Source organism: Eschscholzia californica, unplaced genomic scaffold, assembly GCF_041429995.1.
Source record: "Eschscholzia californica isolate CP2 unplaced genomic scaffold, dmEscCali1.0.p SCAF_3, whole genome shotgun sequence".
Lineage (NCBI taxonomy): Eukaryota > Viridiplantae > Streptophyta > Magnoliopsida > Ranunculales > Papaveraceae > Eschscholzia > Eschscholzia californica.
Window position 1 is genome coordinate 24,140,501 of NW_028238420.1, and position 72,089 is coordinate 24,212,589.

The 72,089-nt window shown below is 38.8% G+C and overlaps 2 protein-coding genes and 1 long non-coding RNA gene across 6 annotated transcripts; 1 reads left to right on the forward strand and 2 right to left on the reverse strand.

Annotated features, from left to right (window-relative positions):
• Positions 1 to 6,120: 6,120 nt before the first annotated feature.
• LOC147549137 (uncharacterized) lies at positions 6,121 to 32,886 on the forward strand. Of its 2 annotated transcripts, none has more exons than XR_015236621.1 (3): positions 6,121 to 7,651; positions 8,491 to 10,316; positions 31,800 to 32,886. It is a non-coding gene; the product is annotated as an uncharacterized LOC147549137 (long non-coding RNA). The 2 variants fall into 2 exon arrangements; XR_015236622.1 differs by having other exon boundaries at positions 8,491 to 10,271; positions 31,757 to 32,807.
• On the reverse strand, positions 6,130 to 52,996 carry LOC147549138 (uncharacterized). 3 transcript variants are annotated; one of them, XR_015236620.1, is made up of 4 exons: positions 52,472 to 52,996; positions 45,461 to 46,485; positions 35,682 to 37,206; positions 6,130 to 7,185 (listed from the first exon to the last, which is right to left on the reverse strand). XR_015236620.1 is itself a non-coding variant. In XM_086665056.1 (2 exons), exons 1-2 carry the CDS (start codon positions 45,592 to 45,594, stop codon positions 35,805 to 35,807), a joined length of 1,536 nt encoding a protein of 511 aa, XP_086521182.1. In that variant the 5' UTR covers positions 45,595 to 47,191; the 3' UTR covers positions 34,778 to 35,804. The 3 variants fall into 3 exon arrangements, 1 of the variants encoding a protein (XP_086521182.1); XR_015236619.1 differs by lacking the exon at positions 52,472 to 52,996 and adding an exon at positions 46,549 to 47,049; XM_086665056.1 differs by lacking the exons at positions 6,130 to 7,185; positions 52,472 to 52,996 and having other exon boundaries at positions 34,778 to 37,206; positions 45,461 to 47,191.
• LOC147549139 (IAA-amino acid hydrolase ILR1-like 6) lies at positions 17,186 to 22,291 on the reverse strand. Its single transcript, XM_086665055.1, has 5 exons — positions 21,714 to 22,291; positions 21,003 to 21,128; positions 18,266 to 18,583; positions 17,884 to 18,012; positions 17,186 to 17,761 (listed from the first exon to the last, which is right to left on the reverse strand). The coding sequence occupies exons 1-5, from the start codon at positions 22,236 to 22,238 to the stop codon at positions 17,399 to 17,401; spliced, it is 1,461 nt and encodes a 486-aa protein (XP_086521181.1). The 5' UTR covers positions 22,239 to 22,291; the 3' UTR covers positions 17,186 to 17,398.
• Positions 52,997 to 72,089: the final 19,093 nt, after the last annotated feature.

The following is a 72,089-nucleotide window of genomic DNA, read 5'->3' on the forward strand; positions in this document are numbered from 1 at the left end:
AGACACGCAACAGTAAACAAAGGAAGGAGGTCAAAGAAATGAAGGTTTCGCTAAGCAGAGAAGGCGAGAAGGGAATAGTTGCAGCAAATCAAGACACTTAAATATATACAAATCTCGCAAGAAGAAAGACTCGGATCCGAGCCAATGCGAAGGAAGCCAATAGACGTAGGACACGTGGCAGCAACCACTACGTCCTAGAAAAACCCCAGAACCCCTTCAACTGTTGGTTAAAATCATCGATGGTTCGGATTGATCAAAACCGGCATAGGAGTTAATAGAACCCTAAGGAACGTGCCTATTCTCCCACTAACAAGGCACCACGTGTCCACCCATGCTGAAATAACAGCCGTGTGCTAGTAGCCCAAAAGTATCGGTGCCGAAAACGCGTGATCAAAAGATCAAATACGTGACGTCCCAAAATCACGCATGGAAAGAAAATTAATTACTTGAGCAGAAGTCGAAACATGACTCGGGAGAACAAACCACGCGTCCAAGGCAAACACAACTTGAATCAGTTCTGGCGAATACAGCCTAAGAGAAAAGAGGTTTTACCATTAGCGGTCACTACCAACTCGGTACAAATCAGCTCAAGAATATGCAGCTTTGAAAAACCAAAATGTGCAGACGTTGACTAACGTCTGAAGAGTCATTATCAGACCTGAAGTATACTGGGTCAACCCAGCTTAAGGTGGCAGGACAGCTGAGCCCCTGATGGTCCATCGAATATTCCCCTAACTGGGAGGTCGGCCAGAAGAAACCAGCCCTGCAAAACGCCCTTAGCATGGACTAATCAGCCTTGGGGTCTTCAAAGGAGTAAGGGGGGTCCGCACAGGTTCGTCTAGTGTCTTACGCCCAGAACTGGGGAGGCAGCAGCGCCAAGCGACCTACCGACTTAATCCCGAAACTTCTAGAAAGATCTCAGTCGGCTACACATCTCGACGAGTTTAAGCCAGTTTGTACTTCACGTATCTAAAGGAGGAAACTTCTCCTTTAGAGTCTATCACATCGGCAAGATATCTACGGAGAATCCTTGAACTTGGGTTCTTCCACTTATCAAAGATCCGGGATAGACTCTAAGAGAAATCCTAGTTATTCAAGAGAGGAAACTTCTCCTTCGGTTTGACGACAACCGCCTTACCACCGCCACTAATCGCATTCGGCCTAATATCGTTTATAAAAATCCCCCCACATCGTCCTTCACAGGACACGATCTCTTTACCCAAAAAATATCACAAAAAACAGAGAGTTCTCATAACTCGCCACCAAAAAGGATCAATCAATATTCATTCTTTTACTGCAAAGAGCACCCTGACTGGATTGAGCGTCGGAGCGGTTTTCGAACCCTTTGCAGGTTTTCCCCCTCGGGAACAGACGAACAGGAGCAGGAACGAGGAGCTGGAATAAAGAAAAGCAAAGCAAGAAGCAGTGCTGGAAGGAGGAACGGTAAGTTGAATAACAACCAACATAACGGAATAATCATACATAACGGAGGTTGTCATGCATCAACTCCCTTTTTCATGTTGATTTAACGGAAGGCCAATTTTTGACATTAGCAGATAGGATTAAGAAACCTTGGTACGCCAAGATTCTTGAAGTCCAAATTCGAAAGGGCCATGACTCGGAAAACTCAATGAGAACTTCGACCCAAAAACTCATGACAGAGAGCGTTGCAAGACTCGGAGTCCAGAAGACACCGATGAGCAAGCAATCATGAGAGAGACACCTTTGTACAAAACATAAAGTCGGTCATGTAGGACATGATTAGCATTTAGACATCCAGAACACCAATGTCAACATCCAAATTTGGTTTGGAGAATCTGAAACACTACTTAGAGCATCCTAGGGCTAGGAGGCTAAAAGATGAAGTAGTACAAAAGTTGAACAAGTCATCGTAACAAACTTTCAGACATGGAAGGAAAGTAGGCTGAAAGTGTTTCAAGCCGGAAACTGTTGCAAATTCTACAAAAGAATCAAAGCCTTAATACTAGTAAGGGTTACTGGAAATTATCAAGGTTGAAGAAAGCAATCTTCAAACTAATTGATAGTTAGCAAAGTTTAAATGGACTACATCCGTAGTCAAACACCAAAGACAAAGTATGAGATTCATACATAAGTCTAAGGCATAAGATATATTTGACAAATAAATTGAGTGGGTAAAAGGAGTTTTACAGAAGAGGCTTAAATTTACAAACTCTCCTTATCGGAAATAAATTAGTTATTTCATAGTCGTCTAAGTTTGGTTTAGTATTTAAACGACAGTCCACGGATAATAAAACATTCCGAATAGGTTTATCAGATACGTGATCTGGTGAATGAAACCTTATTTAGTGAACTTGGAATATTTATTATCCTCTCCCTAGTCCAGGTCGTTGCATGGACAACAACGACTAAGGAAGACTAGCACGTGAGGTCAACGAGATAGCGCAGTTTCATGGGCTATAGGAATAGGAGTATTCGACTCGACTACTTGGGTGGTAATTGGGATTATACACTGAATAACCCTCAAATGAGAAGTACATCACTCGTGATGAACGTCAAACACTTCTCATTGACAAAATTAGAGAGATTCCTCAAAACATGAGTGCTCCACCCATCTTATGTTAGGAATGTCTAACTTTGGTTCCGTTAAACGTTGCGCCGTAAAAGGAGGTTATAAAGGCGGATACTGGGAAGGAGATGATAGACATGAAGTTGAGTGGGAGTACATGAATGGATTGTGTCATCCTAATTACATTAGGAAAAGTGTCTCAAGGCCGCTTGATGAGTAGCAACTGAAAATACGTGGCCCGCTCAAACGGATTAAAAGTTAATCGTTTGTCTTTGATAGTTGTGCTCGGTATCAAGAAAGTCTGAAAGATGTGACGTATCAGATGAGATACAAATTGACACGAGAATCGAGCATTGCACTTATTCTAAGTACAAGTGGGAGTCTAAAGGAGATGTCTTCGACCAAAGATACAATGCGAGTAAATTGTCGGATAGGACAATTGATGAAGAAGATCCTCAAGTCTGGTTGATTTAGGGGTCGTAGTGTTTATCTAGAAACCAACTACGATCGTCGAATTACGAAGTAATTCGCGGCTAACTTCAAACGGATCCTACAACGGATTACACATAAGAATGGCTATTTAATAGGATGATATGAGTAGTGGGAATGAGATATATAATCATGGGAGAGTCCCATGATGCACCCGAAAAGGTTGCACACCCAAGCGGAGGTATCAAGTAGTAATCCGGCAAAGCCGGGATCAATCCAAGGATAGGTTGGTAGTCGGTTATCGGGAGAGTCTAGCCCACCGGTCTACGAGTCACTCACTAACTTAGACTAAAAAGGAAAGAACAAGATAAAAGTGGGAGGTTTATGATTGAGTAAGCAACAAGAAGAGAATAAAACAAGTAAAACTGAACTAAACAACAAAGTAAATGGGCGAGAGAGATTCGAGAGAGATTCGAGAGAAGAGTTGGAGAAACAAGAGTCGGGAGATAAATAAGTGAGAGAGGTGTCGAACCGAGAATCCGATAATGATAAACCTACAACTATGTATGGTCCGACCTAATGTTCAAAGTATAACCGATGTTCGACTCCTAAGGTGATGTCTATAAGCACTACGTATATCCGGAGATCATACTTAGTCAAACAAACATCATAATCGGTTAATCCCGAGTCAACGAAAGTGTTGTCTAGTCGCCTAACTATGTGAAGTGCATGACAAGACACATGAAAATATGACTTAGACTACGATCGAAATCGAATACTTCGTTTCGTCTATTAACTGTGCGAAGTGCTTGACAAGACACATGAAAATACGATCAAAACGATAATCGAATTAAATGAACATCAATTCATAATCAAAACATCAAATCATACTAAACATAATTACGAATTCATCACATTTCATCTCATATAATCGACACACTTGATTTAGCTAACATGGTGATTAAATAAGAAATGGAAAGAAGATGATGAGAAATCCCCCTTTTTCGATGTGGTTCGAGGCTAGGTTCGTCGAGAAAAATGAGTCTCTAAGTGTAGTCGATCTCCCCGTAGCAATTTCCTGGATTTCCCTTTAATAGTGAACTTTGGGTGTCCCCGAGTAAAAATCAGATTTCCCCATAGCACCAATCATCATCTTCTCCATCTCAAGAACATCCACCATTAAAGCTTCACCAAGCTTTCTCTCTCTAAAGATTTTTCAGCCAAAATCAAATCAAACTACATGGGAAGCTAGACAATGATGTATAGAATAAAAACCCCATGGTTTCGAGCCCAAAAGATTGCCGGAACACCTAAGATAATCCGGCCAAAAGATGAGGAAGATCCGGCCAAAAGATGAGAAAGATCCGGCCAAAACAAGCTCGGCCCGAGCTGCTAGTGTTCATTGCGAAATCCACCGTCCCGAGCAACCTCCTTGCCGTCCCGAGATGTGCCATGAATAACCCGAGCTAGAGTTGCTCTTCCCGGCCATGAAAGGTGCTACAAGCTCAGCCCGAGCTGCTGTTTTGACCGTGCTCGGCTCTTGATGTGGCCGGATTCTTCCCGTGAAGAACAAGCTCGGCCCGAGCTGCTGATTTCCGGTGGCTCTTGATGTGGCCGGCCTAGCTTGGTCGGCCAAGCTAAGGCCGGCTACTCCTACCTCCTTCTTCTCTCTTTTCCTCTCTTCCCCTCAAACCCTAGAAGCTTAGGGTTCAAGAACACCCAAAAACCTTAGCCTCTTTTTTTCTCTCTCTCCTTGGTTGTTCAATTGATGAAGAAGATGAATAGTGTCTTGACCCTCTCTTTTTACTCAAACCCTAGACTTAGTCAAGACTTGACTTTGACTCAAACTTGAGTTCATAAAGAGGGTGCCTCCAAAATCTCTTCCTTCTTTCATCTTCTTTGGGCTTGGGTTTTGTTCCTTCATATCTAGGCTCTTGGGTTTTAGACTTGGGCTTTAATCTTCACTTGGAAATCAAGGGGGGTGCCTTCATAGAATCTTTGTTTTAAGACCGAACCTCGACTTCTTTCTTCCACAACTTCCCCGTACGAACTCCGAATCAACTTCCGTTTTCACCGTCGGACTCGTCATTGACTTCACTTGTTGTTTGACTTCTGATTTTGACCAAAATACCCCTGGTGCTCTTTTCTTCCCTTTTGCCGCATAAGATGAAAATGTGATAATTCGCTCTCTTTATTCCGAATTACACGCCAAACCACAAATAATATACCTAGCAATAAAAACACATAAATAATTAGAAATAAGACTCGAAAAGAAATAACTCATCAAAGTTAAGTGACCTAAATGTGGCATTTTCACGCCACATCAACATCCCCAAACTTAGAATTTGCTAGTCCTCGAGCAAACAAACAAAACAAGACAATAAAGTAAACCTAGCTCACTTTCGGAGGACTCTCGGTTGCATTTAGCGTATGCAACAAGCCTTTAAACCCTTAGGTTACCCCTAAAGGACGAGTTTTGTCTCGTGAGGGTTTCCAGTGAATACACCCACAAAGTTCTAGATTCCAAGGGACAAAAGAGTTTAACTATCGATGCAAATAAGGTGATGATCAACAAGTGAGAGACTAAAGTATGTCAAACATATGAATCAAACCAATAAACACAAAAGCATGCTAAGAATCTCCTCACTAATAGTTTTATACTCAAATGTAAGTATCCCATCATCATGAGTATCATCCAAGGTTAAAGTAACAAAACCTTGTTTCCTATCATAGCACATTTCGCCTCGACTTTGGCCTCACGGTCATACGCTCTTAAACATGAAATCACTCAAAAACGAATCATGATGGTTTACTCTCATGTGTGAGTATGGAATGAAGTAAACTCAACACATACAAAATTAAATGAGGATAACAAGTTATAAAACGAAATGATCTCTTAGGAATGGAAATAACCACTAACGAAATGGGGAAGCTCACTCACTCTTCTCACCCACTCTACCCTCTAATAATGTCTCCTAAAGGTCAACGGATACAAGTGATGGAATGGAAGATGATGAAATCCCGAGAATGTCGACGCCTTCAACGATAAAAGAACACTCAAACAACCTTTAAACTTAACTTCTTGCATTGAATACTTTATTTTCATAACACTTACACAAACACAAAATAACACATATAAACAAACTTTCTTCCTTTTTTTTTTTTCTTTTTTTTTTTTCTTTTTTTTCTCCTTTTCTTTCTTTTTCTTTCTTTTTCACTTTTTCACTTTTTCTTTTATTTTTTTGTACACATATCCAAACACCAAAATAAAAATACAACTAGTATTCTCAACAAATCACCTTTACTTTCACATTTTGCTTTCACATTCTTTCTTCTTTATTTTTCATGCCTTCATTCTCGAGAGTAGTATGATGAATGGATGGTGGAGTATCCGTTTCCCTAAAGTTGACACCATTATCGGGTTTCATGGACTACAAGAGTAAGGTTTATTCGCTATCCTGATGTCACTCCTAGTGGCTAAGGAAGTTGAGCTCATGAGATCGTCTAAGCTCTTTTGAAAGTTGCGAAGTTGAGTAGCTCTTCATTCTACTCGGAGTTAGCGCGGAAGAGTACACTCAAAAGCAATAGAAAGGCTCAGATATCTCACATGGGTTGAAGTCTCCACTAATGACTATTTTAGGTCACTTAGAAGTGTTCCTTCTTCCTTAAGATGCTACTCACATGATAAGACACCAACACCAAAGGACTTAACATTCATGAAAAGACTAAGAGCATGCATAAGATTTATCAAGAAAGAACCACATGTATCAACATACTTAAAAATACCACTAGAGTCATACCAAATCTACCCAAAAATTTTCAAATTTGGCCAATTTGTTGAACCCTCTTGCCTTTTCAAATCTAAGGTCATGATGTGATGCGACCAAAAAGTCGTATCCCCATCCCCAAACTTAAAACTACATTGTCCTCAATGTTCTAAGCATATACTCACCAAAAGATAATAGGTACAATAAGTTAAAGAGAAGAGTGGAAGGATATTACCATAGCCGACGGAGATAAAAATTTATACTACCAAGACTTGTGTATTCGAGTTCCAAGTTAATGATAAGCCCATCGCCATCCCCAAACATGGAACGAACCACGTCCCAAAAGTATACAAAGTGAGAAACACTCCTAACACATCAATATAAAACATAAGAATGAAGCACAAGCATGACCACATAAAAATGACCACTCACGCAGGATCACTCGATTGCATCGAACCATGCAATTAGTCATTGATTCTCTTGCTTTAACAAGAGCACGAGTTAGGTCTCGTGGAGGGTTTCCAGAGATGATACCCACAAACATCAAACCCATCTCAATAGACCAACCAATCATATAACAAAAGACGAAATATTTGGGGGTCTACCCATACGAAAGTTTTAACTGGTAAGAACCGTCTCACAACAATGTAATGGTATGGGTTTATACGTGAGACGGCAAAAAATAAGAGGTAATCCCCAAACTTGGATGATGACAAGGCAACAAAGTTTGATAAAATAACAGAGGGGGCATGCATTTCACCAAAATGATCTACAAAGGTCTCAGGAATCAAACTAGTCATGTTGTTATGGTCCTCCTGAGCATTAATAGTATTGTCCCTTTGAACTACCGGTGCAAGCATATATATATCACAGGTAGGCAATAATTGTTGAGAGAATGAGGGTTTAGGTCTAGGAGGGTTCTAAAGGCACCACGCTAAACAGCTGTTAGCCGCCGGGCTCTATTAGCACCTGGCCCAACAGCTACTTTCTATGTTAGCACCCAAATCATCTGTAGGCACCGATGCAAGTGAAATTAGGGTGAAATTAACCCTATCACCTCCATCCCTCTCTCACGAAACCGAACCAGAGTTCATCATAAATTTTCTCTCTCTAAGCTTTCAAAAACCAGACTTCCACTCACCGATTCTCTAATAATCTCACGGATCTCTCTCCAATTTTAGCGGCAGAAAGAAAGACATAGCCAGTCGTTCATAATGTTTTCTTTTGTAGTAGAGAGTAGATAGGTAGAGAGATTTCTTTCATTTGTTTCCTTACGCTGTTATGCTTATTGGCTTAGGGTAGCCTGATTCTACCCATTCAACTACCTGAGACTGAGTGTTGTATGCAAACTCAAGTAGTAAAGACCTCACTTTGTAAGTTTATGATGTGCTTCATATTATTGTAGATAAACGATTCACCAGTAAGAAATTCGCAAGAAACCTACATGATGGAGATGCACGCATCTAGAATGGTATTTTTCATGTAATTGGGGTACAGCATGACATGAATTCAATTGTTTTCTGTTGGATGAATAAACAAAAAGTTGGCTTTGATTTTATGATAACTTGCAGTCATCTAGGGTTTTGTTTTGGAAGAAGAAGACGGAAGAAGCAAACAAAGGTGGACGTCACCCACATAAAAAACCGGTGCTTATAGAGATTTAGGGTCAATGGTCATTGACCCAAGTCAATAAAAGTTTTGGATGCTAACAGCCTTTTGGCTCGGTGCCTTTAGAAGCACCCTTAGGTCTATCAACTGGTTTAGACTCAGATTTCGACTGAAAAACCTCGTTATGCCCACCACCATTCTCAAAAATCGTACGATCCTCGGGTATGTCTACCGTCATGGGAATCTCTAAGTTAATCATTTCATCACTTTCAAGAATGGAGTTGGACTTAACATTAGCACTAGGTGTATTACCCTCACCTGTACCCTTAGGATTTGTTGGAGTTTGGGGTTGTGAAACCCCTTTCTCGATGTCTTTTAATTTTTCCTCCATCTCTTTAAGGGCGTGCAAGGTGTTTTGGCTAATCTGAGTTTCTACCTCATAAAATGATTTCGAAATATCTTCAAGAGTCCTCTCATGATGAGACGCATAAGAACCAACTAAGGGCTCTTGAAGATTCTCATAATCATTGGTAAAGACATCACTCCTCGAACCTACGGGCTTCATATGAGTGTTTACGACATTTGTGCATCCTAGCGAGACATCTCGACAAAGAGAAATAGTAGGGCATTTACTCGCTAGGTGTTCTCGACTTGCACAAATGCTACAAACACTATCAATCGCTAAATCACCATCATGCATATCTATAAATTCTTTCCGAGCCATGTATGCAATTTTATCTTCTACTTCCCCATTCTCCTTTAAAAAGCACATGCCTCCTTTTGAGTAATGGTTTCCTTCGGCTATATCTCTGTCACTCTTAACGGGTGTGTCCCAATCTTGGGCCTTCTCCGCTAAGAGGTCGAGATACTCCCAAGCCTCATTAGGACTTTTACTCATAAACCCTCCGTTGCACATTACTTCCGCGAAGTGTTTCATTTTGGAGGTCAAGCCATCGTAAAAGAACCCGATGACCCTCCATATTTCATAGTTATGATGTGGACATGCGAGAAGGAGGTCTTTAAATCTCTCCCAACACCCAAAGAAGGTCTCCTCTTTGTGTTGCTCAAAATTCATAATTTCTCTTCTTAAGGTGTTGGTTCGATGGATTGGGAAAAACTTTTTCAAAAACACCCTAGTCATTTCATCCCAACTTCATATAGTCCTAGGCCTTAAAGAATGAAACCATATCTTCGACTTTTCTTTTAATGAAAACAGAAATAATTTGAGCTTAGCGATTCCCTCAAGTTCTCCATTGATTGGGAGTATCGAGCAAATCTCATCGAACTCTCTCAAATGAAAATATGGATCTTCATTCTTTAAGCCTCGAAATATAGGAAGTAATGGAATAATCTCAGGGTCTGTGTCTAAATTACACACATTACTCGGAAATATGATGCATGAAGGTATGCTAGCCATATTAGGTTCAAGGTAGTCCCTAAGACTTCTAAGCGGTCGATGAACCTCATACCCATCATTCCAACTATCATTCCCATTAACATCCATTGAAGCACAATTAAAAAAAAAAAATGCAAGCAATCACAAGTGTTCGATTCGACTACAACTATCAATAATAGACAAGATGCAAATGCACTTAAGCTGCTCAAATAGGTAAAGGTTAGGGAACGATACTAGAGGTGGCGTTTGTTACCACAATTGGATTCTCTTCCCTTTTCTTCCCTCTACCTTTTTATCCCCAAACTTGTTTGCTATCGTCCTTTAAAGCTCCTTGGATGAGTACATCAAAGAAAACAAGAATTAAAAAGAAACTAAAAAAAACAAAGAAAATAAATGTCCAAGTAAGCAAATAACACTAAACTAATGAACAAAACACGTAAACGATATCTAAACTACTAAACCTATCCCCGGCAGCGGCGCCAAAAATTTGATGCACCCGAAAAGGTTGCACACCCAAGCGGAGGTATCAAGTAGTAATCAGGCAAAGCCGGGATCGATCCAAGGATAGGTTGGTAGTCGGTTATCGGGAGAGTCTAGCCCACCGGTCTACGAGTCACTCACTAACTTAGACTAAAAAGGAAAGAACAAGATAAAAGTGGGAGGTATATGATTGAGTAAGCAACAAGAAGAGAATAAAACAAGTAAAACTGAACTAAACAACAAAGTAAATGGGCGAGAGAGATTCGAGAGAGATTCGAGAGAAGAGTCGGAGAAACAAGAGTCGGGAGATAAATAAGTGAGAGAGGTGTCGAACCGAGAATCCGATAATGATAAACCTACAACTATGTATGGTCCGACCTAATGTTCAAAGTATAACCGATGTTCGACTCCTAAGGTGATGTCTATAAGCACTACGTATATCCGGAGATCATACTTAGTCAAACAAACATCATAATCGGTTAATCCCGAGTCAACGAAAGTGTTGTCTAGTCGCCTAACTATGTGAAGTGCATGACAAGACACATGAAAATATGACTTAGACTACGATCGAAATCGAATACTTCGTTTCGTCTATTAACTGTGCGAAGTGCTTGACAAGACACATGAAAATACGATCAAAACGATAATCGAATTAAATGAACATCAATTCATAATCAAAACATCAAATCATACTAAACATAATCACGAATTCATCACATTTCATCTCATATAATCGACACACTTGATTTAGCTAACATGGTGATTAAATAAGAAATGGAAAGAAGATGATGAGAAATCCCCCTTTTTCGATGTGGTTCGAGGCTAGGTTCGTCGAGAAAAATGAGTCTCTAAGTGTAGTCGATCTCCCCGTAGCAATTTCCTGGATTTCCCTTTAATAGTGAACTTTGGGTGTCCCCGAGTAAAAATCAGATTTCCCCATAGCACCAATCATCATCTTCTCCATCTCAAGAACATCCACCATTAAAGCTTCACCAAGCTTTCTCTCTCTAAAGATTTTTCAGCCAAAATCAAATCAAACTACATGGGAAGCTAGACAATGATGTATAGAATAAAAACCCCATGGTTTCGAGCCCAAAAGATTGCCGGAACACCTAAGATAATCCGGCCAAAAGATGAGGAAGATCCGGCCAACAGATGAGAAAGATCCGGCCAAAACAAGCTCGGCCCGAGCTGCTAGTGTTCATTGCGAAATCCACCGTCCCGAGCAACCTCCTTGCCGTCCCGAGATGTGCCATGAATAACCCGAGCTAGAGTTGCTCTTCCCGGCCATGAAAGGTGCTACAAGCTCAGCCCGAGCTGCTGTTTTGACCGTGCTCGGCTCTTGATGTGGCCGGATTCTTCCCGTGAAGAACAAGCTCGGCCCGAGCTGCTGATTTCCGGTGGCTCTTGATGTGGCCGGCCTTAGTTGGCCGGCCTAGCTTGGTCGGCCAAGCTAAGGCCGGCTACTCCTACCTCCTTCTTCTCTCTTTTCCTCTCTTCCCCTCAAACCATAGAAGCTTAGGGTTCAAGAACACCCAAAAACTCTAGCCTCTTTTTTTCTCTCTCTCCTTGGTTGTTCAATTGATGAAGAAGATGAATAGTGTCTTGACCCTCTCTTTTTACTCAAACCCTAGACTTAGTCAAGACTTGACTTTGACTCAAACTTGAGTCCATAAAGAGGGTGCCTCCAAAATCTCTTCCTTCTTTCATCTTCTTTGGGCTTGGGTTTTGTTCCTTCATATGTAGGCTCTTGGGTTTTAGACTTGGGCTTTAATCTTCACTTGGAAATTAAGGGGGGTGCCTTCATAGAATCTTTGTTTTAAGACCGAACCTCGACTTCTTTCTTCCACAACTTCCCCGTCCGAACTCCGAATCAACTTCCGTTTTCACCGTCGGACTCGTCATTGACTTCACTTGTTGTTTGACTTCTGATTTTGACCAAAATGACCAAAATACCCCTGGTGCTCTTTTCTTCCCTTTTGCCGCATAAGATGAAAATGTGATAATTCGCTCTCTTTATTCCGAATTACACGCCAAACCACAAATAAACTACCTAGCAAAAAAAACACATAAATAATTAGAAATAAGACTCGAAAAGAACTAACTCATCAAAGTTAAGTGACCTAAATGTGGCATTTTCACGCCACATCATCCCATAAACATGTCTCATAGGACCAAAAGAAGTTTGGGCAGAGATAGCACAAAAGGCCCGAAAATGGGGTTTTGGGCCTAGAGCCAAAAGAGGAATTTTTGGCCTCGGATTGGGCTTAAAATTGGAGGGACGGTTCCGCTAATAGGGAAGGTCAAATCAGCCAATTTTGGTCTGGTTTGGACGTCCCCTCGTCAAGGAATTGAGAAAATATCAACTAGCTTCTATTTTCGACTATTTCTTTAATCTTATTCAAAATGGTCTTTTAGGAAACCAAATTTAAGTGGGACTCTTATTGGGGTTCTATATAATGACCTTTAGGGCAGTGAATAATGTGTGGAATTTCTGTAAGAGTTTTCTTACTCAACAACATCAAGTAGAGAGGAGAAAGTGGCTAATTCCCAAAAGCTATCAACTAGTCAAATAAAGAAGAAGTAGTTCTTCTTATTATCAAACCACCAATCTAGATAGCTTACAAGGTGGGAGATAAAGTAGACCATTCGGTGTCCAAAGTAGAGGAGCTACAATTGGAGCTCTTGGTCTTCTCAAAGCGATGGGAAAGGTTTGAGGGAAAACTAGCGATTAAGGTAATCTCTAACTCTTAGTTGATTATTAATTTATGCATGATGATCTTGGGACCATACTAATTTTAGACATGAGATGCCTGACATTCAGCTAACAACATTAGTAGACACCACAATACCCAACACTATTCATCTTAACTTACAAATTTATAAGGATTCTTCCAGTACTTCTCTTTTGGCGTACTTTGATGCTGATTGGGTTGGGTTCCCTGACACTCGTCGCTCCACTACAGGTTTTTCGATTTTTCTGGGCTCAAATTTAATTGCTTGGAGTGCGAAGAAGCAGCCCACAGTCTTTCGCTCGAGCTCTGAAGCTGAATATCGAGTTGTTGCTGCTACGGTTGCTGACTTGACGTGGATAGGTTTTTTTCTCATGGAACTTGGTATCTCAGTAACTTCACCTGCTCGAATTTTTTGTGACAACAAGAGTGCGATTCAGATGACTGCAAACCCCGTGTTTCATGGCAAATCTAAGCACATTGCGCTGGATTACCGCTTTATTAGAGAAATGGTTTTCTTCTTATCAAGTTTGTTCCGTCACAGGATTAGTTGGTCGACATTCTCACCAAAAGTCTTTCTTATTGGCGTTTCTTGGATCTTTTGCCCAAATTGAATCTTCGGTCCAGTCCGACGTTCAATTTGCAGGAGGGTAATAACAGTGAACCGGTGGGAATCGGTTAGAGTCCCACCCAGTAAGAATCTTGGAAATATCCTTTGGGATATTCTTGCATTTTTTGTGTATCAAGTCTTTCCATTATGTGTATCCCTTAGTATGTAAAGTTTCCGTTTAGTTGTAAACCCTACTAGTATAGATGTAATAAAAGGGATTGGTATACAACCGTCCTGTTTTACCGTATCTATTGAGTTGTTTCAAACACACTTAATGACATTCATATATCACTACCTTAAAAGAAGGTGGCCAAATATTTTATGTGGACAACTAGAAAAATTAGAAAATTTATATGGACAACCGTTTTAAGGGACATGACTCTATGATTTTTCTTTCATGTCCTCTAACAATTAAAAGTTTTATTTTAAGTCCTCCCTCTTTTCTTCCTTAGACCCCAAGGTTTATTCTACTTCTTCTTCATCACACATAAATTTTTAAAGACATGAACTCCATTGTTATAAAAGTTACTTTAAGCAGGATAAGAAACCATTTTTTCATCCCCAATAGCCTTATCTAAGACCAATTCATCTACTTCGGCAACACCTTCACCTGTATGAATAGAAGAAAGACCTGCATCCATATCTAGCAATGGCTCGACAAATTCGTTAACCACATTGACAACTGGGTTTGAATATAATGTGACAGGAACTCCATTGTTATAAAAGTAGTGTTCAACAGGATAAAAAGCCATTTTTTCATCCCCGTTTACCTTATCGAAGACAAGTTCATCTACTCCGGCAACACTTTCAATAGTATAAACAGAAAAATCTGCATCCATATCTGCAACCTCATTAGGGTTTCCAGCATCAAGAGGAGTCTCCTGACTCCAATTTTTCTTTAGGGAAATGGGTTTTTCATGAATATCATCATCATTCACCAAAGGTTTCTCCTTCGTATTCAAACCTTCCTCGTTTTTTTATCTCTGTGATTTTCCCTTCTACAAAAATTTCCCTCCTATTATTCAACGGTTCCACACCGTTTCCTTGATTTACAAGAGACATTGGCAACGTTCGATTCTTCTCGTTCATTCAATTTCTCTTTCGAACTTTGTTCAAAACCCTCAACTCCTCGTTCTAATAAATTTTCATGACCGGCAGAAACCCTAAGCTTGTCGTTTCCACTCTCGGCTAGGGTTCCAGATACAGAAGCACTAAGATCTCTCTCTTTACAATCTTCATCTTCTACTTTCTCTCACTAAGATCTACAATTTTATTTTTAGTTTCAGCGAATTAGATTTGCAAATTCAAGATCAAGATAATGAAATATCCTAAAATTACTAATTTCTGTGAAGTCTATAGCAAATGCAATTTACTTGTAGTGAAGTTGATGATGATGAAGTTGTAGAAAGTGAAGTTGATGAAGTTGATGAAGAAGAAGTGCTTCTAAATATTGTATTTTTTAAACTCTCACCGTGCACGAAAATAGTTGTCTGTAAAAGAAACTTGGTTGTCCACGTATTGGCCACAGGCCCGGCCCTAGCCTAAAGCGAGCAACGCCTCGCTTTGGGCCACCACAATTTTGGCTCGCTTTGGGCCACCACAATTTTGGGGCCACATCTGTGAGGGCGCCTATAAGAGTTCTTACTTGATAAGTGTTTTCAAATTGGCCCAGCCCGTAGCTAGCATGAGTGTAAACATTCAAATTGCACTCATCGTACTCTTCTTGTTCTTTCAACAAATGGGCCCACCAAAATTATACAACTTTTTCAACAATTAATAAAAGGGAAATTTTAAAAGGCCTCCCCGTTTTTGTTAAAAGGCCTCCCCATGATTTCGTTGACTTAGTAAAAACCCTTTGACTTAGCTTGGTTAAAGGGCCCCCCTCTTTGAATGGGTGAAAAAAACCCCCCTTTAAAGGTGTATTTCACCCACATTTTCTCTCCTCCATCTCATTTTCTCTCTCTGCCACATCATCATCTTCTCCGGTAGCTTCCGGCCGGCGACCTTCAAATTTTTTTTTTTTTTATTCTCTCTCTTCTATCTCTCTCTCCAAAATTTTTTTTTTTTTTTAACTCTCTCTCTCTCTATAGATCTAGAGAGAGAGAGAGTGCAGCCATTGAAGGTCTGCGAACAGACCTTCAATGGATCTGTTCGCAGACCTCTAATGGGTCTGCGAGCAGATCTGGATCTGCTCTCTCTCTCTCTCTAGATCTCTAGAGAGAGTTAAAAAAAAAACAAAAAAAATTTTTTTTTTTGGAGAGAGAAGAGAGAGAATAAAAAAAAAAAAAAAAAATTTGAAGGTCGCCGGCCGGTCAAACTTTCGGCCGGCGACCTACCGGAGAAGATGATGATGTGGCGTGGTCAACATCTCTGGTCTTGGGTTAAGTTTGACCTAACGGCGTTAACTTTGCCGTTAGGTCAAATATTGATGAAGGAGGTGCTCTTTTGTAGAGGGGGCCCTATAACCAAATGGGTTATAATGAGGGGCGCTTTTAGCGGGGAGGCCTTTTAACAAAAACGGGGGGCCTTTTAAAATTTCCCTTAATAAAAACCTTTTTTGAGTTTTGACACATGTCTATACTTAACGGGTAGTCTGTGAATCTCTCCACTCCATACCCGCTTCTTATCTCTCATCTCTCTACATTTTACTTTTATTTGTATTTGAATTATTATTAGCAGCAATATTAGTTACTATTATTTTTGGATTTAGTACAAAAAAGTAAATATAATTGTTTTGAGTACACCAAGCTTTACTTTATTTTTTGACTTCATCACTGGATTATTTAAATAGTGTAATGTTATAAATTTATTTCTCTTATTAATTTTTTCATATATGTAAAGCACAATTAATTTAGGTATTTATTTTGGATGGTTTCCATCATTTTTACTGGCCTACTATAGTTATGTCAAATAAGAGTTACCAAAGAACTAGGATTTTTCAACCTTCCAAATCCTACACCTCTTTAGAAACATTCGGTTTCTTCTCATCAAAGGAGGTCGGGAATTTTGTCTGTGTGTCGAACAATTTTGTGGTCTTTTCTCCAATAATAAAAAAACGTAAAACTGTTAATATACATAATGTAATTATTGAAAGTTCAAAATAATCTAATTAGATAAACTTAATGCTATCCTGGACGAATCTAAATGACCATCTTTGTTGTGAGACATCTCCTTCAAATGTAACATGAGATCTCAAACTCAATGTTTTAAGAAGTCATTCCAGGAGAATAATAAACACATTACTAAAACTACTAAAATCTTGAAAACCAAAGACAAAATCATTCAAATATTCTCTGGTCCCTTTTCAACATTACAAAAAAGTGCACCCATGTCTGTTGGTTAACTATTGCGATGAATCCAACCAGGATGAAATTGGTAAAAATGTATGCATTTTTGAATGATGGGAAAGATGTTTAGTTTCGACATAGATTATGCATGATGGGCTCGGGGGCGACGCAGGTTCATGAGGGTCTAAGGTAAAATTTAAATTTACATATAATACAAGGGGCCTCATTTCTAGACTTTGCTTCGGGCCACCTAAAAGTCAGGGCCGGCCCTGATTGGCCACCTAAAAACAAAGGTTGGAAACGACATTCATGGGAAAATAATCGGACATGGACAACAAAAACTGTCGTGAACATGAATAATATCCATAATTTCTCTATCATTTCTCATCATTTGATTGTGAGTTTGATATCCACAAAACATAATATTGCACATTCCGACAACCTTCTGTAGTCTGTTAAATCATTTCATCATCCCAAAATAACAAAAAATTTCCATTTCATGCAGTCCATCCTACATACAGATCCATATATATATACTTCATCAGCTGTGCTCATTGAGGTATGTCTCAGCAAGGGAAGCGTGCATAGCAGCACCAATAGGAAGTGCATTTTCGTCGATCATGAAAAATGGAGAATGACCACTATGTATATAACCTAATTTTTCATTCTTTACACCAATAAAGAAAAATGCTGCCTTCACTACTTCCGTATAGAATGAAAAATCTTCAGCACCCATCATTGGTGGCACCACTATATAATTTTGAGGACCTAATAATTCAATTGCTACCTTTTTTACATGCTCATTCATTTTCTCATCGTTTGCTGTGGGAGGGTAAAAACGTTCTCCCTCGAAGAAATCCACCTTTGCCAAACAATTATAAACTCTCACTTGATCTACAATTACCTGTTTCAAAAGTTAAGTTTGCATTTTTGAAATTAACCACCCTCTACTAGAGTTTGATATAATAAGGTTATTTCTTGTGGCGCTTGATCATATAAAGAATGGGTTTTTCAGTGATCACGTACCTCCTCTATTCTTCGCCTTAGTTGGTAGAAGCTTGTGTTCGAAAAATCTCTAAACGTTCCACCTAAAGTGACAGATTGGGGAATCACGTCGAGATTATCCCCTCCATGAAATGATGCTACTGATACTACCTAGGACAAAGAGAAAATAATAATGAAATTGCAATATTTTAGTCATATTAAGTTTATGATATCTGACTCAAAACTAATTTACAAATTACAATGACAGAGAAGTTCTAGATTCTTTATCCACGTCGGTCTATTCTAAATCCCCTGCCATGAAGTATTTTTCGAGCCTAACATTTTTCTCATTGTATGGTTAACACGAGAACATGAGAACATGATCTTTGCTCCATCACCATAATAATAATAATAATAATAATACCTGAGGGTCCATTGGATTTGCTTCACGGGAGACAATATTTTGTAAGCTAATAACAGCAGCTGAGGAAGCCAAGATAGTATCTAAAGAGTGGGGATGGTTCTTCCCAGCGTGACTCCGGTTACCAGAAATGACAGCTCTAAAGAAACCACATCCAGCAAGCAAAGGACCTGACCTTGATCCAATGATTGAAGTTGGATGTTCAGAAGATACATGAACTGCAAATATGGCTTCTACGTTTTCTAGAGCACCATCTTCGATCATTCGTTTTGCACCAATTCCACTCTCTTCAGCTGGTTGAAATATTAAAATAACAGTTCCCTGTTACAAATCACATTAAATAGGTATTCAAATTCGAATACAAAAAGTAAAGACTCTTACATCTAGTAAGAAGATAACCTTTCGACAAAAGTAAATGACCTAAAATCTACATAAACTACTTTATTTATACACAAGTTTAATATCCTGGATTTGCACTTCCATGGGGTAGAACCTGGAACCTCTGCATTGCAGAGTATATGCACTGACCAACTAAACTACCAGTTGTTGGCCAAACGGTTACAACTTGTTTAGGGGATTAAGGAATAACAATGTTACCTACCCTCCCAGATGAAAATCCAAGATCCTCCGCTAGCCACATTTGACGATTTTTTGTAGGTTCTGTTATTCGGGTGGTTAAACAAGGGCATTGAAGATAAGAAAATGTTTGTAGTAGAGATTAAAGGGAGTGTTCCTCAATGTTCATTGTTATTTGTTAAGAATTAAGATGGACCTATATTTTTTTGGTTTACTTTAGTTGGATGTTGTAGTTGCATAAACATTCACATGAGAATTCTACTATGTTTGAACCTGGTATTTGGTATACAAAGAACAATGTTTAGTAAAGGTAGTGCATTAGATAGGGGGAGCATTTCTTTAGGATAGGGAGAGACAGACACTATTTTCCAAATATCCCAAAATTAAACGTTGGTCCTTCCCCTAAAACTCTGTTTGATCAAAGAGAGAGAAACCACTAAAACTCCGATCGATCAAAGAGAGAGAAATCACTAAAATTCTGATCGAGCAAAGAGAGAAAAATCCCTAAGATATATTCGATCAAAGAGATAGATAGAGACGTTTCGATCAAAAAGAGAGATAGAGATGTTGTTCGATCAAAGAGAGATAAAGCTGTTGTTCGATCGAAGAGAGAGATAACTTGTTGTTTGATCGAAGAGAAAGATAATAGAGATGGAAACCCTAAAACCTAGATGACTAATACGACACTGATCTTCATACAAGGGTTCATACCTCTTGTTATTTCTTGATTTCTTCATGGATTTTTAAGGTTTTAACACCGATTTCAGTAACTTTTAAGATTTCAAGTATCAATATTGCAATGAAGAATACAAACAAGGAAAGGTAAGAGTTCTTCCTCATCTTTTGAACTGATTGATTTGTTGTTATAATTTCAGTTGGAACCTTTGTAAAATAGTTGACATTTTCATACAAAACCACTGAAAAGTTAAACAAATTTCGTCCAGAGTGGATGGAAAAATAGACCAATTTCGGCGAGCTTCATCCGAGCTCGCCGAAATTTGTTGTCTTTTTCACTCAATCCAATTAAAAATCCTTTACTGGAACAAAAACGACCTAAAACTCTAAAAATGTTTGTTCAACCATAGAGGAAGACAAAAAAAGGATTTTCTTTACTTGAGTCGATATTTTCGTTTAAGTCGATGTCTCTTCTCTCTTGATGTAGGTTGTCTCATTTATTAATGGTGGTTCGTCATCCATGAGATCTTGAGGCATCATTAAAAGCTTGTAACTAAGACATTAGTGATAATAAACTTATGTATTTTGCAAGTTTTTTAATATTAATGGTGATGTTCATAGTAGTGATCGATATTAGGGTTGAGTTGTTTATGTTAGACAAAACTACAAGTGAACAGAATATTAGATTCAATGTTAATTTTTATTCAAGTTCTTATATTTTAGCCTTATTTTTTAAATGTTCCTCATAACGCTCTCCTTAAACTAATTTTGTAAAGGAAGAGCAAATACATAAATTGACTTTTCTAATGCACTGAGTATACAAAATATCGCTCTTCCTATACCAAAGACCTTAAACCTTTACACAAATATTTTTGTGCATGTAGTTTTTTTTATCTTACTTAGAGCATCTCCAATGGGACACTCTAACAAACACTCTAAAAGTCCTAGTTGTCAAGGGTCAATAGAGATCCTCTTTCCTAAATGTCAATATAGAGACACTCTAATTTTTGTTGGTCTCCAATGTAGATTTCTAGAGTGTCTATATTTAATACACATGTCCTTCTTCAATTCAATAGATAAAAAATAGTTGAAAAGCAAGATTTTCTATTGGTTGAAATATAAAAAATAACACTTAGAGAGTCTTAAATAGACACTCTCATTTTAGAGTTTGTCTCTCTCAACACTCTATAATAAATGTGTCCACCTCATATTAGAGTGTCTAATAAAGTGTTCCATTGAAGATGATTTTAAACAAAAACTCCAAAAAGTCTATGTCACACTCTAAGTGTTAGAGATTGAGTGTCCCATTGGAGATGCTCTTATAGTGAAGTGATATAATCTTCTTACATCAAACCCAAAAGCTCTGACATGGATATAGTTAAGTGCAAAAAAACTCAATAATCATAAAATGTAATTGTGGGGTTGATTAGTAGAAGCCCGGTAGTTGTAGTTTAAACCAAACAAATTACAAAAATACAAGAAGCACTACCTTAAGAAGATTTTCTCTCTTCTTTAAAATTCTGGCAGCACCAAGAAGCATAGAGACATGAGCATCATGTCCACAAGCATGCATTTTTCCATCTACTTTGCTTTTATATTTCCATTCAACACCTTCCTATTAAAACAACAAACATATTCAAATTAAAATGAACAATTAACAAAGAGTGATACGAAGAAACTAGAAAAACTATAAATATCCCTATGTGGTTTGTCGTGGCTCGCAGTTTAGCAGATCAGAATCAGTGGAAGCATGTGAGAATAGTCCCACATGGGAGAATAGGTAACTAGCAACCAAAAATATAAAGTATAGGCCCTCTCCACTCATTGCCAATTGGTTTTGAGTTGGATGGCCACAAACTTAACATGGTATCAGAGCTAGACCCACACGTGATAGGCTTAAAAGTCACACGTGTTCCACGTCACCCGTAAAGAAAAAAACACACGTGTTAGGCTCAAAGAACGCCACACGTGAGGGGGCGTGTGAGAATAGTCGAATAGTCCCACATGGGAGAATGGGTAACTAGCAACCAAAAATATAAAGTATAGGCCCTCTCCACTCATTGCCAATTGGTTTTGAGTTGGATGGCCACAAACTTAACACGAGTCACAATCTTATGTATTTCTTCTTATTCCGTAACATGTTAGATGAATAAATTCTTGGCTTGGGTAGAAAAATTCTGAATAAATTTACACAACTAACCTGAATAGGAAGAGCATCCATGTCAGCTCTAATGGCAACAAAAGGTGGATTACCTGTACCAATTGAAGCTCTAATACCAGTTTTAGCTAAAGGGAATCGGTAACTTATTCCTAACCGATCTAACTCAGTTCTAATTAACAAACTGGTTTCGTATTCTTCGTAAGCTAGTTCTGGGTATTCATGAATTCTCCTCCTTATGGTCTTAATCCAATTAACCATCTCTGGGTTCATAGCCAAATCTAAAATTGATGATGAAGAACTATAAAGATCAATCGGAGTTGAAACAGAAGAAGAAGAAGAAACTGAGTTGGTGTTGTTCATGTTGGAAGAAGGTGGAAAGATGAAGTAGCTATTGTTATGACCATCATTAAAAGTAGTACGACTTCCAACTAAGTTAGAGGAGCAATCTTTAGGAGGAGGATTATGTGATGAAACAATTCCATTAATTATTTTACAATCAGTATTCGTAATATCACTAAGGAAAAGGATCCAACTCATGAAGATTACAAACACCTGTAAACCCATTTCTAGAGAGAGAGAGAGTATTTAATAAAAGTGAGTGAAGTACAAAGACAGAGAAGAAGTGAACTTGTTGAATTGAACATTTATCATGAATGGGGAATCATTTTTGTCACGTGGAAAAATTGAGAGAGAACAATCTATAGTGGGGAGTGGCTAAGAGCACCCAAAAATTGTTGGTAGCACCTTAGGGACCACAAACATACTCTGTATAAATGACACGAATCGACCCATCCAGAAGCAAAAGCAAAGGGTCTGATTCAGATTAGTCAGAGCCCTTGCTTTGAGTTTCTGACTGACCAGTGGACTGACCAATTCGAGACTCCCCGCCTAGTTAAAGTATGAGATTCTCGGAGACCAGTCCAAAGGTATTTTCAAGGGAAAATTTCAAGTTGCTATTTTGGCCTAACTTTGCTTCAAGACAAAATACCTTGAACTTGTTGCAAATAGGCATGACAAATTCTTACTTAATTTAATTGTTCAATATTAGTTCTAAATATGATTTATGTTTAGGATTTGGTGAATTGAAATGATTTTTGTTTTGAAATTTTTTATTTCAGATTTTCCTCAATGTTTCATGTCGGTTCTTTGGTGTTATGACGATTATAACCCTAAGAAGAAGAAAACACGAAGAAAAATGCAGTCAAAAGGGTGTCGGGCGTTTGGATGTCTAACTCAGGGCGCACCAACCTTAATAGACACCCAGTGCGAATAGCATTTTGGCGGAATGCCAATAGCCTATAGGTGGGAAGGTAGCTATTTGGCGGAATGCCAATAGCCTATAGGTGGGAAGGTAGCTAGGTGGCGTAGTAAAGGAATAAAGCTGGGTGAGTACCAACACCCTTTCATTCCGAGGGAAGGGAAGTTGTTGTACATATGTGAAGTTTATGTTGTGGCTGTGATTTGGTAACAGGTAATCCTACAGTGACTGGACCACTTCGCCTGGGAGCACAAGTTTGTCTTTTGTAAGTGGTGGCACCAAACTAATAAGTCCACGATTTACACGTGTTTAACATTGCTGTACCGCCAGTTCCTATTGTGGAAGTCTCCCTCACAAATTTATGAAAAAAACCACAAAGAAAGGAACTCTCATGTGATACTGTTCACAAATATTCGAATATATTGTACCACTACTTTTGTGCTTGTTTCAGTACATATAAATAGCGGCGACCCAGGTGCAATTACCTATTATGTGCACCGTAGTCCAATGTCCAAGTTTATTTTTTATTTTTTTTTGAATTGTTCAGCGTGCGTCTCGAACTCATGACTTTTAAGGTGGAAGACTATACCTCTTACCACTACAACCATGGGTTGTTGACGATGTCCAAGTTTATTTACCCACTGCTAGACAGTTTTATTACTCAACCTACCGTATAACAAAGGCTATATTCTTACAACTAAGCACAACCTCACTAGTTACTTCTCTATAACCAATCCCTTCGGAAAATTACATATGTGCCACCATTTTTACAAAACTAGTAACATCGGAACTTGAGTTGGTCAAAGTTCAACTCTTCATAGCTAGTCGTGATTAAGACCGTAACGAAAGAGAAAGTTGAAGATGAATAATCGTGACAGAAACCCTTCGCCAGCTATATAGACAATGACTAAAAGATATCAAAAGAGAGTAACGTAGAGCAGGCATGGATGGAGAAAGAAATTGTTGGATTAAGGATAGAAATCATCGAGTTATGGGAGAGAGCAAGAGAGAGACGAAGAGAAAAAGAGAGATATGACGAAGACCCGCCAGTAAAGACCTCTTTTGTTGCAGGCAACAAAGAAATCGAGAGACACCTTCTTTCTCTCTCTTCATCTCTCTATATCTCTCTATTGCCGAAAGAAGAAACCCTTTTTATACAAGTTGCCCGTGTGGACTAAAAATTCCATATTAATTCCACAATACAAATTTTTTACTTACTATCATTAAAACGTGCCCCTACAACAATAATTTATGCCCTCGCCACTACATATAAATTCTCTTCATGCTTATAAACCAAGTGTTCATTTGGTTTAACTTTTATTTCAAGGTTCATACCGTTAGTAAATCATAACTAACCGTGTATAGGACATCTTCATCACTGGTGAGTAAATCTCATCAAAATCATTATTTAATTTTTGTCCATTCCTTCAATACTAGGTGTGCTATGCAGTGGAGGATCTAGGATTTGGACAAAGGGGAGCGAACTTATTTACCGAAGGAAAAAAAATTGCAGATATAGTACTAATTGATAAGAGAAAAAATTTAAACGTATATACATTATATAGTATAGAGTATTATGGGTGTATATCAAATCAAGGGCGAAGCTAGAATTTTGTGTTAGACAAAACTGTAGGAAAGAAAAATCGATTAGTATGAATAGTTTTGGAAGAGACAATTTATAGAGTGAAAACATATCCTTGACTCTTCCTCGTACCACCTTTCTAGTTTGATTGACCCTGGTCTTTTGTCATTTTTGTTGTACTAAATTCTTCTTTGACCAAATCCAAAGGCTCATCTCGAAACCTTACTATTGACATTTATGAGTTGCATTTTCCCAATGTTTGTTTTGCGACACCTTCACATTTTTTTAGTATAGGTACGTATTATTTTTCTTGTGCGCCTTGTCCTGACGTCTTTTTCTCTCAAGCTTCCTGCCTCCGGTACATGCGTAATATTCTTTTTCTCTCAGAGTGGATGCAAATTTTAGGTTTTAATATATGAACGCTTCTCTTGTAGGGAACTCAATAGGTTTAGCCGTTCGTCTCCCAAAGAACTTGACTCCTCCCCATGCGTTAGGATACGCTTGGCAGCTCGTATAATAGTATTTTTCGCTTCTCCTTAATGGTGTTCCTACGGGATTAGAGTTAGTATTTTTTGTAGTTGACGGGGATATGCTATAGTTTAGAAAAACACTAGTTCAACTAACCATGGTGTTGTTATTGAAGCTTCTTATCTTGGTGACGGCATCAGGCTCGTTGTAGTGCATATATGTGTCTTTGAACAATGTGCTCGACCTCCATCTAGTTAATGAATATAACTTTTACGGATATGTATCTCTATGTTTTCTTCTTCTGTTTAAACGGTACTTTGCACTAGGTTCCTCTGCTCGATTCTGCAATGTTCAAAGGTCACTGGGCTCCTCGACCCTGAATGTTCCATTCCTCATTTTGGAAGTTCATTCCGATCTCTGACAGAAGCCTAAGTTCCTGATACTTGACAAGGGAGAACATTATCCAAAGCCTCTGCATTAACCAGGGGTACGCTTTGAATTGAACACCAAATAGCATGAGCAACAATTCTGGATGACAATTACCGCATAAGCCCTTTTTTCGAAGTTTTTTCTTATTAAAATGACGTGGACCATACCATTCTAACCCGAAATATTAAAATGGTAGTGAAGTAATATTTAAAAGAATTGCAAATTTATTCCTGAAGATCTCTTGATCTTGAGCTACTTTCGCTGGCAATTGCTAGTATACCTACGAGTGATATCATATTACTCGTCTCCACAAAGTAGAGTTTTCCACCTGACAAAGCAGGGCTTTATGCTTGGGAAACTAGGCAGGGTTTTGTGGCTGGAACAACATGATTGCCAGGCAGAGTAGGATTTTGACCTTCATCGCAATTCATAAGTTCATTGACTTCGTTTCTACAGGGCTTTTGGTGCCTGAATAGCTGAAAATACAATTATGCTAAACTAACAGGAGTTTTCTTGATGTTTGATTATTGCTTTAGCATTTACATCACTTCAACTAGTAGGGATTAGTGTTGGATTATGGCCTGATAGTTATATCATCGGACTAGCTTTGCTCTTTTGGTTTGCCTAGTTATGACTTCAGCAGTTCCAAAACTTCAGCTATCAAGGCTTGGTGTAGGGTTATGACTTCAGCAGTTTAGTGGCCTTAGCTAGACTTCATCAGTTCAGTCGCCTTAGCTGGACTTCAGCAGTTCAGTCGCCTTAGCTATCCATCCTTTTGTGCCTACTCACGATTTAAGCAGTTCCATTCAAGGAACGAAACTTCGGTTTCAGTGGAAGTTTCGGTGGGTCTAAAAGTGGAAACGTTTTCGTCTGTGTGGAAATTTTACAATTTTGCCGAAATGTTAGAAATATGATGAAACTGTGCATAACAAGTCTATTTAACCATAATTAAGCATAAAAAGATTTAATCATCATTTGAACAATAGTTTATTAAGATAGAATTGTAAATTACTTCCATTTTGTTAGTTAGAGGGTTAATTGGCAATAGATTATGTTTGTTAGAGGGGCTAATCTGTAATATATTCAATTAGTTAGACGTGTAATTTGCAATGATAGGGTTAATTTGCAATAATGTCAATTATTTCAGGGGTTAAAACCAAACAAAAGTGAAATCAGGGGGCAAAAAATAAACCAAACATCAAATATTGATATGCCCGTTCAACAACAAAAAATCAGATCCCCTTAATACCCAAATTCGATCGTCTTCTTCCTATTTCTTCTCTCTATAAACTAACAATCGAATCAGTTCAACAAAAAAAACCAATCGAATCATTCCTCTCCCTCTCTCTCTAGATTTTTCTTCAACCCAACCTCGTTCTTCTCTCTCTCTCTAGATTTTCCTTCAAACTAACATATCAAATGAAGTATTTTGTTGAACAAATAAATGAAGAACAAATAAAAACAGAGAAGAAGAAGATGAAAAAACAAGGTATGAGTTGATTTTAGACGTTCTAATCTTTTAGGTTTTTATAACTAGAACTCAATTATCAAACCCAGACCAAATAATTTCGAAATTTTATCTCTTGGTTGTTCCCTATCAATAATTTCCACTTTTTTTTAAAGGGAATAGTCAGATCCCACTAAGGTTTTTGAAATTTCGACTGATTTCTACTATTTTCGAAATTTCGTCCTAAATCTGACAAGAAAAAGATGCAAGTGTGTTTTTACTTCGTGAGGTTGACATGGCCGAAATTTTTTGAAGTTTCATTCCTTGGTTCCATTGTTAGACTAACAAGGCTATCCTCTGTGCTCGGATGTCAACGTTTTTTGGTGCCTGGGAAAATTAGGGTAGTAATTGCTTGACAGACGAGGCTTTTCTATTTCTTGCCAAAGCTAAGCTTGACCTGTACTTGATGGAGCAAGGCTTAATTATTAAAAATTTACAATACTTAGCAGATATTTTGTTGTTTAATCAATATATTAAATTAATAATTTTTTGTAGCAAGTCATCAACCTTACACAAGTGAATTATGTCTTGGCACAATCAGGATCACACCAATTGTACGATCGGCAATATTCATTTTGTAACAATATTATGGTACATATGGAAAACGAGATGTGACCACTGCTTTCAACAATCGGTTTATGACGTGAATACGGTTATAGAATCGATAAAATCGTTTCCTAAAATTAGTGCAGAAAAAGTGAATCATGATAAAACTGTCATTTCTAAATGGCAACCTCCGACTCAACCGTATGTGAAAATTAACGTTGATGCATTTTTTGTTAATGTGGTTCAAATAATAGGAACTAGTCTGATTGTACATGATTATAGGTCTAAGTTTATCTGTGCAAGCGTGAATATTGGAAGAGCAAGGAATAGTGAGGAAGGAGAGGCTTTAGCCATACTGAACGGTATTATGTGGGCAAAAGAAAACAATTACATGCAGGTCATCATTGAAAGCGACAATATAAATCTAATCAAACATTTGAATAACTCAAAGCATCAGGTTCAATGGCAATCACTAGTACACATTCGGCAAATCAGGAACGTAAAGAAGGAGATGCAACAGGTTAAATTCCATTACATCAAGCGGGATCAGAATACTCAAGCGGACAAGTTAGCGAAATGGGCGCGTCGAAAGAAAAGAGTAAAAAAGTGGACTTGTATTCCGTATTTTCTTCTTAATATGTATTGTAATGAGACTCTGCGTTAGTTTTATAATATATATACTTTTAACAAAAAAAAAAAAAAAACCTTAGACAAGTGAATTTTAAGGAGGTGCACCTTAAGAGCCTTTCCATGACTTTTTTTATGAAAGCTTTTCTTAAATACTCTGCATTCTAGGATCGGGATAGCATGTACCCTCTTGCATCTTCTAGGATGTATGTCGCAGGGATCACAACTTATAATCTTGGACGACGACCATTCCCGTTTATGGAAAACCTAGGTTGTGAGAGGCTTTTTCACAAACCTCGAATTTCTCCAAACAACATCTCCTATTTTGAATGTTTTTTATTCGTGTGAGACTTATTTTTCTTACCATTGTGCTTTGGTAAGCAAGATTTTTTAGCTCGGTTTGATGACTTCTTCTATGAGGTCCAAGTGGTCTCTAATTGTTTCTTCACTATTCTTAGGGTCGAAGTTTTGACCTTGAAGTTTCCACGACCATAATAGATTTCATGTTGTAAACCATTTTATAAGGGGTGTTCCCTGTTGCTCTTCTATGGCTAGATTGGTACACCCCGAGTACACTTGGTCCGTTTACCCAAATTTTGCCCTTTTCTTCACATTCTTTTTCCACGTATTCAGTGAGGGTTCAATTGGTTATTTCAACTTGTCCGTTGGTTGTTGGGCTACACTGACATATATAGCTTTTACTTGTTACCGTGCCAAGAAGCTCCTTTATCATTATCGAACTAGGTTCCGTGATCCATTACTATAATCATTTGGACTCTGAATCTGGTGAAGATGTTATGCTAGATGAAAGATAACATATTCGATATTTTTTCTGTGTTCGATCCACAACCTACACTAATTTGGTGAAGTAATATACTCTAATACCCGACATTGTTCTTCCCCTCGATGCCTTTGAGAAAGGTCCCACCAGATCCAAACTTGATTAAGCAAAAGGACAATAACTTTGTCAGAAGAGTTAGTCCCACATTGTAAAATTGATAAAACTTCTCTCTTGTGCAACTCTTTATAAAGAGTTTATTTAATAGCGAGGAAATCAATACAATCAATACAATTTCTCTTTTCTAACATGGTATAAGAGCTTCTAGGTTTCTTTCTTGGGTTATTCAATAGAGTCTTCCGCGGTAGTCCCATTAATGGCTACCGTCCGCCGGGCTTTTATCGATTTTTAGTTCAAGTGTAGTGTTTTTCTTTCCTTTCCAATAAGAGTAGTTCTTTTCTAATGTTGAGATTTAATCATTCTTCAATACTTTTCTCAATAGTATTTGAAGATGATGAAGATTAACAAGAAGATGAAAGATCCAAACAAGAGTGATTTGTTGAAGAAATCACATGATATACTCTTCAATGATCTCAAGCATTTCAAATGTCAAGTCCTCCACAACATCAAATCTATGTGTATCCATGGTCCATGAAGTTATATTTTAAGAGAAATTGGAAAGCTATTAGAGAGGGGGAATAGAATTCATGGATTTCTTGTTAGAATAGTTCTATACCCCATGTTTATCTTGAAACTATACTTATAGTTGTCCAAAATCTTGATTTCCAATGTGATGCACATGAAGTGTTTGATAGAATCTATCAATGAAATCATGCTTATTTTCACAGATGGTTTTCTTTTGATGTTTGAAAGCATGTTTGTGGGTTCCTTTATGGCAAAAGAGTTAATTCTCTTACTTGATTTGCTCATACTTCTTATATCCAAGATGAGAACTCTCGAATGTTTGTTCCTTTAGTAATCTACTTGATTCCATTAGTTTTTCGTAAGTTCATATGAAGAGGAGATAAGAGAAAAAAAATATAGAAAAGAATTGAAGCGGGAAGGTTCAAGAATGGTGATTGCTAGTGGTTGAAAAATCTTAAAATCATACGATCAACGGTTTGCATTTTATATGGAGTAATAATCATGTGTGAGAGCTATTAAAAGCAAGGAGTATATCTCCGCCCACAATCGGACAATGGGTTATAATTGTCCGCTTTCTCTTTAAATAGAGAAAATACCTGGCAATGGCGCCAACTTTTCTTCACATGGTCTTCCAATGGAGAAAAGATAAACAACACCTAGTAATGGTACCAACTTTTCTTCAAATGGAGAAAAGAAAAACAACAAAGAACAACACCAAGTAAAGAACAACAACAATAACAACAACAATAACAACAACAACGAACAACAACATAACAACCTCACAATGATGTCTCCATATCAATACCAAGTCAACATCTACAAATTTTAGCAAACTCATGAATTTTTCACTAGCAAAAGCCATTCGTTTGAGGGAGAATGTTAGAATAGTTAGTCCCACATTGTAAAATTGATAAAACTTCTCTCTTATGTAACTCTTTATAATGAACTTACGCAATAGCTAGGAAATCAATACAATCAATACAATTTCTCTTTTCTAACAGACTTACTATGGGGGTCAACACATTAGGATAATGGGTATGTTTGACTGCAGTTAACATAAGACACGTTGTGTCACGAATTCCGCACAAGTTTCCAACATCATGGGCCAGTAGTACTATTGAGTTCATAAAACTCAACTATTTTATTATTGTTGACAAAAACTGCTACTTCCGTCCTAAGAACAATACATTGATCCTCTTCCTAATACATTTCGCCTCGACTTTAACCTTAGGACATACGCTCCATAATAAAAGTCACACGGAAATAGTTCGCTCAATGTGTGAGTATGAGAATGGAAATGAACTCGACACATTATCTAATAAAGTACTGAAATTTTTTACGGTTGGCCGATTTCAAAGAAGGAAACAATCATCTAACAGTGTCTATTAGAAGTAAACCATTATTAAAGATGAGTGAACCTTGTAGAAATTTTGAGAAAGTCAGCGTCTTCATATCTTCGAGTTCAACTCTGGAAGAGACAACTTTGAATTTTTTTTTTAGATATTTTCTTTCACAAGTCACACTGCCTGCCTGTTCCACTTTCCCATGTTTCACAAGATAATTTTTTCCCTTTTGTTTAGATTATATTCATAATTAGGCAATAAATTCTATCAACCCGTTTTTCCTTTATCCCTTGCTTTAGTTGCATATTTCTTCTTTATTATGCCTCATTGTTAAGAATCTAGACAATCTGTCTTCTTTTAGATTCACACTATTTGTCAAGTATCTCAAACTGCAAGAGTAAGATTAATTTGCATTCTTGAAGACATTCTTAGTGGTCGACAATTTGAACTCACGAGAATAAATGAGTTATTTAAAAGTTGCGAGGTTGAGTAACTTTTCATTCTACTCGGAGTTAGCACAGATGATACTACTCAACGAACAATTTGAAGGCTTTGCATTCCTTCTGGGTTAAGTCTCCACTAATGATTAATCAAGTCCTCTCTTCAGTATCAACCAAGGTAACGCGATTACTCAGTCTGAGGTTACTTGGCTTTCACCAAACCCAAATAGGAACTCACTGTATGGTTTCACAAAGTTTAAGCTCACACACAGATGTTGGAAGCAAGCTTTGCTCATCACATCTACTGATCTGCCAGTGTCCACCATTATTCGTTTTACACTGCAAATTGCTATTGTCGCTGCGATCACCAGTGGCTCATTATGCGGGGTTATTATTCCCAGCAAGTCATCGTAGGTGAATATGTGATGCACCCGAAAAGGTTGCACACCCAAGCGGAAGTATCAAGTAGTAACCGGTAAAACCGGAGTCGATCCAAGGATAGGAAGGTAGTTTGGATATCGAAGGGTCTTATCCCTCGGTCTAGATATAAAATGCTAACTTAAACTAAAAAAGAAAGGAAGAAAGATGAATAAGGGGTTTTGATTGAAAGAGTAACAAAAAGAATAAAGCGAGTAAAACTAACTAAACAATAAATGTAAATGGGCAAGAGAGATTCGAGAGAAAAGTAGGAGGAACAAGAGTCGGGAGACGGTAAGACTCGATTCGGGCAACAAATAAGCGAGAGAGGTGTCGAAGTCCGGGAATCCATAATGATAAACCTACGACTACGTGTAGTCCGATCTAATGTTCCTAAGTATAATCGATATTCGACTCCTAAAGTAGATGTCTCTAAGTACTATGTATATCCAGAGATCATACTTAGTCAAACAAACGTCTAAATCGGTTAATCCCGAGTCATCGAAAGTGTCGCCTAGTCGCCTAACTATGTGAAGTGCATGACAAGACACATGAAATTATGACTTAGACTACGATCGATATCGAATACTTCGTTTCGTCTATTAACTATGCGAAGTGCTTGACAAGACACATGAAAATACGATCAAAACGATAATCGAAATAAATGAACATCAATTATAATCAAAACGTCAAATCATATTAAACATAATCACGAATTCATCACATTTCATCTCATATAATCGACATACTAAAGTTAGCTAAATATGGTGATTGAATAGGAAATGGAAAGGAAATGGTGAGAGAATCCCCCTTTTCGATGATGGTTCGAGGCTAAGTTCGTCGGAAAATATTAGTCTTCAATTCCAGCCGATCTCCCCTTAGCAAATTTCTGGGTTCCCCATAGCGACCACCATCATCTTCTACATTTAGAACTCAACCTCCATTAAAGCTAAACCCTAGCTTTCTCTCTCTACAATTTCTAATCCGAAACCAAATCAAACCACATGGGAAGCTAGATCAACACATGGGGAGTAAAAGCCCTAAGGTTTCCGGCCAAGAAAGTGGCCGGAACCCTAGAAATAATCTGGCCAAAAACCTTCAAAATCCGGCCAAGAGAACATAGATCCGGCCAAAATAGCTCCTGCCCGAGCCAAGAGCTGCTGTCCCGTGCAAGTGTGCGCGTCCCTAGCAAGCAGCCGCAACCTCCATAGCTGCTACCGAGCATGAGAAGCACCCCGAGCAGCAGCTCTTGTGAACTCGAGCTGCTTCAAACAGCAGCCTTGCTGCTTGTGCGTCTTGCTGTTCCGGCCGTCCCAGAGTTGCTGGCCCGAGCTGCAGATGCGTCCCGGAGTTGGAGCGTGCTGGGTTGCTGCTGCCGTGCTGCTCATCCCGTGCTCCGAGCTGCTGCTCGGCCGGGCAAAGCTAGGCCGGCCTGGTGTGCTGGCCGGCCTATGCTTGGGCCGGCTCCTCCTTCCTCTTGCTCTCTTTTTCCCTCTTTCTTCAAGCTCTTCTTTTGGTGATGAAGAACCCTAGCCTCTAGCCTCCTATTTTCTCTCTCTCTTAGTTGCTTGGTTGATTTTTGATGAAGAAGATGAATAGTGTATTTGACTCAAACCCTAGACTTAGTCAACCTTGACTTTGACTCAAACTTGAGTCCATTGGGTGCCTCCAAAATCTCTTCCTTCTTTCATCTTCTTTGGGCTTGGGTTTTATTCCTTCATATCTAGGCTCTTGGGTTTTAGACTTAGGCTTTAATCTACACTTGGAAATCAAGGGGGGGTGCCTTCAAAGAATCTTTGTTTTAAGACCGAACCTCGACTTCTTTCTATCACAACTTCCCCGTCCGAACTCGGAATGGACTTCCGTTTTCACCGTTGGACTCGTCTTTGACTCCTCTTCTCATTTGATTTGTTTGAAGTCTTTTTCTCTCGTTTTGGGTACATGAAATGATAGTGATAATTCGCTCCCTTTATTCCGAATTAAGTTCTTTATTCCAAATATGGTACCTAAACAAGAGAAACACATAAAATGTTATTGATAACACTCGAAAAGGACTAATTAGTCTATGTTAGGCTCCTTAAATGTGACATTTTCGTGTCACATCAACATCCCCAAACTTAAACTTTGCTAGTCCTCGAGCAAACAAAACAAAATAAAAGCCTAACTCACTTTCGGAGGAATCCCGGTTGCATTTAGCATATGCAACAAGCCGTTAAACCCCTAGGTTACCCCTAGTGTACGAGTGTGGTCTCGTGAGGGTTTTCATTGATCATGCCCACAAACATCGAGTTTCAAATGCATAAGGGTCCAACATCCAAATCATAGATAAGCATAGTTCACATAGTAAAGGGTTTAAGCATGTCAACACATAATGAATCAAGTAAATAAGTTCTTGTAAAAGCTAAAGGCCCCTTCACTAATGATCTTACCCTAAAGTGCTAGTGTCATACCATAATGAGCAACATCTATGTTCCGAAGTCACAACGCCTTGATTCCTAGTATAGTACATTTCGCCTCGACTTCGGCCTCACGGACATACACTCCAAATATGAAATCACTCAAGAATGGTTCACTCGTATGTGTGAGTGTGATCACTAACATGGACTCAACACATAAAAAGGGGTGAGGACAACATTTTGGTACGAATGATCTTCGAAAAGGAATTAGCCACTATATAGAGTGGGGAAGCTCACTCGCCCTTCTCACCCATTCTACCCTCTAAAGATGCCTTCTAAAGTTTAGCGGATACTAGAGATAGATGACGATGGAAGATTCCCGAGAATGTCGAACTCTTCATGATAGAACCTCTTAAGCACTTCCACATTCATTTCTTGCTCGAATACTTATTCATGAACATTAACACAAACACATATATATACAATCACATCACTCACACAAAAGAGCTAACATGCTCAAACATAACATAAACAACTTTATTCATCATTCATTTTTTTCATTTGTTTTTTTTTTCTTTTTTTTTTTTTTCTTTTTTTCCATAACACAACATCACATAAAACAAACATAACTCACACAATACTATATTCTTGCAATCAACTTTTTCCATTTCATACTTGCTTTGACATTCTTCTTTCTTTCTTCTCATGTCTTCATTCTCGGGATATAAGATGATGATGGTAATGGAGTATCCGCCTCCCTCTAGTTGACACTCTTATTGGGTTTCATGGACTACAAGGGCAAGGTTAATTCGCTATCCTAATGTCACTCCTAGTGCTAAGAAAGTTGAGCACACGAGATCAAATGAACTCTTTTAATAGTTACGAGGTTGAGTAGCTCTTCATTCTACTCGGAGTTAGCGCGGAAGAGTACACTCGAAGGACAATTTATGCTTTGAGCTCTCACATGGGTTAAGTCTCCACTAATGACTACTCTAGGTCTCTTAGAGATGTTTCTTCTTCACTAAGATGTTACTCCCATAGTATAACACAAACACTCAAAGACTCGACTTTCATGCAAAGACCATTAGCAATCACAAAACTCATCAACTCGACACATATGCATCAACATTCTTAAAACTATCACTATAATCACATGCAAGTCTACTTAAAATGTTCAAAAATTTTCAAATTTTGGCTAATTTGAACCCTTTTGTCTTTGAAACCCATGGTCATGCATTGGTTATGGTCATATCCCGCATCCCCAAACTTAAAACTAACATTGCCCTCAATGTTCTAAGCATACACTCACCAACAAATAAAGAGTCACATCAATTTAAAGAGAAGAGTGGAAAGATATTACCGTACCGAAGGAGATAAAAGATGATACTACCAAGACTCATGTATAACGAGGTTCCAATTTGATGCCAAGCTCACGCCATCCCCAAACTTGGAACAAACCACGCCTTAGAAGTAAAACATATAAGAAATGCTCCTAAAATATCCAAAAATATAATGGGAATGAAGCACATAAAAAGCAAGACCATATAAAATGACCACTCACGCGGGATCACTCGATTGCATTTAGCTATGCAATTAGCCTTTGATTCTCTTGTTTTCACACAAGAGCACGAGTTATGTCTCGCGGAGGGTTTCCAGAGATGCTACCCACAAACATCAAGACCCATCTTAATCGGCTAACGATCATATAGCAAAAGACGGAAGATTTGGGGGTCAACCCAAAGAAAGCTATATACAAATGCTAAAAGTCTCACAATAATATCAAACGAAAGAAGTGCAAGTGAGACTAGAAGCGAAAAGAGGCCATCCCCAAACTTAGTGGATGCACGGTCCACTAAGTGCGCATAAATGCTAGGGGCGACGACTAAACAGTCGTCAAAAGGATCGACATACAAATGAAGGGTCAGGAAGTCAGTCGAAGGTAAAAATTCAAACTCAAGCTTAGTGGATATAACATCCACTAAGTCCCTGGACATGCTAGGGAAGACGTCCGAAGTGTCCCAGAAGGGGTCAACAACCGAGTCTGAGATCAGGTGGAAGGTCGAACTAGTTTCTAAGGATAAGGCAATAGGCTCGGGGACCAAGTCAAGGTCCATAATTTCCTTAGGTAAATGGTTCGATAAACTATCCATTATGTCTCTAACTACTATGTCATCGACGTCCTTAAAGGCATCGGGAGCCTCAAAGTTAGGCATAACACCTTCCATTCTACATAACCCATCCAAATAATCACAAGTGGTAAAAGTTGGAAAGTTCAACATCATGTGATCCCCGAACTTGCTCATAGAGCTATCATCCTGAACATTAAAATCTAATGTAGTCGGATCATGGTGAGATGACAATGGTCGAGGGATTGAGCAATAAGGTTCATCGGTCAGTTCATGCTCTAAGGGTCTATCAAGAGCTTCTTCGACATTTAACTTAAGACTAGAGTTAGGTGTATTACCCTCACCATCATTCATAGTCTCTTCTTGAGTTTGGGGTGCGCAAACCCCTTCCTCGTCGATGATAGGCTCTGACTCGATTCTATCAACAATATTGAGAATCCATTCCGTGATCTCTTTTATTTCTCGATTGAATCTAGTTTGATACTCTAAAACTAATTGGAGAGTGTCTTCAGACATCTCCTCGTAATAAGGCACATGAGTATAACTAGACGAAGACTCTCGCGGAACACAGATCATGGGACAATACTCGGTCAAATGGTCTAAGCTCGCACAAATAGCACAAACCGGGTTAATGGTCTCCAAGGTCCTTTCTTCAATACCTTCATGTAGATACCTAGACTCGACTCTTTGAGTGGAATCATCGAGTCGGGAATTGTCATCACTAAGTGAACCGTCCGTATATGCTTGTCGATAGTCACGAAGACTTCGACGTGGTCGATCAATACTAATGGAACTACGGTTATCATCCAATGACAAATCCATACATGAAGGTGTGGTCATCCCAAATTCTTGTCGATAGTCTCGTAGACTCCTACGGGGTTGGTTACCCGCATGCTCATAATCCCTAAAACCATGTTCATGACGAGTCTGACCGACTCCATACATCCGTCGATATTCACCCTTGGTCATCCTTGAAGGAGTTGAAGGAGATGTCCTTCGACCAAGGTGACAATGCGAACAATTTGTCGGATAGGACAATTGATGTGGAAGATCATCAAGTCCGATTGATTTAGGGATCGTAGAGTTGTAGCTAGAGACCAACTACGATCGTCGAATTACGAAGTAATTCGCGGCTAACTTCGATCGGATCCTACAACGGGTTACACATAAGAGTGACAAATTGATCTAGGATATGACTAGTGGGAGTGAGATATAATCATGGGAGTGTCCCATAAACATATCTCATAGGCCTAAAAAGGAATTAGGCAAAGATAGTACAAAAAGGCCAAAAACAGGGTTTTTGGGCCTAGACCGGTTCGGGTACTTCTAGGACTCGGATTGGGCTGAATTTTGGAGGGTTAGTTGCTGATATAATAAAAATTATATCTGCCAATTTTCGTGGTGTTTGGGCACCTCCTCCTTAGGGAATTGAGAAAATACCAATAGTTGCTATTTTCGACTATTTCCCTAAATCTTATTCTAAAGGGTGTTTTAGGAAACCTAAAAGGAGGTGGATTCTTATTAGGGTTCTATATAAACACTCTTAGGGCAGAGAATAAGGTGTGGAATTTCTCTCTAAGCTTTCTTACTCTACCACATCAAGTAGAGAGGAGAAAGTGAGCTAATTCCCAAGCTATCTTCTAGTCAAGCAAGAAGAAGGTCTTCTTATTATCCAACCACCATTGGTGTGCTAGCTATACAACAAGGTGGGAGATCAAATTGATTGCTCGTGTCCCAAGTAGAGGAGCTACACTTGAAGCTCTTGGTCTTCTTCAATCAATTCAACTAGTTCGAGGGAAAAACGTTTAAGGTAATCTACTATCTCCATTAGATTAATTACTAGTTTTGCATGTGATCCTGGGAATACTAGTGTAGACATTAGATGTCATATTTCCGCTATAAACACTAGTAGAAGGGTGTAAAACCCTACAGTGGCGTCAGAGCCTCTTGCTATTAACTAGTTTTTGCTAAGAATCGAACTAATTTATATGCTTGATAGTTTGAAAATTGAGTTTATAAAAGTATTTTAAAAGGTGTTTTTAAAAAGGTATTTTTAACTCATAATTTGATGGGATTCAATAAATTTTCAAATTGAGAATCACATTGATGATTAAAAGTGTTTTAAAAGTCTCAATTTGATTGAATTTCAAACTAATCCATGCTTGATTAAATTGATAGTTATGTTTAAAAAGATTTTAAAACATAAAATTTGATTAATTTTGAATTGGATTCAAAGATTTTTCAAAATTGATTTCAAAATTGTTCTTTGAAAAATTTCAAAAACCTAGATTTTGATCCAAAATTGGTTTGATTAAGAGTTGTTTTTAAGTTTTGGAAACTTTTGAAAAACAAAATTTTGGAATTTTAGAAGTGTTCTAAAAGGAGTAGTTTTGAGTTTGGGAAACTCTCAAAACAAATTTGGAAAAATTTAAAAAGTTTCTAAAAGTTATAAAAAATTTTAGAAGTGTTCTAAAAGGAATTTCAAAAATTTAAGAAAAGTTTTAAAATTGGAAAATAGCAACTTAAAGTTGCATAAGAAAAAAAAAAAAAAAAATTTCTTTTTGGAAACTAGGGTTTTGAAAAACCCTAGTGTCCGGCCAGGAAGTTTCCTGGCCGGACCAGAAGCTTCCTGGCCGGACCAGAAGCTTCCTGGCCGGACCAGAAGCTTCCTGGCCGGACCAGAAGCTCCTGGATGCGTCCTCTGGACGCGTCCAGAGCAGCTGCTGAGACGCGTCTTCAAGACGCGTCCAGCAGCTGCGACAGAAGCTTCTGGACGCGTCTTGAAGACGCGTCCAGAGCAGCTACTAAGGACGCGTCTTGAAGACGCGTCCAGGTCGCGTCTAAGACGCGACCAGCAGCTGCGAAGGAGCTTCCTGGACGCGTCTAGGACGCGTCCAGAGCACTCGACCAGACGCGTCTGGGAGGTTCTGGGTGTCTCGGACTAGTCCGAGACACCTAGTGCTGGTCCGGTTCAGTACCAGACACGTCTAGGACGCGTCTGGTACATGGACTAGCGTCCTGACTCCGGCCAGGACGAGACCAGGCCTTAGCCAGGACATGCCGGCCCTATGGGCCGTGCTATGTCCGGACCTTGTCCGAGCCCTATTTGGGCTTGGGCCGGGACTTGTCTAGGACTTGTCCCGGGCTTTTTTCGAGGCTTTTCGGACCACGAAAAGGGACCATCATTCGAGTGGGAGTTTTTGCCAAAATTTTTTTCCGATTCCAACCAAATAATTCCAAAATCAATCCGGGCCATCTAAGAGCCCAAAATGGATTTCTCTTTAAATTGATTTATGAAATCATTAAGAATCGAACCAATATTTTTTCCGAAATTGACCCGGGCTTTCTCGAGCCCAAAACGGAGTTTTTCTAAAAGATGATTTTAATCATAAAAGATAAAACCGGAAAGCACCATTAGTTGAATTCTTCGAATTTAGACTTAAGGTCCGCAATGTGACATGTGATGTCAACAAAAATATCTCCCAAGATAATCATGCATATATAATTCTTAGCCTTGATATATTATATAATTGCATGTGATGTGAATGCGGGAAACTAGTATGGCCATAGATTTATTTCTTTATTCTTGTTTTAAGCACGGATGGGTGCATGCTTTGTAATTAATTTTAATTTCAAGTTTATACGATCTGCGAATCGTTAGTCTTGTAATTAGAGTTTAGGGTCTATGAGTCCATTGAAGAAACTCGAGGATGAAATCCAAAGGCGAGTGGGAAAAATCAATGGAGGTTCAAAGATGGCGATCTAAGACGAACCAAAAGGCGAAACAAGAAGAAAACCAAGGGTGATTAGATCTTCTAGGTTAGGGCCATACTAGGATCCATGTCTGCTTGATTTACTTTCTCGCGCGCATTTACTTACTTATTTACGCTTTATGTCGTGGATGTTAGTTTGGCTAAATAGTTCACTATAACAAACGCCAGACTAGCGTAAAAGTCCCCAAAAGTAATCTTGAGTAATCGCCTATCCAGATTAAGACACTCGTTGCGCCCTTGTTCGAGGAAGGTGGGTCGGCCTTCGCAGAGTACCTCCTCTACCTTGGGACAATGCGGGTAGGGCTATAGAAGAGGCCTACACGTCTAAATGGTTCTACTCAACGAGATCAGCAAGAGAGTCTTGGATACTCGAGGTAAAAGGATAGATTAGTCATTCATTAATGAAATCTATCAACCAAGAGTCATAAGGTATGATCAGTGAAGTAGTTCGCTCACCCGGAACGACGGAGTCAAAGGGTAGGGCCTTCGTCCGCTTTACTTCGAAGAACTGGGGTCTTGGAATCACTTATTCAATCGGGGACGATTTTTATTGAATAATGTGGGAAAACTAATGTTTTTCAAAAACGATAACGAGTTTTAAAACTTTGCCATTTCTTTATGTAGTTTTAAGATGACACAAACGATTTCAACATTGAATCACACCTAAGGGAGGTGCTGATCCACTTCCTAGAATGGAAGAATGAATCCGAGAATAATTCTCAGATTCAAAAGGAAGGTGACTAGAATACCCAATCCCAATGTTGACTCATACAAGAGAAGGTCAAAAGCCATTTGCAAGCAATCGTATAACATTCTCTTTGGAAGAATAATGAATGCTAGCATAACCATTAAGACAAACTGAGGAAGAATTTCCCACAGAAGTCATAAATGGAGAGGTACGAGACCTCCAAGGCAATCTGAAAGTCATCCTAACGGAAGACAACAGAATACATCTATCACCCAATTCAATATTGATTGAACAAAGATAGATAAGACCTTAGATGAGTCACTCAGGTTGTTACAAACAAACTGAGCAGAACATACGGGAATATCCAGTCTAAGAAAGGTTCTTAAGATTTGGTACAAAGAATCTAAGAAATAGATTCAAAAGGGCAAAAGGATCAGTCAAGTGAGACAAACATTTGATCAAAGAAAGGCAGCTACCGAGTACATGATCAAGAGTATTTCTCATTACTGTGAATGTTTCTGAACAATGGCTAGACCATTTAAAAGGAAACTACCTTTAGCACCTGGAGGACAAAAGGAATGGAATTATGAATTCCGATTCCGTATCCTTGTTAACAAAGTTAAAAACAAGTATCGTAAAATTCCTTCATCAGGTATTTAAGACCAGATGAGCGGCTCAGTGGGAGCTCAAGGAAATCACATACTTGACTAAAAGAAGTAAAGATCCAAGAGGGAGCAGAAGCAGTAATGCTAGGGATGCTGAAAGGGATCGAAGTCTTCTTTTAGACACTGATCTAGCTTAGAACTTAATAGTGATTATTTTGTTCTTCTAGAAACGTCTGATGTTTTAAACCAGTGATAAAATTAACTGAAGGTTAACATTGATAATGGCTAAAATCAAGAGATTCAAACTCATTAAACTTCAGCATTGTCAATTGGGTCTTAAGGACTAATTGACAAAGTCACCCTTTTCAAAAGGCATAAAGACTAGTAATCTATTAGGACTCATACGGTGTTATGCAGACCTATAAGTTTACTTGCAGAAGCTAACGAGAGAAACTTCAAAAACGTACTCTGACAACTTCATGAAGTATGGAAACGTACAAATCATAAAGTATAAGTCAGAATGTTTGAAAGGTTCAAACAAAGTACAAACCGAAGTAAAGAATCACTTTGACAAGATAGTGAAAACTTGAGTCAAACACTTGATAACCATCAAAGGAGTTGAGAAACAGTTTCCCAACTCTGCTCCATGGAACACATCCGACGGATGGTGGATTCAGTGGGAGCAATCGAACATTGCTATGCATAAATTCGATCAAAGATGGGTTTAAGCCAGTCTTCCGAATATTTTGGGACATATTCTATAAACGATTGTTTTCACACTTACCAAAATTCCGTCTAAAGCTAAATTTGTAAAAGCATTACAAAACTAGCTAATATCTGACGCAATTTCTTTTTAAAAAAGAAATTTGGGCTTCTTCCATAACCAATCAAGAGAACAAAGTGTTTGTTGCTCATGATAGTATTCTTCTAATAATTAGCACACCTAGTAGTCTGGGAGAAAACACTAATTATTACAAGAATAAGTGGGAGAAAAGTACAAGTCGATTTAATTCGATCATGAAAAAAATCATGGAGGGTCATGAAGAACAATCATGAAACTTGTACAAGACGATTAAAGTCGACCAAGAGCAACAAACTGCGGCTCCTCGGAAAAGGAAAGGTTAAAGACATGATCTTATAAACCCACCGCACAAAAGCGAATGTCATTCGCCGGAGAACTCTCAAAACAAGTGAAAGTGTCTCTAAAGGAATATCTTAAAGTAATTGAGAAAATTCCAAATTGTTGTTCAAAAGCCCTAAAAGGTCAAATCTCAAAGACACAGAAAATAAAGGTTATTTCTGAAGAGATAAAAGACCTGCGCAGAAACGGAAACTGACTCTAGATTTTGGCTAGAACCCAAAATCATCGTGGAATCCATATCTCGTCAAGACATGAAGCTTGATAATTTAAGTCAACAAAAGACCTAAATTGGTTTTCCAAAATAGAAAACTGAGAAGGATGGAAACATTCGTGTTTCCCGAAACGAGACAAGAAGAATAAAGATTCTTCCAATCAAGTTATGTCCACAAGCATGCTTCAGAAATCTATCGACGGATTAAAAGCACGCAAGAGTTAGAATCTTCGATTCAAAAGGCAATCAGAGAAATTTGATTCCTGGAGAATGAATAAAATCTTGAATCACGAGTTTCAAGAAGGTAAGTGGGAGTAAACAAACCTTCCGGGTCCGTATGCAGAGTACATACAAAAGATTGAGTACGACATAAGGTGTTGTATAACAGTAACGAACTGACTCAATAAAGGACCACACACAAAAGGATAAAATGCCATTTTGGGCATCTGAAGATCTATAAGCATAGATCAAAAGGATGATAGGATTAGAGAGACTCAGTACGCTGAGATGCTTGAGATCCGAAACAGAAAATCTAAGACTCGGAAAGTCTAAAAGAATTTCGACCCAAAAACTCATGACAGAGGGCGTTGCAAAACTCGGAGTCTAAAAGACACCGATGAGCTAGCACGCATGAGAGAGACATTTATGTTCGAAAACATAAAGTCAATCATGTTGGCATGATTAGCATTTAAACATCCGAATTCGGATTGGAAAACCGAAACACTACTTAGTACATCCTAGAAGGCTAAAGGATGAAGTAGTACAAAGTTGAACATGTCATCGTAGCAAACTTCCAGACATGGAAGGAAAGTAGGCTAAAAGTGTTTTAAGCCGGGAACTGTTGCAAATACTACACAAAGAATTAAAGGCCTTAACTCTAGTAAAGATTACTAGATATTATCAAGGTTGAAGATAGTAATCTTCAAATTAATTGATAATAAGCAAAGTTTAAAACCGACTACCACGGTAGTCAAACTAAACTGTCACCTTAGACATAGTATGAGATTCATACACAGTCTAAGGCATGAGGTATAATTTTAAACCTCGACAAGTAAAACTGAGTGGGTAAAAGGAGTTTTACGGAAGAGGCTCAGATTTACAACTCTCGTTATCAGAAATAATAAGAATTATTTCACCAGTTGTCTAAACTTGGTTTAGTGTTTAAACGACAGTCCATAGATAATAAAACGTTCCGAATAGGTTTGTCAGATACGTGATCTGATGAATGAACCCCTATTAAGTGAACTTGGAATATTTATTATCAAAATCCCTGGTCCAGGTCATTGCATGGACAACAATGACTCACGAAGACTAGCACGGGAGTCGATGGGTTAGCGCAGTTTCATGGGCTATAGGAATAGTATATTCTATTCGACTACGTGGGTTTATAAAAGGTTTATACACTGGATAACCCTCAAATGAGAAGTACATCATTCGTGATGAACGTCAATACTTCTCATAAAGACAATTGGAGAGATTCCTCAAAACATGAGTGCTCCACTCATCTTATGTAAGGAATGCCCGACTTTGGTTCCGTTAAACGCCGCGCCGTAAAAGGAGGTCATAAAGACTGATACTGGGAAGGACAGGATAGACATGAAGTTAAGTGGGAGCGCAAGAATGGATTGTGTCACCCTAATCACATTAGGTACAAAGTGTCTCAAGGCCACTTGATGAGTAGCAACTGAAAATGCGTGGCCGCGCTCAAACGGATTAAAAGTTAATCGTTTGTCTTTTACAGTTGTACTCGGATATCAAGAAAGTCTGAATGATGTGACGTATCAGATGGGATACTAAATTGACACGGGAATCGAGGCATTGCACTTGTTCTAAGTCCAAGTGGGAGTCTGAAGGAGTTGAAGGAGATGTCCTTCGACCAAGGTGACAATGCGAACAATTTGTCGGATAGGACAATTGATGTGGAAGATCATCAAGTCCGATTGATTTAGGGATCGTAGAGTTGTAGCTAGAGACCAACTACGATCGTCGAATTACGAAGTAATTCGCGGCTAACTTCGATCGGATCCTACAACGGGTTACACATAAGAGTGACTAATTGATCTAGGATATGACTAGTGGGAGTGAGATATAATCATGGGAGTGTCCCATAAACATATCTCATAGGCCTAAAAAGGAATTAGGCAAAGATAGTACAAAAAGGCCAAAAACAGGGTTTTTGGGCCTAGACCGGTTCGGGTACTTCTAGGACTCGGATTGGGCTGAATTTTGGAGGGTTAGTTGCTGATATAATAAACATTATATCTGGCAATTTTCGTGGTGTTTGGGCACCTCCTCCTTAGGGAATTGAGAAAATACCAATAGTTGCTATTTTCGACTATTTCCCTAAATCTTATTCTAAAGGGTGTTTTAGGAAACCTAAAAGGAGGTGGATTCTTATTAGGGTTCTATATAAACACTCTTAGGGCAGAGAATAAGGTGTGGAATTTCTCTCTAAGCTTTCTTACTCTACCACATCAAGTAGAGAGGAGAAAGTGAGCTAATTCCCAAGCTATCTTCTAGTCAAGCAAGAAGAAGGTCTTCTTATTATCCAACCACCATTGGTGTGCTAGCTATACAACAAGGTGGGAGATCAAATTGATTGCTCGTGTCCCAAGTAGAGGAGCTACACTTGAAGCTCTTGGTCTTCTTCAATCAATTCAACTAGTTCGAGGGAAAAACGTTTAAGGTAATCTACTATCTCCATTAGATTAATTACTAGTTTTGCATGTGATCCTGGGAATACTAGTGTAGACATTAGATGTCATATTTCCGCTATAAACACTAGTAGAAGGGTGTAAAACCCTACAATCCTAGGTCGGTCAGACTCAACTCGCCTATTCCTATCACTAGTCGTAACATTCCTATATAAATTTGAGTAGTCCTGATGACTTGTAGATGGTCGACTAGTGTTGGAAAGGGTTCGCATAAGGTCATTCTCATCAAATGACCAACTTGTCATGATCTCACAATGTTTAAGGATACTAACTCACAATCACAAAATGGGAACTAACACTTAAAGAACTAAACAATCACACACAAGTAAAAAGGAAGAGATAAAATGCGATACTATCGAGTGCTCCTCTCGTTTCGTTCGCCTTTCTTCTTAAGTTTCTCGATTCCTTCCTTTTCCTTCGCCTTTATGTCACTTTTGGCTCTTTTCTCGAAACGGTTCCTAAAAAAATAAAAGATAAGAAACTACAAAACAAACAAAACAAAAACGTCTAAGAAGCAGATAACACAAGACTAATGAACCAAACAAACAAACGATGTCCAAACTACTAAACCTATCCCCGACAGCGGCGCCAAAAACTTGATGCACCCGAAAAGGTTGCACACCCAAGCGGAGGTATCAAGTAGTAACCGGTAAAACCGGAGTCGATCCAAGGATAGGAAGGTAGTTTGGATATCGAAGGGTCTTATCCCTCGGTCTAGATATTAAATGCTAACTTAAACTAAAAAAGAAAGGAAGAAAGATGAATAAGGGGTTTTGATTGAAAGAGTAACAAAAAGAATAAAGCGAGTAAAACTAACTAAACAATAAATGTAAATGGGCAAGAGAGATTCGAGAGAAAAGTAGGAGGAACAAGAGTCGGGAGACGGTAAGACTCGATTCGGGCAACAAATAAGCGAGAGAGGTGTCGAAGTCCGGGAATCCATAATGATAAACCTACGACTACGTGTAGTCCGATCTAATGTTCCTAAGTATAATCGATATTCGACTCCTAAAGTAGATGTCTCTAAGTACTATGTATATCCAGAGATCATACTTAGTCAAACAAACGTCTAAATCGGTTAATCCCGAGTCATCGAAAGTGTCGCCTAGTCGCCTAACTATGTGAAGTGCATGACAAGACACATGAAATTATGACTTAGACTACGATCGATATCGAATACTTCGTTTCGTCTATTAACTATGCGAAGTGCTTGACAAGACACATGAAAATACGATCAAAACGATAATCGAAATAAATGAACATCAATTATAATCAAAACGTCAAATCATATTAAACATAATCACGAATTCATCACATTTCATCTCATATAATCGACACACTAAAGTTAGCTAAATATGGTGATTGAATAGGAAATGGAAAGGAAATGGTGAGAGAATCCCCCTTTTCGATGATGGTTCGAGGCTAAGTTCGTCGGAAAATATTAGTCTTCAATTCCAGCCGATCTCCCCTTAGCAAATTTCTGGGTTCCCCATAGCGACCACCATCATCTTCTACATTTAGAACTCAACCTCCATTAAAGCTAAACCCTAGCTTTCTCTCTCTACAATTTCTAATCCGAAATCAAATCAAACCACATGGGAAGCTAGATCAACACATGGGGAGTAAAAGCCCTAAGGTTTCCGGCCAAGAAAGTGGCCGGAACCCTAGAAATAATCCGGCCAAAAACCTTCAAAATCCGGCTAAGAGAACATAGATCCGGCCAAAATAGCTCCTGCCCGAGCCAAGAGCTGCTGTCCCGTGCAAGTGTGCGCGTCCCTAGCAAGCAGCCGCAACCTCCATAGCTGCTACCGAGCATGAGAAGCACCCCGAGCAGCAGCTCTTGTGAACTCGAGCTGCTTCAAACAGCAGCCTTGCTGCTTGTGCGTCTTGCTGTTCCGGCAGTCCCAGAGTTGCTGGCCCGAGCTGCAGATGCGTCCCGGAGTTGGAGCGTGCTGGGTTGCTGCTGCCGTGCTGCTCATCCCATGCTCCGAGTTGCTGCTCGGCCGGCCAAAGCTAGGCCGGACTGGTGTGCTGGCCGGCCTATGCTTGGGCCGGCTCCTCCTTCCTCTTGCTCTTTTTTTTCCCTCTTTCTTCAAGCTCTTCTTTTGGTGATGAAGAACCCTAGCCTCTAGCCTCCTATTTTCTCTCTCTCTCTTAGTTGCTTGGTTGATTTTTGAGGAAGAAGATGAATAGTGTATTTGACTCAAACCCTAGACTTAGTCAACCTTGACTTTGACTCAAACTTGAGTCCATTGGGTGCCTCCAAAATCTCTTCCTTCTTTCATCTTCTTTGGGCTTGGGTTTTATTCCTTCATATCTAGGCTCTTGGGTTTTAGACTTAGGCTTTAATCTACACTTGGAAATCAAGGGGGGGTGCCTTCAAAGAATCTTTGTTTTAAGACCGAACCTCGACTTCTTTCTTTCACAACTTCCCCGTCCGAACTCGGAATGGACTTCCGTTTTCACCGTTGGACTCGTCTTTGACTCCTCTTCTCATTTGATTTGTTTGAAGTCTTTTTCTCTCATTTTGGGTGCATGAAATGATAGTGATAATTCGCTCCCTTTATTCCGAATTAAGTTCTTTATTCCAAATATGGTACCTAAACAAGAGAAACACATAAAATGTTATTGATAACACTCGAAAAGGACTAATTAGTCTATGTTAGGCTCCTTAAATGTGACATTTTCGTGTCACATCAACATCCCCAAACTTAAACTTTGCTAGTCCTCGAGCAAACAAAACAAAATAAAAGCCTAACTCACTTTCGGAGGAATCCCGGTTGCATTTAGCATATGCAACAAGCCGTTAAACCCCTAGGTTACCCCTAGTGTACGAGTGTGGTCTCGTGAGGGTTTTCATTGATCATGCCCACAAACATCGAGTTTCAAATGCATAAGGGTCCAACATCCAAATCATAGATAAGCATAGTTCACATAGTAAAGGGTTTAAGCATGTCAACACATAATGAATCAAGTAAATAAGTTCTTGTAAAAGCTAAAGGCCCCTTCACTAATGATCTTACCCTAAAGTGCTAGTGTCATACCATAATGAGCAACATCTATGTTCCGAACTCACAACGCCTTGATTCCTAGTATAGTACATTTCGCCTCGACTTCGGCCTCACGGACATACACTCCAAATATGAAATCACTCAAGAATGGTTCGCTCGTATGTGTGAGTGTGATCACTAACATGGACTCAACACATAAAAAGGGGTGAGGACAACATTTTGAAACGAATGATCTTCGAAAAGGAATTAGCCACTATATAGAGTGGGGAAGCTCACTCGCCCTTCTCACCCATTCTACCCTCTAAAGATGCCTTCTAAAGTTTAGCGGATACTAGAGATGGATGATGATGGAAGATTCCCGAGAATGTCGAACTCTTCATGATAGAACCTTTTAAGCACTTCCACATTCATTTCTTGCTCGAATACTTATTCATGAACATTAACACAAACACATATATATACAATCACATCACTCACACAAAAGAGCTAACATGCTCAAACATAACATAAACAACTTTATTCATCATTCATTTTTTTCATTTGTTTTTTTCTTTCTTTTTTTTCACTTTTTCACTTTTTTTTTTCTTTTTTTCCATAACACAACATCACATAAAACAAACATAACTCACACAATACTATATTCTTGCAATCAACTTTTTCCATTTCATACTTGCTTTGACATTCTTCTTTCTTTCTTCTCATGTCTTCATTCTCGGGATATAAGATGATGATGGTAATGGAGTATCCGCCTCCCTCTAGTTGACACTCTTATTGGGTTTCATGGACTACAAGGGCAAGGTTAATTCGCTATCCTAATGTCACTCCTAGTGGCTAAGAAAGTTGAGCACACGAGATCAAATGAGCTCTTTTAATAGTTACGAGGTTGAGTAGCTCTTCATTCTACTCGGAGTTAGCGCGGAAGAGTACACTCGAAGGACAATTTAGGCTTTGAGCTCTCACATGGGTTAAGTCTCCACTAATGACTACTCTAGGTCTCTTAGAGATGTTTCTTCTTCACTAAGATGTTACTCCCTTAGTATAACACAAACACTCAAAGACTCGACTTTCATGCAAAGACCATTAGCAATCACAAAACTCATCAACTCGACACATATGCATCAACATTCTTAAAACTATCACTATAATCACATGCAAGTCTACTTAAAATGTTCAAAAATTTTCAAATTTTGGCTAATTTGAACCCTTTTGTCTTTGAAACCCATGGTCATGCATTGGTTATGGTCATATCCCGCATCCCCAAACTTAAAACTAACATTGCCCTCAATGTTCTAAGCATACACACACCAACAAATAAAGAGTCACATCAATTTAAAGAGAAGAGTGGAAAGATATTACCGTACCGAAGGAGATAAAAGATGATACTACCAAGACTAATGTATAACGAGGTTCCAAGTTGATGCCAAGCTCACGCCATCCCCAAACTTGGAACAAACCACGCCTTAGAAGTAAAACATATAAGAAATGCTCCTAAAATATCCAAAAATATAATGAGAATGAAGCACATAAAAAGCAAGACCATATAAAATGACCACTCACGCGGGATCACTCGATTGCATTTAGCTATGCAATTAGCCTTTGATTCTCTTGTTTTCACACAAGAGCACGAGTTATGTCTCGCGGAGGGTTTCCAGAGATGCTACCCACAAACATCAAGACCCATCTTAATCGGCTAACGATCATATAGCAAAAGACGGAAGATTTGGGGGTCAACCCAAAGAAAGCTATATACAAATGCTAAAAGTCTCACAATAATATCAAACGAAAGAAGTGCAAGTGAGACTAGAAGCGAAAAGAGGCCATCCCCAAACTTAGTGGATGCACGGTCCACTAAGTGCGCATAAATGCTAGGGGCGACGACTAAACAGTCGTCAAAAGGATCGACATACAAATGAAGGGTCAGGAAGTCAGTCGAAGGTAAAAAGTCAAACTCAAGCTTAGTGGATATAACATCCACTAAGTCCCTGGACATGCTAGGGAAGACGTCCGAAGTGTCCCAGAAGGGGTCAACAACCGAGTCTGAGATCAGGTGGAAGGTCGAACTAGTTTCTAAGGATAAGGCAATAGGCTCGGGGACCAAGTCAAGGTCCATAATTTCCTTAGGTAAATGGTCCGATAAACTATCCATTATGTCTCTAACTACTATGTCATCGACGTCCTTAAAGGCATCGGGAGCCTCAAAGTTAGGCATAACACCTTCCATTCTACATAACCCATCCCAATAATCACAACTGGTAAAAGTTGGAAAGTTCAACATCATGTGATCCCCGAACTTGCTCATAGAGCTATCATCCTGAACATTAAAATCTAATGTAGTCGGATCATGGTGAGATGACAATGGTCGAGGGATTGAGCAATAAGGTTCATCGGTCAGTTCATGCTCTAAGGGTCTATCAAGAGCTTCTTCGACATTTAACTTAAGACTAGAGTTAGGTGTATTACCCTCACCATCATTCATAGTCTCTTCTTGAGTTTGGGGTGCGCAAACCCCTTCCTCGTCGATGATAGGCTCTGACTCGATTCTATCAACAATATTGAGAATCCATTCCGTGATCTCTTTTATTTCTCGATTGAATCTAGTTTGATACTCTAAAACTAATTGGAGAGTGTCTTCAGACATCTCCTCGTAATAAGGCACATGAGTATAACTAGACGAAGACTCTCGCGGAACACGGATCATGGGACAATACTCGGTCAAATGGTCTAAGCTCGCACAAATAGCACAAACCGGGTTAATGGTCTCCAAGGTCCTTTCTTCAATACCTTCATGTAGATACCTAGACTCGACTCTTTGAGTGGAATCATCGAGTCGGGAATTGTCATCACTAAGTGAACCGTCCGTATATGCTTGTCGATAGTCACGAAGACTTCGACGTGGTCGATCAATACTAATGGAACTACGGTTATCATCCAATGACAAATCCATACATGAAGGTGTGGTCATCCCAAATTCTTGTCGATAGTTTCGTAGACTCCTACGGGGTTGGTTACCTGCATGCTCATAATCCCTAAAACCATGTTTATGACGAGTCTGACCGACTCCATACATCCGTCGATATTCACCCTTGGTCATCCTAGGTCGGTCAGACTCAACTCGCCTATTCCTATCACTAGTCGTAACATTCCTATATAAATTTGAGTAGTCCTGATGACTTGTAGATGGTCGACTAGTGTTGGAAAGGGTTCGCATAAGGTCATTCTCATCAAATGACCAACTTGTCATGATCTCACAATGTTTAAGGATACTAACTCACAATCACAAAATGGGAACTAACACTTAAAGAACTAAACAATCACACACAAGTAAAAAGGAAGAGATAAAATGCGATACTATCGAGTGCTCCTCTCGTTTCGTTCGCCTTTCTTCTTAAGAAACTACAAAACAAACAGAACAAAAACGTCTAAGAAGCAGATAACACAAGACTAATGAACCAAACAAACAAACGATGTCCAAACTACTAAACCTATCCCCGACAGCGGCGCCAAAAACTTGATGCACCCGAAAAGGTTGCACACCCAAGCGGAGGTATCAAGTAGTAACCGGTAAAACCGGAGTCGATCCAAGGATAGGAAGGTAGTTTGGATATCGAAGGGTCTTATCCCTCGGTCTAGATATTAAATGCTAACTTAAACTAAAAAAGAAAGGAAGAAAGATGAATAAGGGGTTTTGATTGAAAGAGTAACAAAAAGAATAAAGCGAGTAAAACTAACTAAACAATAAATGTAAATGGGCAAGAGAGATTCGAGAGAAAAGTAGGAGGAACAAGAGTCGGGAGACGGTAAGACTCGATTCGGGCAACAAATAAGCGAGAGAGGTGTCGAAGTCCGGGAATCCATAATGATAAACCTACGACTACGTGTAGTCCGATCTAATGTTCCTAAGTATAATCGATATTCGACTCCTAAAGTAGATGTCTCTAAGTACTATGTATATCCAGAGATCATACTTAGTCAAACAAACGTCTAAATCGGTTAATCCCGAGTCATCGAAAGTGTCGCCTAGTCGCCTAACTATGTGAAGTGCATGACAAGACACATGAAATTATGACTTAGACTACGATCGATATCGAATACTTCGTTTCGTCTATTAACTATGCGAAGTGCTTGACAAGACACATGAAAATACGATCAAAACGATAATCGAAATAAATGAACATCAATTATAATCAAAACGTCAAATCATATTAAACATAATCACGAATTCATCACATTTCATCTCATATAATCGACACACTAAAGTTAGCTAAATATGGTGATTGAATAGGAAATTGAAAGGAAATGGTGAGAGAATCCCCCTTTTCGATGATGGTTCGAGGCTAAGTTCGTCGGAAAATATTAGTCTTCAATTTCAGCCGATCTCCCCTTAGCAAATTTCTGGGTTCCCCATAGCGACCACCATCATCTTCTACATTTAGAACTCAACCTCCATTAAAGCTAAACCCTAGCTTTCTCTCTCTACAATTTCTAATCCGAAACCAAATCAAACCACATGGGAAGCTAGATCAACACATGGGGAGTAAAAGCCCTAAGGTTTCCGGCCAAGAAAGTGGCCGGAACCCTAGAAATAATCCGGCCAAAAACCTTCAAAATCCGGCCAAGAGAACATAGATCCGGCCAAAATAGCTCCTGCCCGAGCCAAGAGCTGCTGTCCCGTGCAAGTGTGCGCGTCCCTAGCAAGCAGCCGCAACCTCCATAGCTGCTGCCGAGCATGAGAAGCACCCCGAGCAGCAGCTCTTGTGAACTCGAGCTGCTGCAAACAGCAGCCTTGCTGCTTGTGCGTCTTGCTGTTCCGGCCGTCCCAGAGTTGCTGGCCCGAGCTGCAGATGCGTCCCGGAGTTGGAGCGTGCTGGGTTGCTGCTGTCGTGCTGCTCATCCCGTGCTCCGGTAGCTGCTCGAGCAGCAGCCCGAGCTGCTGCTCGGCCGGCTAAAGCTAGGCCGGCCTGGTGAGCTGGCCGGCCTATGCTTGGGCCGGCTCCTCCTTCCTCTTGCTCTCTTTTTCCCTCTATCTTCAAGCTCTTCTTTTGGTGATGAAGAACCCTAGCCTCTAGCCTCCTCTTTTCTCTCTCTCTTAGTTGCTTGGTTGATGATTGAGGAAGAAGATGAATAGTGTATTTGACTCAAACCCTAGACTTAGTCAACTTTGACTTTGACTCAAACTTGAGTCCATTGGGTGCCTCCAAAATCTCTTCCTTCTTTCATCTTCTTTGGGCTTGGGTTTTATTCCTTCATATCTAGGCTCTTGGGTTTTAGACTTAGGCTTTAATCTACACTTGGAAATCAAGGGGGGGGGGTGCCTTCAAAGAATCTTTGTTTTAAGACCGAACCTCGACTTCTTTCTTTCACAACTTCCCCGTCCGAACTCGGAATGGACTGCCGTTTTCACCGTTGGACTCGTCTTTGACTCCTCTTCTCATTTGATTTGTTTGAAGTATTTTTCTCTCGTTTTGGGTACATGAAATGATAGTGATAATTCGCTCCCTTTATTCCGAATTAAGTTCTTTATTCCAAATATGGTACCTAAACAAGAGAAACACATAAAATGTTATTGATAACACTCGAAAAGGACTAATTAGTCTATGTTAGGCTCCTTAAATGTGACATTTTCGTGTCACATCAATATGATTGGAGGGTTTTCGACCTCTGGCATCCTACATATGGGGCGTACACCCCTAGCTTCTTTTGCATATCTACGGCGAGCGTTTCTGGTTTTTCCTCCTAATGCTGGTCCTCCCGCAATAGTGGCTTCACTTACATTGTACTCATATGGCTAGTTAACATACGACCTCAAGACCTGAACTTCGTAAGGAAGTATTTAGAAAAGGATATATGATTAACTAGACTCTAACTATTAACAAGCTAAAACCCCCTACTAGACTCATATATTCAATCGAAACTTTCAAAGAAATTTGAACCCTCGTGGATTTTTAAAAACAGGACATAAGAACTTTTTCCCCCATCCCCAAACTATAGGAAATTACATGTCTCTAAGACTACCCTAATCATCTAACTAGTGTTGGTAGCAGAATCTCAAACATCTAATGTTTAGCACTAAGTTATCCAGGATCATATACATGAACTAACAATGAACTAGAAGGGAAGAAGAATACCTTATTTGCTTTCCCACGAACTAAATTCCGACCAGTATTCGGAAGATAAAGAGCTTTAGGTGTAGCTCCTCTACTTGAGACACCGAATGTATAACTTGAACTCCTTCCTTTCAGTCAGCTAGGACCCTCTTGAAGGTTGAGATGAAGAACACCTTCTTCTAGACTTGATAGATAGAATGAGAACTTTTTCTCTAAAATCCTCTTTCTCCAATAGTTGTGTGAAGAGAGTGATTTCCTTCTTGAGAAAATTCCACACCTTTTTTGAACTCTAAGTTGTTCCTTATATAGGCAATACCTTAGTAGAGTTCTACTCAAATGAGGATTCCTAAAAGTCCTTCAGAAAAGATAAGCATTAGTTAGAGTTTTATGTAACTGGGATTCTCTATTAGGATCAAATCCTAATTAGGGTTTTCCTTAATGTGGTCGGCCAGACTATCCCTTAATGGGCTTAGTCTGTCCAGCCGAACTCCATATTTTGGCCGACCAGGGATCTCCCTTTAAGGGATTTCCCTAGTTGGCCCAAAAGCGGGTTTCGCTCTTTTTCGGGCTTCCCTTTAGAGCCCGGTTCTTTTCTATCCTTTTAAGCATTATCAGACCGGATTATATCCATCTATGTGCTAGTTCCCATCTGTTGGGTTTTACACCCTTCTATTAATGTTTATAGCGGATAAAGACATCATATGTCTAATATTAGTATCCCCAGGATCACATGCATAAACCAATAATGCTAAGTAAATAAAATTAGTTCGATGATTACCTTAATCGCTAGTTTTTCCTTCGAACCTTTCCAATCGCTTTTGAGAAGACCAAGAGCTTCAAACGTAGCTCCTCTACTTGGGACACGAGCAATCAAATTTATCTCCCACCTTGTTATTAGCTAGCACACCAATGGTGGTTGGATGAAGAACTACTTCTTCTTTGACTAGATAGATAATTGGGAATTAGCTCACTTTCTCCTCTCTACTTGATGTGGTAGAGTAAGAAAGCTTAGAGAGAAATTCCACACCTTATTCTCTTTCCTAAGAGTCTTTATATAGAACCCTAATAATAATCCACCTCCAATTAGGTTTCCTAAAAGACCCTTTAGAATAAGATTTAAGGAAATTGCCGAAAATAGCAACTAGTTGATATTTTCTCAATTCCTTGAGGAGGTGACGTCCAAACACAGCCCAAATTGGAATATTTTATGTTCATAACATAAGGAAACGTCTCTTCAAAAATCATCTTAATCCGAGCCCTAAAAGTGCCCGAATCGGTTTAGGCCCAAAACCCCGTTTTTGGGCTTTTTATACTATCTTTGCCTAATTTCTCTTTAGGCCTATGTGATATGTTTATGGGGCACTCCTATTATTATATCTCACTCCCACTAATCATATCCAAGATCAAACTGACACTCTTATGTGTAACCAGTTGTAGGATCCGGTCGAAGTTAGCCGCGAATTACTTCGTAATTCGACGATCGTGATTGGTTTTTAGCTTAAACTCCACGACCCCTAAATCAACCGGACTTCATGGTCTTTTATATCAATTTTCCTAGCCAACAAATTGCTCGCATTGCAATCTTGGTCGAAGGACATATCCTTCAATACCTTCAGACTCCCACTTGGACTTAGAACAAGTGCAATGCTCGATTCCCGTGTCAATTTAGTATCCCATCTGATACATCACGTCATTCAGACTTTCTTGATATCCGAGTACAACTGTAAGGAAAAACGATTAACGTTTAATCTGTTCAAGCATGGCCACACATTTTTCAGTTACTACTCATCAAGTGGTCTTGAGACACTTTGTACCTAATGTGATTAGGATGACACAATCCATTCTCGCACTCCCACTTAACTTCATGTCTATCATGTCGTTCCCAGTATCCGCCTTTATAACCTCCTTTTACGGCGCGACGTTTAACGGAACCAAAGTCGGACATTCCTTACATACGATGAGTGGAGCACTCATGTTTTGAGGAATCTCTCCAATCTTGTCTTTATGAGAAGTATTGATGTTCATCACGAGTGATGTACTTCTTATTTGAGGGTTATCGAATTTATAAACCTTTTACACATCCACGTAGTCGACTCGAATACTTTTATTCAATAGCCCATGAAACTACGCTATATGGTCGATCTCACGTGCTAGTCTTCCTTGGTCGTTGTTGTCCATGTAACGACCTAGACCAGGGAGATGATAATAAATATTCCAAATTCACTTAATAGGGTTTCATTTATCAGATCACGTATCTAACAAACCTATTCGGAATGTATTATTATCGGTGGACTATCGTTTAAATACTAAATCAAATTTAGACGACTGTGAAATAATCAACTTATTTCCGATAACGGGAGTTTGTAAATTCGAGCCTCTTTCGTAAAATTCCTTTTACCTACTCAGTTTTATTTGTCGAGGTTTAATCAAAATATACCTCATGCCTTAGACTTATGTATGAATCTCATACTTTGTCTCAGGTGACAGTTTAGTTTTGACTACGGATGTAGTCCCTTTAAACTTTGCTAATTATCAATTAATTTGAAAATTGCTTTCTTCAACCTTGATAATTTCTAGTAACTTTTACTAGAGTTAAGGCTTTTAATTCTTTGTGTAGTATTTGCAACAGTTTTCGGCTTAAACACTTTTAACCTACTTTTGTTCCATGTCTGGAAGTTTGCTACGATGACATGTTTAACTTTTGTACTACTTCATCCTTTAGCCTTCTAGGATGATTCTAAGTAGTGTTTCGGTTTTCAATCCAAATTTGGATATTTAAATGCTAATCGTGTCCAACATGATTGACATAAATGTCACTCTCATGCTTGCTTGCTTCCTTGGTGTCTTTTAGACTCCGGGTCTTGCAAAGTTCTCTGTCATGAGTTTTTGGGTCGAAATTCTTTTAGACTTTTCCGAGTCTCAGATTTTTAATTTTGGATCTCAAGCTTCTCAGCGTACTGAGTCTTTCTAATCCTATCATCTATTTGATCTATGCTTACAGATCGTACATGCCCAAAAATGGCATTTTATCCTTGTGTGTGGTCCTTTTATTGAGTCAGTTCGTTACTGTTATACAACATCTTATGCCGCACTCAATCTTTTGTGTGTACTCTGCATACGGACCCGGAAGGTTTGTTACTCCCACTTACTTTCTTGAAATTTCGTGATTCAAGAATTTCTTCATTCCTCAGGAATCAAAACTATTTTGATTGCCTCTGTGAATCGAAGATTCTGACTCTTGTTTGCTATAATCCGTCGATGGATTCTTGAAGCATGCGTATGGACATAACTAGATTGGAAGAATTTGATTCCTCTTGTCTAGTTTTAGGAAACTCGAATGTTTCCATCCTTCTCAGTTTTCTATTCTAGAAAACTAATTTAGGTCTTCCGTTGAGTTAAATTGTCAAGCTACATGTCTTGATGAGATGTGGATTAATCTAGAGTCAATTTTCCCTCTCTGCACAGGTCTTCAGAGATAACCTTTATCTTCTGAATCTTTGAGATTTTACTCTTGACCTTTAGGGCTTTTGAACAACAATTTGGAGTATTCTCATTCGCTTGAGAGTTCTCCTGCGAAGGTCATTTGCTTTTGTGCGGTAGGTTTTTAAGATCACATCTTTACCTTTTCCTTTTCCGAGGAACCGCGAGTTACTGTCTTTCAACAGTTTTGTTGCTCTTGGTCGAACTTAATCGGCCTGTACAATTTTCATGATTGTTCTTCATGACTCTTCATGATTTTTCTCATGGTCGAATGAATTCAACTTGTACTTTTCTCCCAGAAGTCTAGGTATGCTAATTACTATAAGAATACTATCATGAGCAACAAACACTTTGTTCTCTTGATTGTTTGTGGAAAAAGCCCAAATTTCTTCTAAAGAAATTGCGTCAGACTTTAGCTAAGTTTTATAACGTTTTTACAAGCTTAGCTTTTAGACGGATATTGGTAAATGTGTGGGAACAATCGTTTCTAGAATATATCCCAAGATATTCGGAAGACTGGCTTAAATCCATCATTGATCGAATCATGAATAGCAGTGTTCGATTACTCCTGCTCAATCCACCATCGCTTAGATGTGTTCTATGGAGCGAGTTGGGAAACAGTTTCTTAACTCCTTTGATGGTTATCAAGTGTTTGACTCAAGTTTTCACCACTCCAATCGGATGACTTAAACTCTCTTGTCAAAGTGATTCTTTTCTTCGGTTTGTACTTTGTTTGAACCTTTCAAACATTCCGACTTACACTTTATGATTTGTATGTTTCCATACTTCATGAAGTTGTCAGAGTACGTATTGAAGTTTCTCTCTTTAGCTTCTGCAAGTAAACTTATAGGTCTGCATAACACCGTATGAGTCCTAATAGATTACTAGTCTCTATGCCCTTTTGAAAAGGGTGACTTTGTCAATTAGTCCTTAAGACCCAATTGACATTGCTGAAGTTATTGAGTTCTCTTGATATTAGCCATTATCAATGTTAACCTTCAGTTAATCTTACCACTGGTTTAAAACATCAGATGTTTCTAGAAGAACAAAATTAAGCTCTAAGCTAGATCAGTGTCTCAAAGAAGACTTCGATCCCTTTAAGCATCCCTAGCATTACTACTTTTTCTCCCTCTTGGATCTTTACTTCTTTTAGTCAAGTATGTGATTCCCTTGAGCTTACCGAGCCGTACATTCGGTCTTAAATACCCGATGAAAGAATTTTACGATACTTGTTTTTAACTTTGTTAACAAGGATATTGGAATCAGAATTCATAATTCCATTCCTTTTGTCCTTCAGGTGCTAAGGGTAGTTTCCTTTTTAAATGGTCTAACCATTATTTGGAAACATTTACAGTAATGAGGAGTACTCTTGATCATGTACTCGACAACTGATTTTCTTTGATCAAATTTTTGTCTCACTTGACTGACCCTTTGCCCTTTTGAATTCCAAAAAACACTTTCTTAGATTCCTTTTACCAAATCTCGAGAACCTTTCTGATTTGATATTCTCGTATGTTCTGCTCAGTTGTTCGTGACTCATCTAAGGTCTTGTCTATCTTCGTTCAATTGACATTGAATTGACAGATCAATTTTGTTGTCTTCCATTAGGATGACTTTCAAATTGCCTTGGAGGTCTCATACCTCTCCATTTATGACTTCTGTAGAAACCTCTTCCTCATTTTGTCTTGATGGTTTAGCTAGCATCCATTACTTTCTCAAAGAGAATGTTGATTGCTTTCAAAAGGCTTTTGACCTTCTCCGGTATGAGTCAACGACGGAGTTAAAGGGTAGGTCCCTAGTCCGCTTTACTCCGAAGAACTGGGGTCTTGGAATCACTTATTCAATTAAGCACGATTTTATATTGAATAATGTGGGAAAACTAACGTTTTTCAAAATCGATAACGAGTTTTAAAACTTTGCAATTCTTTATGTAGTTTTTTAAGATGACACAAAACGAGTTCAATATTGAATCACACCTAAGGGAGGTGCTGATCAACTTCCTACAATGGAAGAATGAATCCGGGAATAATTCTCAGATTTCATTGATGAATGACTAATCTATCCTTTTGCCTCGAGGATCCAAAACTCTTTTGCTGATCTAGTTGAGTAAAACCATTTAGACATGTAGGCCTCTTCTATAGACCTTCCCGCATTGTCCCAAGGTAGAGTAGGTACTCTGCCAAGGCCGACCCACCTTCCTCGAACAAGGGCGCAACGAGTGTCTTAATTTGGATAGGCAGTTTACTCAAAACTACTTTTAGGGACTTTTACGCTAGTCTGGCGTTTGTTATAGTGAACTATTTAGCCTAACTAACATCCACGACATAAAGCGTAAATAAGTAAGTAATTGCGCGCGAGAAAGTAAATCAAGCAGACATGGATCCTAGTATGTCCCCTAACTTAGAAGATCTAATCTCCTTTGGTGTTTGTCTTGTTTCGCCTTTTGGTTCGTCTTAGATCGTCATCTTTGAACCTCCATTGATTTCTCCCACTTGCTTTTGGATTCCTTCCTCGAGCTTCTTCAATGTTATTGACCCTAAACTCTAATTACAAGACTCTAACGATTCGCAGATCGTATAAACTTGAAATTAAAATTAATTACAAATTATGCACCCATCCGTGCTTAAAACAAGAATAAAGAAACAAATCTATGGCCATACTAGTTTCCCGCATTCACATCCCATGCATTCATATAATATATCAAGGCTAAGAATTATATACGCATGATAATCTTGGGAGATACTTTTGTCGACATCACATGTCACATTACGGACCTTAAGTTTAAATTCGAAGAATTCGAATAGTGGTGCGTTCCGATTTTATCTTTTATGATTTCTAAATCAATTTTAAGAAAAACTTCGATTTGGGCTTTAGAAAGCCGGGTCAATTTCGAAAAAACTTTGGTTTGATTCTTAATGATTTCATAAATCAATTTTAAGAGAAACCTGTTTATCCCTTTTGGATGGCCCGGATTAATTTTGGAATTATTTGGTTGGAATTGGAAGAAAATTTGGCAAAAACTCCCACTCAAATGATGGTCCCTTTTCATGGTCCGAAAAGCCTTGAAAACGCCCGGGACAAGTCCAAGACCAGTCCCGGCCCAAGCCCACAAAAAGAACCGGACAAAGGTTCGGACATGGCACGGCCCATAGGGCCGGCATGTCCTGGCCGAGGCCTTTAAGGCTTGGTCTCGTCCTGGTCGGAGCCAGGACGCTAGTTCATGCTCCAAACACGTCCCAGACGCGTCTGGTGCTGGACCAGACCAGTGTGTTGTGTCTCAGACCTAGTCCGAGACACCATGACCTCCCAGACGCGTCTCCAAGATGCGTCCAGGAAGCTCCTGTGGGCAGTGCTGGATGCGTCTCCTGGACGCATCCAGAAGCTGCATTCGCAGCTGTTGGTCGCGTCCTAGACGCGTCCCAGCAGCTGCTCTGGACGCGTCCAGGAGCTTCCGGTCCGGCCAGGAAGCTTCCTGCCCAGACACTAGGAGTTTTTAAAAAACTCCTAGGTTTCCAATTTTTTTTTCTTTCTTATGAAAATCCTTGTTTGCTTATTTCTCAATTTTAAAAACTCTTTCTAAAATTTTGAAATCCTTTAAGAACAGTTCTAAAATTTTCAAAACTTTTAGAAACTTTTAAAATTTCCAACTTATTTAGAAAATTCTAAAGTTTCCAAAACTTTTAGAACACTTCTAAAATTTTTAAATATTTTTAGAACTCTTCTAAAATTTCCAAATTGTGTTTTTAAACTTTCCTAAAACTCAAACACATCTCTTAATCAAACCAATTTAATTCTAGGTTTGTGAAACTCTTTCAAGAACAATTTTGAAATCAATTTGATAAATTCTTGAATCCTATTCAAAATCAATCAAAAGTTTGTGTTTAAAACACTTTTGAAACCAAAATCAATCAAATTGAATCTTTTAAAACACTTTCAATCATCAATCTTTGATTTTAATTTGAAAACCATTGAATCACCATTCAAAACATTCAAATTAATGTTTAAAACACTTTTAAACACAACTATCAATCTAATCAAACATGGATTAGTTCGATTCTTAGCACAAATTAGCTATTTGCAAGAGGCTCTGACGCCACTGTTGGGTTTTACACCCTTCTACTAATGTTTATAGCGGATAAAGACATCATATGTCTAACATTAGTATCCCCAGGATCACATGCATAAACCAATAATGTTAAGTAAATAAAACTAGTTCGATTATTACCTTAATCGCTAGTTTTTCCCTCGAACCGTTCCAATCGCTTTTGAGAAGACCAAGAGCTCTAAACGTAGCTGCTCTACTTGGGACACGAGCAATCAACTTGATCTCCTACCTTGTTGTTAGCTAGCACACCAATGGTGGTTGGATGAAGAACTACTTCTTTGACTAGATAGATAGTTGGGAATTAGCTCACTTTCTCCTCTCTACTTGATGTGGTAGAGTAAGAAAGCTTAGAGTCCACACCTTATTCTCTGCCCTAAGAGTCTTTATAAAGAACCCTAATAAGAATCCACCTCCAATTAGGTTTCCTAAAACACCATTTAGAATAAGATTTAAGGAAATTGCTAAAATAACAACTAGTTGATATTTTTTCAATTCCTTGAGGAGGTGACGTCCAAACCCACCCAAAACTGGCAGATTTTATGTTATAACATAAGGAAATGTCCCTCCATAAATCATCCCATTCCGAGCCCTAAAAGTGCCTGAATCGGTTTAGGCCCAAAACCCCGTTTTTGGGCTTTTTGTACTATCTTTGCCTAATTTCTCTTTAGGCCTATGAGATATGTTTATGGGACACTCCCATTATTGTACCTCACTGCCACTAGTCATATCCAAGATCAAATTGAAACTCTTATGTGTTACTCGTTGTAGAATCCGGTCGAAGTTAGCCGCGAATTACTTCGTAATTCGACGATCGTGGTTGGTTTCTAGCTTAAACTCCACGACCCCTACATCAACCGAACTTGATGATCTTCTCTGTCAATTGTCCTAGCCGAAAAATTGCTCGCACTGCAATCTTGGTCGAAGGACATCTCCTTCTATACCTTCACCATCAGTCTATTCTCGCTGTTCAAGTTACCATTCTTATGTGTAACCCGTCGTAGGCGGATAACCGAAGAGATCCGACAGTCGTAAGCGGCTTCTGGCTAAGCATTACGACTCATAATTAAATCGGATTGATTGGTCTTCCCAATAAGATCATCATTATCCTATGAGCCAAATCGTACGCATTGCCATCTTGGTCGAACGATATACCTTCAGACCTTAAGGACATATATCCTTCAGTCTCCCAATTGTACTTAGAACAAATGCAATGCTCGATTCCTATGTCTTTTCATATCTCATCTGATACGTAATACTTATCAGACTTTCTTGATCAGGAAGACAAGCTGTCAAATCAAATGAGTAACTCTTAATCCATTTGAGCACGACCATGCATTTTCAGTTGTCACTCCTCAAGTGGCCTAAAGATAATTTATCCTAACTCTCGTTAGGAAGACATATTCCATTCTTGTACTCCCACTCATTTTCATGTCTATCTTGTTTCACCCGGCCTCCATTTTTATAACCTCCTTTTACGGCGCAGTGTTTGACGGGACCAAGACTTGACATTCCTTACATAAAATGAATGAGTACTGATGTTTTGAGGAATCTCTCCAATTTGCTATGAGAGTTATGACTTTCATATCTTCAACTCTTGAAGCACTCTCACTTGGTGGGTTCCCAGTGTATCGTATACACTCATGATGTTGACTTGAATACCCTTATTCTTATAGCGCAAGAAATAGCGCTATCTTGTCAATCACTCATGCTAGTCTTCTTAAGTCATTGTCGTCCAACCAATGACCTGGACTAGGGATTATATAATGGAACGCTTCCATGTTTACTTAGGAAGGTTTCTTTCATTAGATCACGTATCTAATAAACCTACCTGAAACTTTCTATTATTTTGGACTGTCGTCTAAATTCTAAACCATAATTTAGATGACGAAATAAACTAATCTATTTCGGATAACAAGAGTTGGTAAGAATGGGTTACCCATGTAAACTCCTTTACGTGTCCAATTTTACAAGTCTCTTTAGGGCAATCTTTCATGACCCTAATTCCTTAAATTTGTACATCTTCCATGTTCGATCCAAGGTGACAGTTTAGTTGTGGATTCAATCCACGTTTTGTTTCACTTCGCCTATTATTATCATGTTGAAGAACGCCTTCGTCAGCTTTTACGATAATATCAGTTCTGAAAACTCAGACTACAACATCCTAAGTTCTAATTATACTTTCTTTACTAGTAGAGTTCGCAACGACTCCCCCTGTGAAAAACTCCTTTTCACTTGGTTGTCCTTCCTAAAAGATCCCTATCTTTATATTAAGTAGATTGCTTTCATGACTTTCTTCTACTTTTACTTTCAGAGACTTTCTCCTAGACGCTCCAAGTATCTTAGGAATATCTCTGTTATTTATGAACGACGACATCAAATACTTATGTGTTTCTAGATGTGTAGGTAAACCTCGATCATCTCCATAATCGATCTCATGTCTTCTGACATCAGTGTTTCCCTCATGTGTGCTTTTGCTCATCAGAACTTCCAAATTTCGAGTTCTTGCTTTAGCAGTGATTCATGAGAGATGGGTAGAATCTCTTGTTGGAAATTACACGTATGTAATACATAACCTAATCATGTTACTAGTGTTGGTAGCGGAATCTTAATCATTTTATGATTAACACTAGGTTGTCCAGGATCTATACATGATCATATCAATGAACTAGAATGAAGAAGAATACCTGGATTCGCTTTCCCACGAACTAAATTCCGACCAGTATTCGGAAGATAAAGAGCTTCAAGTGGAGCTCCTCTACTTGAGACACCGAATTGTATAACTCGAACTCCCTTCTTTCAGTCAGCTAGGACCTTCTTAAAGGTTGACATAAAGAACTGCTTCTTCTAGACTTGATAGAAAGAACGGGAACTTTTTCTCTAAAATCTTTTTCTCTCTAAAGAGTGTGAGAGAGATGATTTTCTTCTGAGAAAATTCTACAACTTTTGTGAACTCATAATGGGGGTTTATATAGGCATTACTCGAGTAGAGTCCTACTCAAATAAGGAATCCTAAAAGTCCCTTCAGAAAAGATAAGCACAAGTTAGTGTTTAAACTAACCGGGACTCTTTAATATGGTGAAAACCCTAATTAGGGCTTCCCCATGGTATGACCGGCCAGAACAGCCCTTAATGGGCTTGCTTTGTCCGGCCCACCCCTTTAGTTAGGCCGGCCAGGGATCTCCCCTTAAGGGAATCCTTGGTTGCCCCTTAAAAGTGGGTTTTTATCTTTTCAAACTTCTCTTTCGAGCCCGATTCTTTCTATCTCTTAGACTGGATCATATCCATCTATTTACAAATTCCCATCAGTCTATTCTCACTGTTCATGTTACAAGTTCTTATGTGTAACCCGTTGTAGGATCCGGTCTATGTTAGCCGCGGATAACCGAAGTGATCCGACAATCGTAAGCGGCTTCGAGCTAAGCATTACGACTCCTAATTGAACCAGATTGATTAATCTTCCAATAAAGTCATCATTATCCTATGAGCCAAATCATACGCATTGCCATCTTGGTCGAAGGACATTCCTTCAGAAGGATATACATTCAGACTCTGAGGACATATATCCTTCAGTCTCCCACTTGTACTTAGAACAAGTGCAATGCTCGATTCCCATGTCATTGATATCTCATCTGATACGTCATACTTATCAGACTTTCTTGATCGGGAGGACAAACTGTCAAATCAAATGATTAACTTTTAATCTATTTGAGCACGACCATGCATTTCCAATTGTCACTCCTCAAGTGGCCTAGAGATACTTTATCCTAACTCTCATTAGGATGACATATTCCATTCTTCTACTCCCACTCAATTTCATGTCTATCCTGTCTTACTCGGCCTTCATTTTTATAACCTCTAGTTACGGTGCGGCGTTTGAAGGGACCAAGGCTTGACATTCGTTTCAGAAAACGATCGAGTACTCATGTTTTGAGGAATCTCTTTGATTTTATAAATGAGAGTTATGACGTTCATATCTTTAACTTCTTGAAGTACTCTCAGTTGGTGAGTTCTAGTGTATCTTTATACAGCCATGAAGTTGACTTGAATTCTCTAATTCCTATAGCCTAAGAAACAGTGCTATCTTGTCAATCACTTATGCTAGTCTTCTTAAGTCATCATTGTCCATTCGACGTCCTGGACTAGTGTTATTTTATAACGGAATGCTTCCATGTTCACTTAGCAGGTTTCTTTCATCAGATCACATATATAACAAACCTGCCTGGAACTTTCCATCATTTTTGGACTGTCGTCTAAATTCTAAACCAAAATTTAGGTGACGAAATAAATTTAATTTATTTCGGATAACTAGAGTTTGTAAAAGTGAGTTCCCCACGTAAACTCTTTGCGTGCCCAATTTTACAAGTCTCTTAGGGCAGTCTTTCATGACCCTAACTCCTTAGATTCGTACATCTTCTATGTTCGATCTAAGGTGACAGTTTAGTTTTGTGGATTTAATCCACTTTCGTTTTCACTTTGCTTATCATTATAATGCTAAAGAACGTCTTCGTCAGCTTTTCCGATAATGTCAGTTTTCTTGAACTGAAACTAACACTTCCTAAGTCCTAATTGTTCTTCCTTTACTAGTAGACTTTGCAACGACTCCCACAGTGAAAAACTTCTTTTCCTAATGATTGTCCTTCCTAATAGATTCCCATCTTTATTTTCGGAAGATTGCTTTTATGACTTTCTTCAACTTTTACTTTCAGAGATACTTTTCTTAGATACTCCAAGTATCTTTTGGAACTTCTCTGTTGTTTAGTTCCCTCATGTGTGCTTTTGCTCATCAGAATTCCAAGTTCTGATTTCTTGCTTACCAATGATTCATGAGAGATGGTAGAATCTCTCTCTAAGATTATTTCTAGTTGGACTTCTTAAAAACTTCTTTTGAATAAGTCGTATCATCTGTTAATCTATATCTTTATAGATTTCGATGCCCAATTTATTTATTTACCCTCGTCTGTTGTTCTATTGAGTCAGTTCTTTTAACTGTTTTCTCAATTCTCGTATGTCTCACATATAGGACGTGAAACTAACTTGTTTCACTCCCACTTACCCTCTTGTCGAACAAGAATCTAACCATTCTTTTTAGAAAATCAACCCTTGAATTTCTTTTATGAATGTTTAGATACCAACTCTTAATTTGCATCCTATTGACTCTTAGTCAATTTTCTGATTCTGGTTCTACTATAGTTACTGTGAGTCTTCTGAAGACTCAATGGGGTTTCTGAACAATGTCTTAGAACCTTCTTAACTCATCTTAAGAAATTTGGTGAGTTTCTCGTACTCCCATTGTGTTCTTTTGTTCCTAGGTTTGAATCAGATTCAAATATTTTCTATCACTTGTCTTCTTAAAAAAACTCCTTTCAAGGAAGACACCATCGAGAGCAACAATCTAATTTTGTTTTGATGTTTTGAGGGAAAAACCCCATATTTCTTCTTTTGAAGAAGAAGAAACTATGTACGAAGTTCCCAGACTATAATTGAAAGACTATTTTAGAATCTTTCTAAAATCCATATTCGTATGGAATTCTTTCAATTTCTATAGCATTTTTGGGTTTTTTGTGGGTATGTAGCTTGTATTTAAACACTATCGCTTTGGAAGACTTGTTATGACTTAGACTATTGATCTTATCAATGTTTTTAGTCATACTGATTCATTGCTGGATTTAGGTTAAGTTTCTAAAACTTCTCTTAAATTCGAGCACTTAGTTGATTCTAGTCACATTAACACTATCCTATGTCCAACATAAGTTTTAGGGATTAATTGACCTCTGTTTTGTCATAAGAGATCTTGTCAGATCGGTTAGTTTGAACCATGTTTATTCTTTCGAATTTCATGTTCATCCTAGTTGTCTGACTAGATTAGAATAACTAATTGAATCGTTCGGCCTTTAATGTTTATAAGATGAAACAGGTACTTTTCTTAAGAACATCATAAAATATTGAATCTAAATACTTTATTTCTCATAAATCCAATTTTAGAGAGATGTTCAAAAGGAAAAGAAAAATTACTAATATCTAATAAAAGTAATGCCTATAGGAGATTTAAAATCTTTCTGGCGCCTTCCTAGCAACTATTGCTTCCTTGACTCTTCGACAGGTTCATCTCCTTTCAGTTAAATACTCAACTCCTATTTGCTCCTGTCATTCATAATAAAATGAGTGTTAGGTATCCAATACCTTTAAGGGAATTGTATTTAATTGAATCAACTTTTAACATTTTTACCTTTAGCGGAGACTACTGTTCCGTTTTTCTTGTCTTCAAGGAATTTGGGATAGTTTCTCTTCCAATGGCCTATGCCATCACAATAGAAACAATTGGAGTCGGAAGAGGAATTCTTGGTATTGGCAACTTGTTTGCCTTTTTCTTTTCCAAATTTTCTCTTGTTTTTCTAATTTCCGTCCCTTTTGAATCCTTTGTCCTTCTGAACCATTAGATATTCCTTCTTAGGTTCAACTACTGCGATATTCTCTTCGGCTGTCTGGAGCATTGTGTGTAGTTCCTCCAAAGATTTATCCCATCTATTCATATTGTAGTGCATTCTAACTGGTGGAATCCATTATGAAGGGAATGCAGGATGATATTAGTGGCGAAATCTCGACCATGATCGACTCCAAGTCGTGCTAGTTTCTCAAAAGACTGACCATTTTGAAATCATGTGGCCCTACAGGCATACCCTTTTCAAGGCGGCAATCTAGTATTGCCTTTGACGTCTCGTACTTCTCCATTCTGGACTTCTTTTGGAACAATTCCCTAAGTTGTCCTATCATGGTGTAAGTATCCATGTGTATGAACTTATCCTGAAGATTGGGTTCCATGGTTGCTAACATTAAGCACGTTACGGGCTCCGATTTCCTCCGAAGTCTCTTTTCTTGCTCCTTGTCCTCATTAGTCGATTCTTTAGTGATTATCAGAATAGGAGTTTCCAAGGCAGCTGCATTGTTCTCAGATCTGAGGACAGGTCCTAGATTCCGCTCCCATACCTTAAAGTTGTCTCCGTTCAGCTTTTCTTTCTCGATGAGCCAACGGATGTTGAGTGTTTCTTTGTTTGTCATAATTAAACTACATGTAAAGAATACAAAGTGACTTAAATTTGTTATACTATCAAAATTTCCAATTTTGTCATATTATTCAAAATTCTTTATCCCTTGTTTGAATAATACGATTCCAAGATCCCAATTCTTCGAAGTTAAGCGTACTAGGGCACTACCCTTAACCCTGTCGTCCTGGGCGAGTAGCATCTTTACTGATCATACTCCTATGACTCTTGGTTGATTAGTTTCACACTTGAGTGTCAAACTTAATCCTTTGCCTCAAAATCCAAAACCCTTTTGCTGACTCATTGAGTAAAACCAGTTTAGACGCGTAGACCTCTTCATAGATCTACCCGTATTGTCCCGAGGTAAAAGTTAGCACTCTGCGGAGGCAGACCCACCATCGATGATCAAGGGATCAACAGGTGTCTTATTTCTGGGTAGGCTTATACTTGAAATTCTTTTAGGGATTATTACGTATTTTATCAGGTTTGCGTTACTGTGAACTCTATTGTAACAATTCGTGATTTTATACATAAGTTTTTATGTGAATTCTCGTAAGATTTTCTGTAAAATATTAGTAGAGCCTTCCTAAAAGATCTCATCTTTTAGTTTATTCTTGTTCGCCTAACGGTTCTTTCGGTTTTCATCCTTGAACCACCATTGATTACTCCCACTCGAATCATGATCTCATCATTCGATTCATCAATGGCTTTTCTAGATCATATACTCTAAATTTTATTCGGGCACATACTCGTTTGTGCTTAGAAACAAGAATTGTTTACTTAACTAAAGGCAAACACTACGCATTCACATACACATACAAAATATATGACAATCATAAATAAAGTATCTAACCTGGATTTGTTTCTAGGTTTTGCTATGTTCTGTTTAGCTAATCGTGAGATATTGTGACATATCTATGTCTAATGGGCTTCTAAGTCAATTTTCGTAAAATTCGGACTTATGGCCCACTTACTTTCTTCCTTTGTGATTTCCAAAATCAAACTCGGAAAAACTCCGTTTGGGGCTTTCGAATAGCCCGGGTCATGTAGGAAAAAGTGTGCTTTGGGATCGGAAGAAAAGGCAAGAAAAAACTCCGTCTCGAGTCAAGGCCCAATGGGTCCAAGTCAAGCTCGGTAAGACTCAAGTGAAACTTAGTCAAAAAGTTCTTTTACTAGTCTCGGTCAAGTTAGTCAAAAGTCCGGACTTATAGGGATTGGTCCTAGACCAAGTCAGTTGGTTCGGGATAGTCGCGTCCTAGACTTGGTCTAGCTCGACATGGCCCTAGGCTATGCTCGGTTGGAACGGTTTGGACAGAAGGCTATCTCGAACCCCGAGTCCGAGACGTGCCTGGACGTGCCAGACGCGTCCTGGAGACATCTAGACGTTCCAGTCACACCCTAGGTGCGTCTGGATGCACGTCCTTAGTCCCGATCCTAGACCGAGTCCAACTGGGAATCCCACATGCGTCTAAGACGCGTCTGGGACGTCCGAGATGCAAACATCTCGGACCGTCCTAGTCCAACTCGGACTAGGACTTCCCAGACACGTCCTAGAAGCGTCTGGGATGTCCGAGATGCGAACATCTCGGACTCCCAGTCCACCCGGGATTGGGAATCCCGGTCCTAGACGGACTGGGATTTCCTGTCTCGAGACCTGCTGGACCGTCCGGAGGAGTCTAGCATGCTTCCTGGCTGGTCCGGCTATACGTTTTTGGAATTTTCCAAAAACCTATTGTCCAACCATCTTCTTCCTACTTGTTTTAATGGTGTTTAGCTGCTGTTTTTCCACTATTCACCACCCAAAATCCATGATTTTAAAATCCGTTTTTCAAAATTTTTAATCCGTTAGTTCCGTTTTCGAAAACCTTTTCCAAAAACATATAATTTTGACTATTTTATGCATTGAAACCCTTTCAAATACATGTTTGAAAGTGTTTTAAAACTTTTCAAACTAACCAAATTCTTTCTGAATCTTTATTCAAACAATTCTATCTATCAATCTAAAGTTCGAATCTAATTCGTTCTAGCCAAAGATAGTTCCATGCAAACGGCTCGTGATGCCACTGTTGGGAATTACACGTATCTAATACATAACCTAATCATGTTACTATTGTTGGTAGCAGAATCTCAATCATCTTATGATTAACACTAGGTTGTCTAGGATCTATACATGAACATATGAATGGACTAGAATGAAGAAGAATACCTGGATTCGCTTTCCCACAAACTAAATTCTGACCAGTATTAGGAAGATAAAGAGCTTCAAGTGCAGCTTCTCTACTTGAGACACCGAATTGTATAACTCAAACTCCCTTCTTTCAGTCAGCTAGGACCTTCTGGAAGGTTGAGATGAAGAACTGCTTCTTCTAGACTTAATAGAAAGAATGAGAACTTTTTCTCCAAAGTCTTCTTCTCTCTAAGATGTGTGAGATGTAGGGAATTATACCCCTATACTAGTGTTTATAGCGGATAACGACATCTAATGTCTAACACTAGTATCCCCAAGATCATCATGCAAAACTAGTAATTAAACTAATGGAGATAGTAGATTACCTTAATCGCTTTTCCCTCGAACTAGTTGAATTGATTAAAGAAGACCAAGAGCTTCAAACGTAGCTCCTCTACTTGGGACACCGAATAGTGTATTTAATCTCCCTCCTTGAAAGCTCGCTAGCACTCCAATGGTGGTTTGATAATAAGAAGACCTTCTTCTTGCTTGACTAGAAGATAGCTTGGGAATTAGCTCACTTTCTCCTCTCTACTTGATGTGGTAGAGTAAGAAAGCTTAGAGAGAAATTCCACACCTTATTCTCTGCCCTAAGAGTGTTTATACAGAACCCTAATAAGAATCCACCTCCTTTTAGGTTTCCTAAAACACCCTTTAGAATAAGATTTAGGGAAATAGTCGAAAATAGCAATTAGTTGATATTTTCTCAATTCCCTAAGGAGATGACGTCCAAACCCAGCCAAAATTGTCAGAT

Bases quoted from the DNA above. Each gene is read 5' to 3' on its own strand.
- LOC147549139 (XM_086665055.1), bottom strand. From the start codon at position 22,238: ATGGGTTTACAGGTGTTTGTAATCTTCATGAGTTGGATCCTTTTCCTT. The intron at 21,129-21,713 runs GTTAGTTGTGTA...TTGTTTTAATAG, and splicing joins TGGATGCTCTTCCTATTCAG to GAAGGTGTTGAATGGAAATA. The intron at 17,762-17,883 runs GTACGTGATCAC...CTTTTGAAACAG, and splicing joins TAAGGCGAAGAATAGAGGAG to GTAATTGTAGATCAAGTGAG.
- LOC147549138 (XM_086665056.1), bottom strand. From the start codon at position 45,594: ATGAGAATGACCTTATGCGAACCCTTTCCAACACTAGTCGACCATCTA. The intron at 37,207-45,460 runs GTAGGGTTTTAC...AACTCCTTCAAG, and splicing joins AGTCTGACCGACCTAGGATT to GATGACCAAGGGTGAATATC.